The following is a 72,089-nucleotide window of genomic DNA, read 5'->3' on the forward strand; positions in this document are numbered from 1 at the left end:
AATTTTAAAAAGAAATCCTCTTTGATGGAGGCCCAAGTGTTCTAGTGCTATTTTGACTTCCACTTGATATTAATGTAGCTTTACAGAGTACATTTGCTATAATTTAAACACACAAGCACATACACAGGTGAAGAAATCTACATATAAGATTCCTATATAAAAGTTCCTACAAGCAACTGTATGCCAATAAAATGGACAACCTGGAAGAAATAGACAAATTCTTAGAAAGGTACAGTCTCCCAAGACTGAACCAGGAAGAAATAGAAAATATGAACAGATCAATCACAAGCCCTGAAATTGAAACAGTGATTAAAAACTCCCAACAAACAAAAGTCCAAGACCTGATGGCTTCACAGGTGAATTTTATCAAATGTTAAGAGAAGATCTAACACCTATCCTTCTGAAATTGTTCCAAAAAATTGCAGGGGAAGGAAAACTCCCAAACTCATTCTATGAGGCCACCATCACCCTGATACCAAAACCAGACAAAGATATTACAAAAGAAAGAAAATTACAGGCCAATATCACTGATGAACACAGACGCAAAAATCCTCAACAAAATACTAGCAATCCAAATGCAACAATATATTAAAAGGATCACACACCATGATCAAGTGGGATTTATCCCAGGGATGAAAGGATTTTTCCAATATCCACAAATCAAACAGTGTGATACACCACATCAACAAACTGAAGGAAAAAAACCATATTATTATCTCAATAGATGCAGAAAAAGCTTTTGACAAAATCCAGCACCCATTTATGATAAAAACTCTCCAGAAAGTGGGCATAGAGGCAACCTACCTCAACATAATAAAGGTCATATATGACAAACCTACAGCTAACATCACACTCAATGGTGAAAAGCTGAAAGCATTTCCTCTAAGATCAGGAACAAGACAAGGATGTCCACTCTTGCCACTTTTATCCAACATAGTTTTGGAAGCCCTAGCTATGGCAATTAGAGAAGAAAGAGAAATAAAAGGAATACAAATTGGAAAAGAAGTAAAACTGTCACTGTTTGCAGATGACATGATAGTATACATAGAAAATCCTAAAGATGCTACCAGAAAACTACTAGAGCTCATCAATGAATTTGGTAAAGTTTCAGGTTACAAAACTAATACTCAGAAATATGTTGCATTTCTATACACTAACAATGAAAGATCAGAAAGAAAAATTCAACAAACAATCCCATTTACCATCACATCAAAAAGAATGAAATATCTAGGAATAAACCTACCTAAGCAGACAAAAGACCTGTACTCTGAAATCTATAAGACGCTGATTTAAGAAATTGAAGAAGACACAAACAGATGGAAAGATATACCATATTCGTGGATTGGAAAAATCAATATTGTCAAAAAGACTATAGTACGCAAGGCCATCTACAGATTCAATGCAATCCCTATAAATTACCAATGGCATTTTTCACAAAACCAGAACAAAAAGTCGTAAAACTTGTATGGAGACACAAAAGACCCCGAATAGCCAAAGCAAACTCGAGAAAGAAAAACAGAGCTGAAGGAATCAGGCTCCCTGACTTCAGAGTATACTACAAAGCTGTAGGCATCAAAACAGTAAAGTACTGGCTTAAAAATAGAAATATAGATCAATGGAACAGGATAGAAAGCTCAGAAATAAACCCACGCACCTATGTTCAATTAATCTATGACAAAGGATGCAAGACTACACAATAGTGGAAAGACAGTCTCTTCAACAATGGTGCTGGAGCTACAGTAATCAAGACAGTATGGTACTGGCACAAAAATAGACATATAGATCAATGGAACAGGATAGAAAGCACAGAGATAAACCCACGCACATATGGTCACCTTATCTTTGATAAAGGAGGCAAAAATATACAGTGGAGAAAAGACAGTCTCTTCAATAAGTGGTGCTGGGAAACTGGACAGGTACATGTAAAAGTATGAAATTAGAACACTCCCTAACACCATACACAAAAATAAGCTCAAAATGGATTAAAGACCTAAATATAAGGCCAGAAACAATCAAACTCATAGAGGAAAACATAGGCAGAACACTCTATGACATAAATCACAGCAAGATCCTTTTTGATCCACCTCCAAGAGAAATGGAAATAAAAAAAAAAATAAACAAATGGGACCTAATGAAACTTCAAAGCTTTTGCACAGCAATGGAAACCATAAACAAGACCAAAAGACAACCCTCAGAATGGGAGAAAATATTTGCAAATGAAGCAAGTGACAAAGGATTAATCTCCAAAATTTACAAGCAGCTCATGCAGCTCAATATCAAAAAAACAAACAACCCTATCCAAAGATGGGCAGAAGACCTAAATAGACATTTCTCCAAAGAAGATATACAGATTGCCAACAAACACATGAAAGAATGCTCAACATCATTAATCATTAGAGAAATGCAAATCAAAACTACAATGAGATATCATCTCACACCAGTCAGAATGGCCATCATCAAAAAATCTAGAAACAATAAATGCTGGAGAGGGTGTGGAGAAAAGGAAACACTCTTACACTGTTGGTGGTAATGTAAATTGATACAGCCACTATGGAGAACAGTATGGAGTTTCTTTAGAAAACTACAGGTAGAACTACCATACGACCCAGCAATCCCACTACTGGGCATATACCCTGAGAAAACCATAATTCAAAAAGAGTCATGTACCAATATGTTCATTGCAGCTCTATTTACAATAGCCAGGACATGGAAGCAACCTAAGTGTCCATCAACAGATGAATGGATAAAGAAGACGTGGCACATATATACAATGGAATATTACTCAGCCATAAAAAGAAATGAAATTGAGTTATTTGTAGTGAGGTGGATGGACCTAGAGTCTGTCATACAGAATGAAGTAAGTCAGAAACAGAAAAACAAATAACGTATGCTAACACATATATATGGAATCTAAGAAAAAAAAAAAGGTCATGAAGAACCTAGGGGTAAGACAGGAATAAAGACACAAACCTACTAGAGAATGGACTTGAGGATATGGGGAGGGGGAAGGGTAAGCTGTGACAAAGCGAGAGAGTGGCATGGACATATATACACTACCAAACATAAAATAGATAGCTAGTGGGAAGCAGCCACATAGCACAGGGAGATCAGCTCGGTGCTTTGTGACCACCTACAGGGGTGGGATAGGGAGGGTGGGAGGGAAGGAGATGCAAGAGGGAAGAGGTATGGGAACATACGTATATGTATAACTGATTCACTTTGTTATAAAGCAGAAACTAACACACCATTGTAAAGCAATTATACTCCAATAAATATGTTAAAAAAAAATGGTGCTGGGAAAATTGGACAGCTACATGTAAAATAATGAAATTAGATCATTCTTTAAAACCATACACAAAAATAAGCTCAAAATGGATTAAAGGCCTAAATGTGAGACTGGACACTATAAAACTCCTAGAGGAAAGCATAGGCAGAACACTTTCTGACAGAAATCGCAGCAATATCTTTTTTTATCTGTTTCCCAGAATAATGGAAATAAAATCAAAAATAAGCAAATGGGACCTAATTAAGCTCAAAAGCTTTTGTACAGCAAAGGAAACCAAAATGAAAAATCAATTCACAGATTGGGAGACAGAAAACATTTGCAAATGAAATGACTGAGAAGGGATTAGTCTCCAAAATTTACAAATAGCTCATGAGGCTTAATATCATCAAAACAAACAATCCAATCAAAAAATGGGCAGAAGACCTATATAGACATTGCTCCAACCAAGAAATACAGATAGCCAAAAAGCACATGAAAAGGTGTTCAACATCGCTATTAGGGAAATGCAAATCAAAAATACAATGAGATATCACTTCACACCAGTAAAAATGGCTATCATCAACAAATCCACAAGCAATAAATGCTGAAGAGGGTGTGGAGAGAAGGGATCCCTCCTATACTGCTGGTGGGAATGTAAATTGGTACAGCCACTATGGAGGTTCCTTAAAAATCTAAAAATAGAGCCACCATATGGTCCAGCAATCTCACTCCTGGGCATATATCCAGAGAAAAAAGCATGGTCTGAAAGGATACATGCACCCCAATGTTCATTGCAGCGCTGTTTAAAATAGCCATGACATGGAAGCAACCTAAACGTCCATCGACAGAGGAATGGATAAAGAAAATGTGGTATGTACATTCAATAGAATATTACTCAGCCATTAAAAATAATGAAATAATGCCACTTGCAGCAACATGGACGAACTTAGAGATTGTAATACTGAGTGAAGTAAGTCAGACAGAGAAAGAGAAATATTATATGATATCCCTTATATACAGAATCTTAAAAAAATGATGCAAATGTACTTATTTACAAAACAGAAACAGACTCGCAGACTTACAGAACAAACTTATGGTTACCAGGGGGGAAGGATGGGGGGAAGGGATAGTTAGGGAGTTTGGGATTGACAGGTACACACTGCTATATTTAAAATGGATAACCAACAAGGACCTACTGTATAGTGCAGGGAACTCTGCTCAATGTTATGTGGCAGCCTGGATGGGAGGGGAGCCTGGGGGAGAATAGATATATGTTTATGCATGGCTGAGTCATTTTGCTGTGCACCTGAAACTATCACAACATTGTTAATTGACCATGCTCCAATATAAAATGAAAAGTTTACAAGAAAAAATGTTCCTAAGATATTTTTTTATAACTTTCCACTGAAATTCCCATGAAGAAACACCATAAAATGAAAATTCAAAACTAAAAATGCCAGTTGAGCTTACTATCTGAACTATTTCCCTATTTTTGCCACTCTATTGTAAATAGTGAAGAATTACCAAGATGAAAAGCAGTGAAAAGTTGCTATCTCATAGTCTCTAACATGGTTCAAAACACAAAGAATACACGAGTAAGAAAATCATTTCCTTTTTGGCAGGGCTTGGATTATTATTATTTTTTTTTAAAGCAAAGATTATTTTCCTAACTCCTATGAAGACTGCCCTTTTTCTCTTTTTCAAACAGATATATAAACAGAAAAATGGTACAATTTGTATTCTGGAGAAAATACATTGAAATTGGGGAAGCTCGCCTTCTAGAAGTAAAGTATTATTAGGTGAAAGCAAATTAAAAATATGAGATCACAGATTCCCAATCAAACCAGTGTCAGAAGGCCAGAGAATATGAAGAGAAGAAAATCTTATCTACTAGTGAAGCCACATGAGACTGGTTACAACTCTGCATTGTTAGGAAACAATTGTCCATGGAACTCTCACATTTCTGTCTATCTTGTCAGCAGAGGTACTGATGTTCCTTAGCTACAGACTACTTTTCCAAGAATGTTCATAAAGCAAATAGCTTTGGGAGGGAGTTTTCATTGCTACAGAGGGTGGGTTTGTTTACTGTTCGGTACAATAAAGATAATATTTTCTTGCAGAGCAAGGTTGGGCAGGTTTGCTTGCATCCCATTTTAAAGGCTGGAATTTCCTAATTTGGGCATGCAACTGCTATGTCACAAATCAATTGTGTGTACCTGATTCATCCAGGCCCACCAGACTTGGGAGCCATGGGACACTGGCATTAACGTTAGTGTCCTTCTGCTGCTGTATGTGAATATATTTTGTCTCTGACCCAGGAGTGTTCTGTCTCTTGTCAGTTTGCATGAAATTATTTATTAGTTTTAATAAACCATTGGTTTGTTAGCTTGCAAATAGGGTAAAATTCAGACCCTTTGCAGTTTTGACATGGCTAAGATGGGGAAAATAACATTAGACTCTCTTCCATATTGAAGTGGATATGAAAAGGGATCTAATCTACTTTGATAAAAAGAGCAAACCTAGGGCAAAAGGCAATGGCTATGTTCTAGGGTTTATAGTCATTGGTCCTTATTCCAAGAAAAAAAAACAGAAAAGATATATACATGCATATGTAATATACAGAGCTTATAAAATACCTCAGAACAAAGTTAAGGAAACATCTTAAAAGATTAAAATAACATTTCTGAAAAATATTACTTCCAGAAAATTCTAAAAAATTATTTTCATATTCTTTTTTTGTCTCAGATAGTATAAAGATATCTTGTATATATAAATACTTTAAATATTTTACACACATGCATTTATTAAATGAATTAACAACAACTAATTGAAGATATGTTCCAAAAATAGAGACTTCATTGTATAAGGCAGGACAGAGTAGAGGTACTGATGCAGTTGTACCTGAAAATCTCAGTCAATTTTCTAGACACACTAATAAATTTATTAGAGCTTAGTATTGTAATACTGGAACAAACAGCTTTATAATTCAAAAAAAACAAACTAGTAAGACAATGGAGAGGTGAGACATTGGAATTAGATCACCTATTTTGAATATCAGAACTTAACAAAATGTGAGACCATGACAAGTTATGTAATCTTCCTGACACTTATTAACTTCAAATATAAAGGCTTGTCTGGGAAACAAATTGGCTATGAACATTACCACAGTTTTTGTTCACTGGAACCGTAACTTGAGACAGATTTTAGAATGCATTTTATTTATTAGGAAATAAAACTCTGAAGGGAGTGGGTTTTCCCTTGACAGAGAAAGAAGTCAAACTGTGGTTCCAGAAAGATTCATATAATCATATAGGAAGTTCTGAAATGTTAAAATAATCTTGCATTCCTGGGATAAACCCCAGTTAGTAATGACATATTTTTCTTTTTATATTTTTGGATCAATATGCTAAATTTGGTTAAGAATTTTTGTATCTATATTTATGAGGGATATTTGCCTGTAGTATTCCTTCTTTTATTTCCTTTACTAGTTCTGCTGTAAGGATAATGCTGGCCTTATAGAATATATTACAGATTATTCCCTCTCCTATTTTCTGAAAGAATTTATGTGGAATTGGTATGATTTCTTTCTTTTTTTTATTGGAGTATAGTTGCTTTACAATGTTGTGTTAGTTTCTGCTGTACAGCAAAGTGAATCAGCCTCACGTATACATCTATCCCCTCTTCCTTGGATTTCCTTTCCACTCAGTCACCAAAGAGCATTGTGTAGAGTTCCCTGTGCTATACAGTAGGTTCTCATTAATTATCTACCTCATACATAGTAGTGTATATATGTCAATCCCAATCTGCCAATTTATCCCACCCTCCCCTTTCCCCCTTGGTATCCATATGTTTGGTCTCTATGTCTGTGTCTCTATTTCTGCTTTGCAAATAAGATCATCTATACCACTTTTCGAGATTCTGCATATACGCGTTAATTGAACTCTTTATAGAGATTGGTCTTATGGTCCAGAATGTGGTATTTCTTTGTAAATGATCAAATTGCCCGTTGAATGAGTGTGCATTCTGCCGTTGTTGGGTACAGTGTCCTATAAATTTTAAGAAAAGTTGGTTGTTGGTGTTGCTCAAGTTTACTATATTCTTCATGATTTTCTGTCTGTCCGAACTATCAGTTTTTGAAGGCAAGTATTGAGATCTCTGTTGAAAATTCCAGATTTGCCTAGTTTATCTTTTATGTTGTTTTTTATAACTTTTTACTTCTGTTAGCTCTGTTGGTAGGTGTATAAACAATTTGGTTTTGGTTTTGGTTTACATCCTTTTCAGATTGCATCCTTAATCATTATTATTACAATTATCTCTTTATCCCTAGTAATATTCTTTCTGTGGCTGAAATCCACCTTTCCTGATATTAATATAACCACTCTTCTTTCCTTATTGAGTATTAGCATGGCAGGTATTGTCAGTCTCTTTTCACTGTAAGCTATTGATATCTTTTGTATCTAGTATGGGTTTCTTATGGATGACTTATAGCTGCTTCTTGCTTTATTATTATCCAACCTGGCAATCTTTGATTTTAGTTGGGATTTAGTTTACTTTTAATGTGAATATTGATATGGTTGTGTTTAAATGTACCACATTTCTACTTTTTTCCCCTTCTTTTCCTTTTTTTCTGATTTCCTTTAGATTAAGGGAGTATTATTTATGATTCATTTTTATCTTTGTTAGCTTATTATCTTTACCTGCTTTTATTACTTGCTTAGGGTTTACATGATACATTTTCAACTTATAAAAAACTACATTCAAAGGATATTATAGAATTTTGATATAATATAAAAACCTTACAACTCTGTACTCTTATCCCTCCCCTCCTGGCCTTAGTGCTATTGTTGGCGTAAGTTTCCTCTGGGTATTTTTTCTCTAGATGAAATTCAGGTAATAAGAAAAGATATTCAACACGTGCCATGTTTTAGACATTTTGTATTCTAGGCATGTACTCTTAGTCCTCACAGTTTTATGAGATAACAATCATTGCCTTCATTTTTCAGATGTGAAACCTAAAGCTCAAAGAGATTATATAACCTACCTTAGTCAGATAACTACTAAGTAAGGGAGTTGAAAATCAAACACAGATCTTTATAATCTGAAACCTATGCTTATTTTTATATACCACCATTTTCAATAAGTATTTATTGAATGAATAAATGAACTTCTAAATTAATGTATTTGAGGGACAAAAAAGGTACTCTGAATTCCAAACTTTTTACATTTGCTTTGCTTTGATAACATCTAAAATGTTCATAAGTGGAATATATCCCCTTAGCTTAAAATGATAAACAGCAAATGTGGCACCCACAATGTTCACTGAGAGTGTATCAGTGAACATGGAAGCAGTTAATTAATAAACAAAGAAACTTTGCTGCTCAGAAAATGTTTAGCAGTATTGCACAAAATATGGCATAGCACTATATGATTGAAGTGGCTATTTTCTCTTAAGTTCTAATGAGAAAACTATACTTCCAACCTTAATACTTTAGCCATCCCCATAGGTAAGGCAGAATAATACAACAGGATGCTGAGATTAGATATTTCAGAGATTAACAAGTGAAGCTGAAGGCCGGTACTCCACAGAATAACGTTCAGGAAAGCACAACCTTTTGGAATCAACTGATAAAGACTGCTTATATAAACATATTTATAAGCAGAAACTTCATGTTTTCAAATGAGTTGTGTTCTCTCAATATCTCTCTTTTCAGTGAAATGCTGAAAAGGAGAGAAATGAAGACATGAATCTATATTGCCATATTCTCTTAAATACAGCATGAACTAAGATCATCTTCCTTCAAGGAAAAAAGTGTGAGGAATTCAGAGAAAAGAAGAACAGAAACAGCCACTAAAGAAATATAAACAAAAGGATTTAAGAACATTTTAAGATTATTTTGTGGGATTTGAATACTATTTCATAAGATATCAACTCCATGGCAGTAACCGTTAGCAAGTAAAGTGGCAGGTAAGGTAGGATTATTTGTCGCTGCTTGATGAGTATTGCGATGAAAGAGAAATTAGAGAGTTTCAGGGTAAGGTACAGGGGGTGCTGATTAGAATAATAGAAGGGAGTTGATGAACTGAATGAATTATGAGGGTTTGAATGATCTTGAAGAATTAGGAACTATGGAAATCAAGGGATGTGAAGGGATGAGAATGCCATGAGTATCACCTTGGAAGTAGGACAGTTTTCTACAATGTCAGAGTTTAAGGCTGTGCCCTGAAGATGGATAGTTGATATTTACTGGAAATGGAAGCCATTTAGATGAAGGATTCTGAAGTACAATGACATAAACTGATGGCTCTGGTTATTTGGATAGTGGGGTATGAACTTCAGAAAAAGGTGGTGCAGAACTACTGTCTGTTGTATTTATAACTGGAAACACTGTCTTGTGACTCATAGTATTAATCCCAATCAGAATACTCTATCAGGATAACAGAATTTTTTATGTTACTTTACCAGTTTTTCATAATAATTCATAATAATTCAGACCTAGGGTTCAGATTAGGTATTTCTTTCTACCTACCATATAATTTTGGGTACACAGACAAACAAAGTTCTGTTTATTTCTTATGAAGGTATTATATAATTTCTTCCTATTCTGGGTGTTTATTTGGTTGAAGATTTCAAATTTACTTTTAGGGGTTTTCTAAGTCTGATATTTAATTATTATACAGTTGTAATTTAACCAATATTTCCCTTGCCTCAGCTTAATGACACTTCCTCCAAAAAAATTTTATGACTTCATATAACTTGGTTAGTTCCATTCTATACACACTTCTACCATACTGGAGCTGCTCATATTAAAAATGTGTCACACCACATTACAGTTTTATGTTCATTTTGAAGTATACAATGACATACCTTGAAGTCAAAGAGCAAGTCTTATAAATATGCTGTTTATATACCTTGCTTTGCCAGAGACAGTTTTATTTTTTAACTGTCTCTTCAACATCCTGTATATTGCAGTCAAATTGTCCTGGTTTGGATGATAAATTATATGGTCACTCCACTTATAAACCCTATACCCCTAACAACCACCAGAAAGCTAGGTAAATGGTGATCACTCAAAGATTTATGGAATTAATAAATGAATAAACAATTAAGTCAATAAATGAACTGACTCCAGTTATCCTTAATTCTGTTTTTTTAAAGATATTTTAGAATGACCTCTTTTAAAAACTTGATCATTCACTTTGTATCCCCAACAGAAAAGGACAAAGTGAGTAACAGACTAAAATATACTGTGCCAAAACTTGCTAACATTTTAATATATTACTTGTGAGAAAATCATTTCTGCAATTTATGTGGACAGTTATCTGTTTTTCTCTTTACCTCTTTCTCTGCCTCTCTTTCTCTTTTTTGTTTCCCTTTCTGTCTCTCTTTGATTCTTTCTTAGTGGCTTGTTATTTTTCATAATTCTTCATGGTATCAGTGCAGACAAGACTTAAAAGATCTCTATGCAGTGCTTCTGTTAGGTATAAAAATATTTCATTTATAGCTTTCAGTACTTCTTATCTATTTCTTTTTGAAGAATTTAATCGTGAATTATACATACCAGTGCAGCATGAAATATTCAACTCATGTCTTTCACTCCAGTTCAGCCTATGAGACAAAGAAAGAGTGGTTTGAACATAGAAAAGAGAGGGTCTGTGTATAGCAATATCGACAGTACTATTTAATAGCATTTTTCCCATAGCAGGGCCCAGATGAAAAGTCCAGCATAACTAGATTTCATACACTCAGTTCAACTCATATAATTCATTCAATTAACTGAAACAGAGACATAGCTTTAAGCATTTAAAATACAATAGGTGTTTTCCAAAAGTCAGAGAGAAACGATATTACTTCAAAAGTGAATTATCATTATTCAAAGCCATAATCAGGCATATTTTATGAAACACGGAAAAAGTTAATATAGGTTTTTAAGCCAATAACTATTTTTGAATAGTAACAGAAGATGTTCCTATCAATTTTAATTGATAATTGATTGATTGTTCAGTTCGATTCTTTATCATTAGAAGTTTCCTACTTTATATCTTTCTAAATCTAGAAAAAGTAAAGTCCTCTCCATTTACTGAAGAATTCTGAGTCATAACCGTTTGAGAAGAGTGCATGGGCTGAGACCTGATAGTGGGTTCAGGTCATTGTTGGCAACCTCTTCCTTAGGGAAAATTCAAGGTAATAATGTATTTTATTGAGAAAACTTGCCCTTCAGAACGATTCTTCAGTTCTTCTTTTGTAAACCAGTGAATATAGGATTTGTCTTTTTAAATCCAACAGTTAGGGGCCAGTGAATCTTATTCACCAATGAAAAGGAATTTTTCTACCTACTTGATGTACAGAAATAATGGAAGACAATAAAAACAAAGAAATAAAACCAAAAACTTGGTGAGGTCTTCTTATCTACTGACTTCACAATATATAGAATATCAAATTACTCTAGAAAATGTCTAATGTTTGTGTGAAATTTCTAGATTGTTTGTACTAACAACTTTTCTATCAAAGCCTTTATGGTTTGGAAATTATTTGAATTTGAGTTGAGTGGCACAATATGAACGCAATTATCCTGTTCAATGGAAACTTTTTTTCTTTTTAAATATCTGTTTTTGTTTTCTTAAAGTCGTTTTCTCTTCAAGCTAAAGAGTTAATTTATGATTGGGAATCTATAACAACATAATCTTGAATTGTATGCTTAAACCTCAAAGCCATCTTTTAAAATTCCTGTTAAATATGATATACTAAACTCCAAATTTTAAACATCCTTACCTGTATTTCTATTTTTATTACAGTTCATTTAAAAGTCATCTGATTGAATATTAGTTTTGTATTGTGTAAATTGAAGTGTTTTACAAAAACTGTATTAAATATGTTATTCTATCCCTAAACCTCTTAGGTAATCTAATATAAATACAAAAATTAAAATTAGATTTTAAATAATTTACATTCAATTCTAATAAATATAAGAGCACTGATTCTATGCCAGGATTTGTGTTTAGCACTTTTATATAGATGTTTTATTAGTCAACGTTCCCCAGAGAAACATAACCAATAGGATATACACTTATTATAAGAATTGTTTCACAGGATTATGGAGGCATGGAAGTCTGTGCCACCTATAAACTGGAGAATGAGGAAAACCTGTGGTATAATTCAGTCTGCGTCTGAAGGTCTGAGAAACGGGTGAGCTCAAGGTGCAAGTCCAAGTCCAAAAGCCCTAGAATCGAGGGTTGGATTGTGTAAGCCCTGATCTGAGTCCAAAGGCCTGGAAACTAGGAACACTGATGTCTAAGGGCTGGAGGAGATGTATGTCTCAGCTTATGCAAAAAGAGCAAATTCGTCCTTCCTCTGCCTTTTTTGTTCTATTCAAGCCCTCAACAAATTGGGGTGATGTTCACCCCAATTGTTGGGGTGCATTGGTGAGGGTGACCTCCTTTACTCAGTCTACCAATTCAAATGTTAATCTCTTCTGGAAACACCCTCACAGACACAATCAGAAATAATAATCTACCAGCTATGTAGGCATCCCTTAGCCCAGCAAGACTGGCACATAAAATTAACCATCAACAAATCTACCACATAATCATTATTATTATCTATGTTACAAATGGTGAAACTAAAGTATAGTTTGTTAAATGTCTTAAGACCAAACAGACGCAAAGTGGTGGACTTGGGATTCTATATGGGACATTTGATTCCATAGTTTGTTCTTTCAGTAGCTGACTACCAGTTCCATTCACAGAGACATTGTAAAACATGAACATCCTGCTCTATTTAAAAAGAGTGGGGAAAAAACACAAAATAATAACGTTTCAACATATACTGGTAAACTATATTTTCTGAACAAGGTAACAGTAATCAGCATACAAATTAAAGGCAAACTACAATGAATACTTCAAGTACTTTAAGACTATAATTTACTATTTTTAAATTTTTAAAAATTGTTTACTTTCTATTTTACTTAACTTCTTTTAGATTAAGTATTAATTATTACTCAGTTTACCTTCTATTACCTAGTTAGCCATTCTTTTACAATAATTATAACATTTACTTCAGAAATTTGATATGCATTCTTGACAAACTACATTCTAATCTAGATCAGATCTCTTAGTACTTCCCAAATAATGGTCTTAAAACACTTTAGAGTCTCTTCCTATATTCCCAAATTGTGAAATTTTGCTATCACATATTTTAATTCTACATATATTTAAACTCAATTGTGATAACTCTAATAACTAGAATTAACTGTGAATCTGCTTAATTGAATTTTTCTCATAGCCCCATCTCCTGGCATGGCTGGTAAATTTTGAATACATACTAGACATTGTGTTTCAAAAAAATTACCAATTCTATAAGATGTTATCTTTCTATAAGAGTAGTTATTTTTGTTTCTGGTATGCAGTTAAAGAAGGAGCAAACATTTTACTCTCTCCTGGTATGGAGCTAAGCTGAGCTGGATTTTGTTCACTGTTAGAGACCGTTGTGCTCCCAGTGTATATTACACTTGAAGGCAGCTTTTCAAGAATCTCAACTGAATTTTTTCCTTTTTGGAGGGCCCTGAAATCCATTTATTCTCTCTATTGCACAATGAGAATACAAATTCTTTGCAGTTTCTCAGCTCTGCTCGGCTTACCAATTAAGAAATGCAGATAAAAGATCTCTACACTGAACTACAAGACATTGGTAAAAGAAACTGAAGAATACACAAATAAATGTAAAGATATCCTGAGTTCATGGATCAGAAGGATTAATATTGTTAAAATATCTATATTATCCAAAGCTATCTATAGATTCAATGTAAATCGCATCAAAATTCCAATGTCATTGTGTGCAGAAATAGAAAAAACAAACCTTAAATTTGTATGGGAACACAGAAAACCCCAAATAGCCAAGGCAATCCTGAGAAAGAAAACAGAGATGAAAGCATCACACTTCCTGACTTAAAACTGTATTACAGGGCCGGTCGAGAAGATGGCGGAAGAGTAAGACGCGGAGATCACCTTCCTCCCCACAGATACACCAGAAATATATCTACACGTGAAACAACTCCTACAGAACACCTACTGAATGCTGGCAGAAGACTTCAGACCTCCCAAAAGGCAAGAAACCGCACACGTACCTGGGTAGGTAGGGCAGAACAAACAGAGACAAAAGAATAGAGACGGGAGCTGCACCAGTGGGTGGGAGCTGTGAAGGAGGCAACGTTTCCACACACTAGAAGCCCCTTCGCGGGCGGAGACTGTGGGTGGCGGAGGGGAAAAGCGTCGGGCCGCGGAGGAGAGCACAGCAACAGGGGTGCGGGGTCAAAGCGGGAAGTATCCTGCACAGAGGATCGGTGCCGACCGGAACTCACCAGCCCGAGAGGCTTGTCTGCTCACCCACCAGGGCGGGCGGGGCTGGGAGCTAAGGCTCGGGCTTCGGTTGGAGCGCGGGGAGAGGACAGGGGTTGGCGGCGTGAACACAGCCTGCAGGGGATTAGTGCACCACGGCTAGCCGGGAGGGAGTCGGGGAAAAGTCTGGACCTGCCGAAGAGGCAAGAGGCTTTTTCTTCCCTCTTTGTTTCCTGGTGCGCCAGGAGAGGGGACTAAGAGCTCTGCTTAAAGGAGCTCCAGAGACGGGCACCAGCCGCGGCTAACAGCGCAGACCCCAGAGACGGGCATGAGACGCTAAGGCTGCTGCTGCCGCCACCAAGAAGCCTGTGTGCGAGCACAGGTCACTCTCCACGCCTCACTTCCGGGGAGCCTGTGCAGCCTGCCACTGCCAGGGTCCCGGGATCCAGGGACAACTTACCCGGGAAAACGCACAGCGCGTCTCAGGCTGTTGCAACGCCCCGGCGGCCGCAAGCCCGCCCCGCACTCCTTACCCATCCCTCCCCGCGGCCTGAGTGAGCCAGAGCCCCCGAATCAGCGGCTCCTTTAACCCCGTCCTGTCTGAGTGAAGAACAGACGCCCTCCGGTGGCCTACACGCAGAGGCGGGGCCAAATCCAAAGCTGAGCCCCGGGGGCTGTGCGAACAAAGAAGAGAAAGGGAAATCTCTCCCAGCAGCCTCAGGAGCAGCTGATTAAATCTCCACAATCAAGTTGATATACCCTGCATCTGTGGAATACCTGAATAGACAACAATCATCCCAAATTGAGGCAATGGACTCTGAGAGCAAGATTTATTATTCTTTCCCCTTTTCCTCTTTTTGTGAGTGTGTATGTATATGCTTCTCTGTGCGATTTTGTCTATATAGCTATGCTTTCACCATTTGACCTAGGGTTCTATCAGTCCTTTTTTTTTTAAAATTTTTTTAATAATTATTTTTGATTTTAATAACTCTTATTTTATCTTACTTTATTTTATTTTATTTTATCCTGTTTCTTTCTTTCTAATTTTTCTCCCTTTTATTCTGAGCCGTGTGGATGAAAGGCTCTCGGTGCTCAAGCCAGGAGTCAGTGCTGTGCCTCTGAGGTGGGAGAGCCAACTTCAGGACACTGGTCCACAGGAGACCTCCCAGCTCCACATAATATCAAACGGTGAAAATCTCCCAGAGATCTCCATCTCAACCCCAGCACCCAGCTTGACTCAACGACCAGCAAGCTACAGTGCTGGACACCCTATGCCAAACAACTAGCAAGACAGGAACAGAACCACACCCATTAGCAGAGAGGCTGCCTAAAATCATAATAAGTCCACAGACACCCCAAAACACACCTCCAGACGTGGACCTGCCCACCAAAAAGACAAGATCCAGCCTCATCCACCAGAACACAGGCACTAGTCCCCTCCACCAGGAAGCCTGCACAACCCACTGAACCAACTTTAGCCACTGGGGACAGTCACCAAAAACAATGGGAACTACAAACCTGCAGCCTCCAAAAAGGAGACCCCAAACACAATAAGATAAGCAAAATGAGAAGACAGAAAAACACACAGCAGTTGAAGGAGCAAGATAAAAACCCACCAGACCTAACAAATGAAGAGGAAATAGGCAGTCTACCTGAAAAAGAATTCAGAATAAGGATAGTAAAGATGATCCAAAATCTTGGAAATAGAATAGACAAAATGCAAGAAACATTTAACAAGGACCTAGAAGAACTAAAGATGAAACAAACAATGATGAACAACACAATAAGTGAAATGAAAAATACTCTAGATGGGATCAATAGCAGAATAACTGAGGCAGAAGAACGGATAAGTGACCTGGAAGATAAAATAGTGGAAATAACTACTGCAGAGCAGAATAAAGAAAAAAGAATGAAAAGAACTGAGGACAGTTTCAGAGACCTCTGGGACAACATTAAATGCACCAACATTCGAATTATAGGGGTTCCAGAAGAAGAAGAGAAAAAGAAAGGGACTGAGAAAATATTTGAAGAGATTATAGTTGAAAACTTCCCTAATATGGGAAAGGAAATAGTTAATCAAGTCCAGGAAGCACAGAGAGTCCCATACAGGATAAATCCAAGGAGAAACATGCCAAGACACATATTAATCAAACTGTCAAAAATTAAATACAAAGAAAACATATTAAAAGCAGCAAGGGAAAGACAACAAATAACACACAAAGTAATCCCCATAAGGTTAACAGCTGATCTTTCAGCAGAAACTCTGCAAGCCAGAAGGGACTGGCAGGACATATTTAAAGTGATGAAGGAGAAAAACCTACAACCAAGATTACTCTACCCAGCAAGGATCTCATTGAGATTTGATGGGGAAATTAAAACCTTTACAGACAACCAAAAGCTGAGAGAGTTCAGAACCACCAAACCAGCTTTACAACAAATGCTAAAGGAACTTCTGTAGGCAAGAAACACAAGAGAAGGAAAAGACCTATAATAACAAACCCAAAACAATTAAGAAAATGGGAATAGGAATATACATATCAATAATTACTTTAAGTGTAAATGGATTAAATGCTCCCACCAAAAGACACAGATTGGCTGAATGGATACAAAAACAAGACCCATATATATGCTGTCTACAAGAGACCCACTTCAGACCTAGAGACACATACAGACTGAAAGTAAGGGGATGGAAAAAGATATTCCATGCAAATGGAAACCAAAAGAAAGCTGGAGTAGCAATTCTTGTGTCAGACAAAATAGACTTTAAAATAAAGACTATTAAAAGAGACAAAGAAGGACACTACATAATGATCAAGGGATCGATCCAAGAAGAAGATATAACAATTGTAAATATTTATGCACCCAACATAGGAACACTTCAATACATATCAACAGAGGACAACAGATAGTAGTAGCATAAACAGTTATTATTTGCCAAACTGTTAAATGATCGTGACTTCTCTTTTAAGATGTCCTTTTTAAAAAAGTTTTCATTTTTATACAATTTTTAAAGGTTACTTTCCATTACAGTTATTACCAAATACTGGCTATATTCCCTGTGTTATACAATACATCCTTGAGCCTATTTCACACCCAATAGTTTGTACCTTCCCCCACTCCCCAATGGTAACTACTAGTTTGTTCTTTATATCTGTGAGTCTGTTTCTTTTTTGTTATATTCACTAGCTTGTTGTACTTTTTAGGTTCCACATATAAGTGGTATCATACAGTATTTATCTTTGTCTGGCTTGTTTCACTTACCATAACACCCTCCAAGTCCATCTATGTTGCTGCAAATGGCAAAATTTAATTCTGTTGATGGGCACTTAGGTTGCTTCCATGTCTTAGCAATTGCAAATAATACTGCTATGGACATTGGGGTGCATGTATCTTTCTGAATTAGTGCATTTGCTTTTTTCAGACATATACCTAGGGGTGGAATTGCTAGGTCATATGGTAGTTCTACTTTCAGTTTTTTTGAGAAACCTCCATACTTTTCAACAGTGGCTGCACCAATTTACATTTCTACCAACAGTGTATAAGGGTTCCCTTTTCTCCACACCCTCTCCAGCATTTGTTATTGTGGACTTTTTGATAATAGTCATTCTGACAGGTGTGAGGTGATAACTTATTGTGGTTTTGATTTGCATTTCCCTGATGATTAGCAATGTTGAACATCTTTTCATGTGCCTGTTGGCCATCTGCATTTCTTCTTTGGAAAAATATCTATTCAGTTCTTCTGCCCATTTTTTAATTGGGTTGTTTGTTTTCTTTTTTTTTTTTTTTTAACATCTTTATTGGGGTATAATTGCTTTACAATGGTGTGTTAGTTTCTGCTTTATAAGGGTTGTTTGTTTTCTTGATGTTGAGTTGTACATTCGCATCCTCTTGATGAGCTCCTCTAACATGTCTGTTTAATAACTGGTGAATTATTTTGTTGTTGTTGTTTATTTTTAATAGTGAACTCTTTTACTGCTGTATTTGTTTTCTATAGCTTACAATACCACAAACTTACAAACATAAAACAATAGGTATTATCTCACAGCTGTATAGGTCAGTAGTGTGAACAGGCTCTATTGCATTCTCTGCTTAGGGCTCTGAAGGCTCTGGAGAAAATTCTGTTTCCAGCCTCATTCAAGTTTTTGGCAGAATTCAGTCTTTATGAAACTAAGGGCCCCAATTCCTTTATGATCATCAGCTGTGGGCCTTTCTCAGCCTCTAGAGGCAGCTCACATTCCTCCTTTCATAATTCTCTACATCTTCAACCATTGCGCCTGGTGCCATTGCACCACCAGGGAAGCCCGAAAATTATTGTAATCTTTGACTTTTAGTCACAATTTCACTAAAGACGTTATATTACTAGTAAAGTATCACTCTCAACAAAGAACATCTTAAAAGTATTTTCACCATTGCTGTTATGGACTGAATGTTTGTGTTTCCCAAAATTTATATTTTGAAGTCCAAATCCCCAGTGTGATGGTACTTGGAGGTGGGGCCTTTAGGAGGTTATTAGGTTTAGATAAGATCCCATGATGGGATTAGTGCCCATATAAAAAGAGGAAGAGACCAGAGATCTCTCTCCCACATGTGAGGACACAGCAAGATGGCAGCAATCTGAAAGCCAGGAAGAGAGCCAGGAACCTAACAAGCCTACACCTGACCTTGGACTTCTCATCCTCCAAAACTGGAGAAACAAATGTTTGTTATTTATGGCACCCAGTCCATGATATTTTCTTTTAGCAGCCTGAACAAAGACAGTGGCTGAAGTGCTATAAGTTTCTAGTTATAAAAGTAACTTCAGGGCTTCCCTGGTGGCGCAGTGGTTGAGAGTCCGCCTGCTGATGCAGGGGACACGGGTCCGTGCCCCAGTCCGGGAAGATTCCACATGCCTCTGAGTGGCTAGGGCCGTAAGCCATGGCCGCTGAGCCTGCGCGTCCGGAGCCTGTGCTCCGTAACGGGAAAGGCCACAACAGTGAGAGGCCCACGTACTGCAGTAACTTTAAATGATTTTCTGTGGATACAATACTTCATAGATTAAAAACATAAGTTTAGCACAGATTTGCAAATAACCAAAATGTGACAGAAAATAAAAAGTTTTAGAAGCAGGATCTTTCTGATCTTCAAAGAAATGTTAAAGGCAGGGAGCCAGTAAACAAAAATAAACTTAACATCTTTGTGACAGAAAGTAAGATGTAAGGAAATATTGTTTATAAAGAGAAAACAAAAAGAAAACTGCCTTTTGTAATTTAGGGAACACTGTGGTGACATTTTATCTTTTATTCCTGCCTTTCTAACTCTCCTACACTTCTTTTTAGTTCTGAATTCTATTTACAAAACACAAATACATAAGAATATTAAAATGATGGCATAGCTATGTTAGTCAATCATATCCTACATTGTAATTATTGAGAATGTCATATCATATGCAGGATAGAGATCAAGTCTTGTTAACTTCCTCTTGTCTCAGAATTATTTGGACTATACTAACTTTATCATCTATTCTATAAATATGACATTTATAAACTGTCAGTGCATTTAAAATAGTGTATTTGGGCAAATATCTGTCAATATCCTATCAAATAATTGTGGATAACTATTGGTGAGACACTTTTGCTTTAGCAAACTGAATTTTAAACAAGTGTTACGTGATGTATCAATTAGAACAGGAATATCTTACACGAAGAAATCTGTGTCTCTCATCAATCCTTTATTTTGTATTAAATAATAGAAATGCCAGGGGTCCCCAGGAGGCATCTTCCCACTCCCCTTACCAGGCCTACAATTCCTTCAGGTGAGTTGTTCCCTGTGGCTATGTTCCACACAACTCAGAATAATTCATCTTCAGGTGTGCTGCAAACTGCTTGTTTTCAATAAATATACTGATTTTTCTTAAATTGTTTTAAAGCTGATTGACTCATCCCTTGATCAGTACTTTTTCATTTTTAACATAATTGCTATCCATCAACATGGAAGAAACTTTACTCTTAATCATTTGGGAAGAAAGTTGTAACAAGCGGCATAATTTTTCTGTGCTGAGCCACAGCAAATAAAATGATGCAAAGTTTAAAATATAACAATTCCAGAAGTTAGATTATGTCTTTAAGATTACTTTTCCCCTGAAAGATGTACTTCTATGGGACTCATAATTGTCTGGATGTAATTACATACAGTATTTCAGCTGTCCAAGTATAATTAGATAGTACTTTGAAAGAGGTTAATGTATCAGTCAGAACTGTCCTGGATTAAGCATCAATAGTAAACTTCCTCTATCGATGTTGACCTCTATTCAATACTTGTCAAACTGAAAATTTAAAAATACTTTTCTCTGACATGTACTTTATTCTACTTGTATAAATTTTCTTGGTCTGCTCTAACAAATTATTACAATCTGAATGGCTTAAACTCAGAAATTTATTGTTTCACAGTTCTGGAGGCTAGAAATCTGAGATCAAGTTGTCAGCAGGGACATACTCCCTCTGAAGGCATCAAGAAAGAATCTTTTCTTGTCTACCAGCAATGTTTCTTGGCTTGTGGCAGCATAATTCCAGTCTTCACCTGGTATCCCCCCTGCATGTCCAAATTCTCCCTTTCTGTAAGGACATCAGTTATATAGGATTAGGGCACCCCTTTACTCCACTATGACCTCATCTTGACTAATTACATCTGCATGACCCAATTTCCAAATAAGATCAGATTCTGAAGTAATGAGGGTTAGGACTTCAACATATGAATTGGGGATATAATTCACCCATGACACTAATACAAATACTTCTTTAAGCATCTGACAGTATATTTATTTTTAAAACAAATCTCCATTTTAAAATAAAAACAAAAAATTCCCACCATTGAATTTGAAAGCATGTTTTTTTGTAATTTGTTTGTGAATTCTATGTTTTAAATTTTACCATATCAAACAGATACGATTGGATGTAGAGTGACTATTACTGTATTCGAGTTAAACAATATAGTAGGGAAAATGCAATCAGGATTTTTAAACTTAACTTTATATAAGATCCATAAATACTCCTTTAAAATGAAAACAAAGCTAACTGCTTCATATACAAGTACGATTTTGCAAAACTCCATCATCTATTTCAAAAAGAGAGCATTATATTTTTGATAACATAATGAATACATCTTCAATCGTGCATTCCTCACTTTGATGCCTGCCATTCTCAAGATGTATGTGTAACTGTATTTTTTTCTGCTAAAACCCACCTCACCAGGGGATTCCATCTGCCAAATGAAGAGCAAACTTTCACATACAGGGAAAATATTTTTACCCACAACAAAAAGTTAGATCCTGCTGAGTGTTTCCCCAGGCTTCTAAAAATTCACAGGTGAAGCTCTGCCATCTTAATAAGAAACCCAAAACAGCTTTGATCAGCTAAACAGAAATAGTTTTTATTCCAAGTACATTAAAATATACAAAGAAAGCACAGTACAGGCAGTGTTTTTGGCCTTTGTTTCCTTGTTTATGATAGTTTGTAACAGAACTTTGAAATACACTTAAAAGTATTTTCTAACTCTAAAAGCACCATTTGAAACAATTTCATGCTGGGGGTGATAATTAATTCAATTTCCTGCTATTTTACAACCCTGACTCCTATTTCTTAATTTATTTGAGAAATACTTGCATGCTTAATCAAAAAAGCATAGGTCAGTAACTTTAAAATACTTATTTATGTTTTTCATTATGTAAACAAGCTATTAAATAGTCCTGATTGGTTTGATAATCCTAAAAATATCTCTGTAAAAATATCTATGGCTGTTAATTTCCTTTTTTAAATTCAAATTGTAATTTTTTTGAAATATGTAAGATCTGAGTTTTTTTCTGATTCAAATGTAATACTTGCTCTGTTTATATTGAGAAAGATGGGAAGAATTTAAAATTACATATGTAAGCCCACAAATATAGAGGCCTGCAACTAATGTAGTTGATATAAAGCTGTTCCTATATGCATATATACTATATATGACAAAATTAAGATCTTATCTTGCAAATAATAAAATTCTATTGCTCTACTCATATGTTATTGTTTTCGATGTTTGTGTCATTTGTCTAACTGAAATGAAAATTACATGACTTCAGTGGCTATGTATTATTCTCTTGTATAGCTGCATCACAGTTGGTTAAAACATCCTTTTTTGTTATTTTTAAAAATTTTGTCTGTATTGCAAATAAATCTGTTATGAAAATTGCTGTTGTATCTTTAATGATATATAAATATTCACCAAAAATTGGTTCATAAAATTACAAAAACCTGATCAAATCTTATAAACCTTTAATGCTTTGAATATATATATTACAAAGTTTTTAAGGGGTCAACCAACAACTATTCCCCAAAATAATGTATAAGAATCATTCATAAGCGTAAGGACAAATTATTATCTTAAAACACATTAATAATTTATAAATGAATTTCATTTTTGTTTAATTTTGAGAATTTTCCAGAACTCTTGAGGTTACTAATAAAAATTACTTATTAGTTACATGTATTTCTGCTTATGTAAATTAACAGCATTTGTCCCTTTATTTTCTTTTTACAAATACCTATTTTTAATTTTTTGTAGAATATCAATGCCTATTTCTGATTTTTATGAATGTTTTCCAGGGGTGTCATTTTGGGGAGAGAATGAGGTACATGGGGACTAGTTGACATTATTAAATGTTATGTAATAAAATCTATCAACATTATCTCATTAATTTTTCAGTGTTCTACGTTAAAAATGATTCCCCTTTGAGGTAGTTTAAATAATGTCATATTTTCAAGTGTCACTTACTAACCTTGGAACTGGTATTCTGCAGAAATTGTTTTTGGAAATGTTTTGTGTTTTGTTATTGATTATGATGTTTTCTTTTGGAGGAAGAGTGACTATTACTAGCTTTTCAAGAGATTTTAGTTTTCCATCTCGATATGTGTGAGTATATGTATGTGTGTGTTTTTTTGTTAATGGTTAATGTCCTAGAAGATAAAATAGGAGAAAACGTAGATGATCTTGGGTATGGTGATGACTTTTTAGATACAACACCAAAGGCCTGATCCAGTAAAGAAATAACTGACCAGTTGGAATTCATTAAAATTAAAAACTTCTGCTCTGGGAAGACAACATTAAGAGAATGAGAAGACAAGCCACAGACTGAAGATAATATTTGCAAAAGACACACTTGATATAGAACTGTTATCCAAAATATACAAAGAACACTTAAAAGAAAATAAACCTTACTAAAAAAAAGGCTAAAGATCTTAACAGAGATCTCACTAAAGAAGACATACAGTTGACAAACAAGCAAATGAAAATTTGCTCCAAATCTTATGTCTCCAGGGAAATGCAAATTAAAACAATGAGATACCACTACACATCTATTAGGATGGCCAAAATCCAGAATACTGACAACACCAACTTAAATGTATATTACAAAGTTGAAAAAAGCCAATCAAAAAGACTACATCTTGTATGATTCCAATTATATGACATTCTGGAAAAGGCAAAAGTATGAAAACCATAAAAATGAATAGACAGAGCACAGAGGATTTTTAGGGCAGTGAAGCTATTTTATATGATTATACAATGGTTGATACATGTCATTATACATTTGCCCAAATCCACAGAATGTGCAACACCAAAGAGTTACGTGTAATATAAACTATGGACTTTGGGTGATAATGGTGTTAATGTAGGTCACTAATTGTAACATATGTACTCCTCTGGTGGGGAATGTTGTTAAGAGGGAAGTCGTTGCATATGTAAGGGCAGGGAATGAAATCTTTATATCTTCCTTTTAATTTTTTTGTGAACCTAGAACTTCTCTAAAAAATTTTCTTAAATCTATAAAGAAAGAAAGAAGAGGTTGATGGGTTGATGCATTTTACTAAATGTTTTTCACTGTCTATTGAGAAGACTATACATTTTTCTTATTAGGTTTATGAAACATCTTATTAAAAGTATTCTTTTATAAAAGCATATATATATATATATATATATATATATATATTCCATTTATATACTGTTGCGGAACAAATTTGCTACAGAACATAGTGTTGTAAAACAACCCACATGGATTATGTGGTTCAGGAATTTGGACAAGACTCCAGGGATTTTTGTCCTTGCTCTACAATATCTAAGGCCTCAACTGGAAAACTCAAAGATTGACAGTGACTCAGTGGATTGAAGACTTGGGCTTGACACATGGCCTGAGCTTTCTTAAAACCCAGTAACTGAGTTGCAAATGTTAGCATCCCAAGATAGAGACAGTCTGGTGGAAGCCCATTGGACTATAGCTTCATAAATCAGTCACTTTGGCCACATTCTATTCATTAGAACCAAGTCACTAAGTCTAATCCATACCTAGGAGAGGGTAGTGAGACTCTTTCTTTGAACTGAAGGAATTTCAAACAATTTACGTACATCTTTTTAAAGTTCTGTAGCCATCAATGCACTTCATGTAGCCCATTAACAATTCCCAGGAAATAAAAATAAAATCTGGGTCATAAAATAAAATCTAACCTTTTCTCTTCCTTTGGACTTAGCCTAATTTCTCTTGCTCACAAGGCCTCTTACTCGGCCTTCACACTAGAGTTCCTAGCACCAAAGTGTTGTCATACACGTCAACCCGGTGGGCTGTGTGCAGAGTGCATGACACTCAATTCAAGATGGCGGTGGTGGGCCGTGAGCAGAGATGCTGCACCCGGCACTGTGTGTGATCTGGAGTCTTGAGCAGCGCAACTGCACCCTCCCTGCGAGAACCCAGCCCCCTCTCTGCTGCCAACAACCCTATAGAGCAGCCTCGCTGGTGATTTTTGTTTTTCTGGGAGAGCATGCACTCTAGCCGCAGAGCTCTCACCTCTCCATTCTCTGATCAAAGAATAAAGCTTTCCTTTGCTTCTGAATTGAACTCAGTCTCCTTCTACTGACAAGAGCAACACCGGGCAGAAGGACCTTTGTTGGAGACCAACTCAGGAGGGCCAATACCAAAAGGATCATATTTTTTCTTTTCTCTTGTTTGTCAGGATTATCACCCATCTAAAGGTTTTAATGAACTCCTCTAAGAGTGCTCATTCCCACGTCCAAAGTGTGAACTCTTGTTTTCTCCACTTACTAGGGAAGAAAATGAGGAAATTGGCTTGGATGTAGAAAAGTTCTCATCCTCTATCATAGTACTTTTTAAAACAACTTTAGAACCCATATCTCTTTAGAGTCAAAAATTCAATCGAGATACGGTCCCTTAAAGATTAAATGAGAAACAAAACAACAACTATCTAGACACAAACACAGAAGGTGACCTCTCCAAATGTCTTTTGCATTGAGGCTGTCAAAGCAAAAATTGCACCAGACAAACTTAAAGAGGCAAGGAAGATCCAAGGAAGATCCAAGGCCAGATTTCAGACTGTGCTCAACAATTGTGAAATAATGTTTTAAAAAGAAAAGAAAAAAAATGGCAGTGGGGTTTTTAAGAACGGGGTGAGGCAGAGACCTTACGTCATCTGTATTTTTTAATTTTCTTTATCCAAAGGAAAAGTAAATATTCTCCCATCTTCTTAACAGGAAGTAATTTACAACTTGGAGCAAGGTTGCAGACTGAAGTTTGGCTCCTATGTTCCTACAGAAACGGAGAGATAGGGCCTCTATCTTCCTTATGATTACCTTTCAGAGGAATGGTTCTCAGGTCCTGGCCAAAGACAGTCAGGGGTTTTAAAACTGTGAAGAGGCTTTCTAAAAGATTTATATCTCAATGTGGCAGAAAATGGATTTACAATGAAAACTTTTCTAAAGTAAATACACTAAGGATGTCAGTGGCCTAGAATAAGGAATAAACCTGTCTGAAGTTTGGTCTAGCAGAGGGGAACTTTAAGGCCACCTTGGTCAGGACTCTAGGAGAATTTTTTAATAATTGCCATAAGTAGAGTGCTTTCCTAATTTGTCAGTCACTTGTGGAATGCTTCTGAGGGATGCCAGTAATGACTCCTGGCATTTCCTGCATGCCTTGCCTGTGTGCAGAGCAGCCTGTGTCAGCCAGAAGAGCCCAAGGACAAGGGCATGCAGGTGGTGGCAGCTGGAAGTCAAGCAAACATGGTTAGAAATTATGAAGACCAAGACGATATGAGTGGGGCACCAACAGAATCTGCCAGAGGTGGCATCATTGTCTAGAGCACTATTCAGGGCTTTAAAGGTACTGAACAATTTTTAAAAGTCTAAGTAATCAGATAATTTATGCTCAGAGTATGCGTAAGTAACTGGTTCTATCTTATCAAGTCATCAGGTAAAGTGTACTGTGGCAATAACAAATTATAATTTTATGGTTCATTAAAATGCATTTTATATATAATAACACTGTCAATAAACTGTTGATTTTTATTGTTTTCACTCAAGATTGCTTACAGAATGAGAAAAGTTTATTTTTTGGTAAAATAAGGGTAAAAAAATGCCTTAATTCAGTGATTTACATAACGAGTACATTTACCGAATGAGTCCTGGGTAAAAATTTTTGTTATCTGGAAGTGTAATAGAATTTCAAGTGCAGTTAAATTCTTTCTCTAGAAGTTTTTCTCACCCTAGCTTTCTCATACTGAAAACAAACCACAGAGTAATGAATCAATAGCCCTTGATGTTCTGGTCACAAAGACACTAAAAGAAAATAAATCTCACTCATATTTGTTTAGATAAAATAAGCATCAGTCTTCAACTCAGGGGTGTTTTAGGAAACTTTTCAAACTTTCAGTTTCCTACTGAGTATTTAGCTAATAGCCTTTGATTTGATAGCTGTTTGGATGGCAATCTATTGGATTAAATGATGCCCTAAAGCTACCCCTTGGCAAAATTAAAATTCAGTATTTCTGTTGGCAAATTATGCTAGCTTTAATTAGAGATTTCAAGGTGTCTATTTTTTATAACTCCGACATCTATTGAGCTCTGCTCTCGCATGTTATTAATTGCAGGGTTGGAATTGAAAATGTTTTCTTGTGAAGGATATTGAATTCTAGTGATCAGAAGAGGAGAAAAACAGATTCCATACAATAATGTTTAATGAAAGAATTAGAAGTTTCAAGAGTGTATCATTCTAACAATAGCACACAGAAAATCTGCTGTTTTTATACAACATATCGCCTTTATCCATCCCAAGGGATGGACAAAGCTTTATTTTATTTTAAAAGGAGTTGTTTAAGTTGGACTAATAATGCAAAGCCTTCACATGCTAAAGGCACACAATCACATTTTCATCAGACAATGGATAAATTTTATGAATAAGTATTGGAAAGTTTAGAATGCTTATGGTGATGTTGAGAAATAGGAATTCAGTTTCTTGGTAATACAACTGAACAGAGAACATTTTAAGTACTCTATATTTCTTGGTCTTGAAACATTAATAAATTTGGAAATAATCACTGAACTCTTTAAAAAGAAAAACAAAAAGAAAAAAGCAAAACTATATCTAGGTATGTAGTTGCCTACATTAAAGAAAAAATAAAGACTTAAAAGCAAGAAAAAGTATAACACTGAGTTTGTGGTCACTGAGCTATGTATCCAAAAGAATTTTAATTAAAGTAACATTTAAGAGAAAAGGGAACCCTCTTGCACTGTTGGTGGGAATGTAAATTGATAGAGCCACTATGGAGAACAGTACGGAAGTTCCTTAGAAAACTAAAAATAGAACTACCATATGACCCAGCAATCCCACTACTGGGCATATACCCTGAGAAAACCATAATTCAAGAAGCGTCATGTACCAAAATGTTCGTTGTAGCTCTATTTACAATAGCCAGGACATGGAAGCAACCTAAGTGTCCATTGACAAATGAATGGATAAAGAAGATGTGGCACATATATACAATGGAATATTACTCAGCCATAAAAAGAAATAAAATTGAGTTATTTGTAGTGAGGTGGACAGACCTAGAGTCTGTCATACAGAGTGAAGTAAGTCAGAAAGACAAAAACAAATACCATATGCTAACACATATATATGGAATCTAAGGGAAAAAAATATAATGAAGAAACTAGGGGCAAGATGGGAATAAAGACACAGACCTACTAGAGAATGGACTTGAGGATATGGGGAGGGGGAAGGGTAAGCTGTGACAAAGTGGGAGAGTGGCATGGACATATATACACTACCAAATATAAAATAGATAGTGGGAAGCAGCCGCATAGCACAGGGAGATCAGCTCGGTGCTTTGTGACCACATAAAGGGGTGGGATAGGGAGGGTGGAGGGAGGGAGACACAAGAGGGAAGAGATATGGGAACATAGGTATAACTGATTCACTTTGTTATAAAGCAGAAACTAGCACACAAATGTAAAGCAATTATACTCCAATAAAGATGTTAAAAAAGTAAAATAAATATTTAAATATGTAACATTTTTTTCAATGACAGTTGTTAATGGCAGTACTTTTTTATTATAGGAGGGAAGGAAATTATATTTATTACCATAAAAAGGAATCAGTATTTTGCACTGTTATAATAAAAATGTAGTAGAAGTCTTTTTGTTTGTTTGTTTTTTCTTTGTGTGGTACGCGGGCCTCTCAGTGTTGTGGCCTCTCCCCTTGCGGAGCACAGGCTCCGGACGCGCAGGCTCAGCGGCCATGGCTCACGGGCCTAGCCGCTCCGCGGCATGTGGGATCTTCCCGGACCGGGGCACGAACCCGTGTGTCCTGCATTGGCAGGCGGACTCTCAACCACTGTGCCACCAGGGAAGCCCTGTAGTAGAGTTTTAATACTGTGATATATTAATTTATTTTTAGTGGAATATCTCAGTAAGGATAACAATTCACTACAATACTAAAAATATTACATAAGTTAAAATAATTTGCCTAGAGTGGAATATAAATGAATTGAACAAAGATATTTAACTCTCACTCCACATAGCTTTTTCCAGGCTCCAGACATAGTTTAATTTGTGTCTTATACCTCTATATAAATGGCTATGACATTTTTTTTGGCACTTCGGCAAATCACTTAAACTCTTTGTGCATTAATTTTCTCACCTATGGAATAGATATAATAAGACTACCTCATACATAAGAAACACTTAGAATAGCACCTGGCACAGAGCAAAGGCTTGTCAAATAAAATACATAAATAAAGCATTAGTGTCTATGAAGATAACTAAATTCCCATGAATTCTCTATTATAAAAGGTCTGGGTATCAAAAGAAAATAAAAGTTAATTAAAGCATTTTACGTCATGTAGAAAAATGTGTTTGGCTTTTCAGAAACTGTGTGTCTTTTTAATTTTGCCTGTAATCGCCAGTAATGACTTAAAGGTAGATGGATATTTTCAAATAAGTATACTTCATTCTTCATTAAGGCAGTAATTGTCAGCGAGATGGAAAACATACGGCACAGTGTAAAGAATGTGAAGTATTCTTCAAGGAAAGTATATGCACTATCTGCAGCAAAGTTTGTTAGTCCCTTATAGAATGTCATTTACTTTATCCGGATGGCCAGTATGGGAAGTTGGATGTTGGTACCGAAAATAAAAGGGATAGGCTTTAATATAATAAGAAATAAAATATTGCCATTATCTTCATATATTTTCTTGACTAAAAACATTGCTTGCTTTTTCGTTTTATGGAGTACCTTAAGGAATATTTCTTATCAGATCATATTAACCATGCCTTTGGACAACAAAATAGAGAAAATATAAACTAGGTGGTCAGATTTCTTTGGTTTGTCATGTCTACTTCTTAGAATATGAGTTTTATATAAGTTATAGTGTCATTTTTAGTGTAGCATTGAAGGGGCAATATTTAACAGGAATATTTAACAGGAAAATAAAATGTAGAAATAGACCTCTCTAAAGACATAAGTAGACAATGTGACTTGGTTCCATAAATCTAGGAAATTTACTCTGCATTTCCAAATTTGTAACAGTGCATCCTTTTTATTGTAGGTTAAATTTATTTTCAAAATAGCACTGTTTACTCATACCAATGAATATTTAAGTGATGAATGAAGTTTTAAAAGCTATTTATGTCTGAAATTATACCTGGCTGATAATTCATGCAGGTATTTTATTCAATGCAGGCATTGAATATTATGCCAGGCATTTTCTGAAGTGATTATTTGGCTTGTAGTGAAGTGTTTCTTATCTGGATATGTCCCTCAATGCACATGAGTGGACCTCCACTGAGCGAGTTTGCACCCATGATTTCGCTTTCCCATGTCCATGGTTGATAGGTCAAGGGGAAAATAGATGTGTGATTCAAGTTTGGTCAATCATAGGCTCTGTCCCAGAATTTTAAAATAGGAAAAAGAGAAACATAACCCTAGAAGGCTTGAATCTCAATCTTATTATTGAGAGCCCTCTCAAGAGGAGGAGATCCATGGACATTCTTGTTTCTCAGGTCCCAGAATCTTCCCTGGTACTTGCCCTTCTGAAGGTTTAGCTTTCAACTGTTCCTTTGATTCTGTAAATTATGCTATTTTTACTCCAAAAGTTACATTTTTATACTTAAAATGTCCAGACTTAGTTTTGTTGTTTACAACTAAAATAACTTTGATTAATACACAAGTCTAAAAGAAATTGCTAGATGATGTCTATGAGTTAAAAGCTAATTAATGAGAAACTGGTACATGATACGAAGCAATATTAACTGGAATTTTTAAAAATGTGAATATTTTCAACCATAATACTTTAAAATTTTTCATTAAAGCATGGACTAATTCATAAGATTGGTTTGTTGAAATAACACATACAGAAATATCTGGTAGGAGTCAGAAATAAAAGAAGTAATTAACAGTTACTCATATACACACATATATCTATTCATGCCTCTGTGTATTATATTAACCTCCTTTGATTCCACTTTTGAATATTTTTTCAATTTCTTTTCTTGAATATGTTTGTTGTAGTCAACATAATGGCCTCCCAAAGATGTCCATGGAATCTGTGAATATGTTGCATTATATGGAATAATGGCATTTTAAAATATGATTATGATTATGAACATTGAGGCAGGGAGATTATCCTGTATTATCTGGATTGGTCCAACCTAACTTCATGCACTTTTAAACATGTGGAGAACTTTCTTAGGTTTGATAAAGAGTAGAGTTGAAGCATAAGTTCCCACACAGCAAGGGAAGGAGAACTCTTTTTTTTTTTGCGGTACGTGGGCCTCTCACTGTTGTGGCCTCTCCCGTTGCAGAGCACAGGCTCCGGACGTGCAGGGTCAGCGGCCATGGCTCACATGGCTCCGCGGCATGTGGGATCTTCCCGGACCGGGGCACGAACCCGCGTCCCCTGCATCGGCAGGCGGACTCTCAACCACTGTGCCACCAGGAAAGCCCCATACCTGCTTTTTAAAAATATTTTACAGCATGAGAATAGTAGGGAAGATGTCAGAGAAAACTTCACTTTCAAAAGTGATTTACCAGGACAGACCAAAGCAAACTTTAGAAAGTAACTATTTTGTTGTTTGCAAAATTACTTCATATTTTTATATCTGTGGTATTCTTTTATAATTGTATCTAAAAATATTCCTAGTCATGTTTGTTGCTCTCTGTTTTGTTGTATACATACAATACGTATTAGAGAATTTCTTTTGGACTAATTTTCAAAAATAAAACAAAAAGAATAAGTAGCTTGCTAAACAAGTAAAACACACATTTCTTTCACAATTATTTTATTTAATATTTCTTCTTCTATGGCCCTTTATCTTACATAATTTAATGAAAACTGGATAAAAAGTGAAGACTGAACACTGAATACAAACTAAACAGTCTAGAATACCTATACCTATAATCTGAAGAAATGACAAAGTGTTATGAGAAAAATAATGAGTCAAAACCAAAGAAATAATAAAGTGTTATGAGAAAAATAATAAGTCAAAAACAATGAAGAAAAACAGGATGAATGGCATCAGCAGAGTCAAATTTTGAGAAATTGTTCAAAAGTAGAAAGTATTGGGGGGTACTTCCCTGGTGGTGCAGTGGTTAAAAATCCTCCTGCCAATGCAGGGGACATGGGTTTGAGCCCTGGTCTGGGAAGACCCAACGTGCTGCAGAGCAACTAAGCCTGTGCACCACAACTACTGAGCCTGCACTCTAGAGTGCAGCCACAACTACTGAGCCACAACTACTGAGCCTGCATACCACAACTAGTGAAGCCCGCGTGCCTAGAGCCTGTGTTCCTCACCGAGAAGCCACCGCAATAGGAAGCCCGCGCATCACAAAGAAGAGTAGCCCCCTCTCACCGCAGCTAGAGAAAGCCTGCCTGCAGCAATGAAGACCCAATGCAGCCAAAAATAAATAAATAAATTTATATATTAAAAAAGTATTGGGATAAATTTTACAAAGCAAAACCAAAAAACTCCCTAATATATATGTGTATATATGTATACTTTATATATATACTGGAAAGAATATAATACAATGAAGTTCACAAAAATGAATCGCTGCAGGTCTTACATTTAAGGCTTTAATCCATTTTGAGTTGACTAGTCACAGAAGGACACGTACTGCACGATTCCACTTATATGAGATATCTTAAATAAACACACTCATTAAAGCAGAGAATAGAACGGCTGTTTTCAGAGGCCGGGGGATAGTGGAAATAGGAAATTATTATTCTATGCGTATAACTTTTCAGTTGTGCAAGATGAAATAATTTCTAGAGATCTCTTGTATAACACAGCACCTAAAGTTAAAAATACGATTTTGTGCACTTAAACATTTGTTGATGATAGGTTTCATGTTAAATGTTCTCATCTCTCACACACAAAAAGGCAAAAGGAAACTTTTGGAGGTGATGAATATGTCTCTTACCTGATTGTGGTGACAGTTTCACAGGTGTATTCCTATGTCTAACTCATCAAATTTTATGCATTATATATGTGCAGTTTTTTAATAAATCAATTTTACTTCAATAAAGCTGTTAAAAATAAAATAAATGAATATCTGCTATATGTATCAACAAGTAGATATGTCAAAAACATAATCTTGACTAAAAAAAGAAAATGCAAAAAAATTAATTGTTGCAAAACTTCTCTATTCAAGGAAAGCCAAATGACTCCAAGAGAGTGATGGCTAGGGCGAATATTTGGAAAATGGCAAAAAAGAGTAACTCAGCTTATATGTCACTTCTCTGTCAACACCCTGGCTCAACACCCAGGAGAGTTTTAAAATCATGTAAATACCTGTACCTCACTCCCCCTGAATTAACGATGTAATTGGTTTGGGAGCCCAAGTATCTACGTATCTTGGAAGTCCCTAGCTGATTTTAATATGACACAGGGTTGAGAACTATGTGTTAAAGCTGGGGTCAGCAAATTACAGCCCTGGTGCCAAATCTGGCTAGCCACCTATTTTTACTTGGCTCACAGTCTAAACTGGTTTGATATAATTAAAAGGTTGAAAAACAAAGTAAGGGCTTCCGGGAAGATGGCGGAAGAGTAAGATGCGGAGATCACCTCCCTCCCCACAGATACACCAGAAATACATCTACACGTGGAACAACTCCTACAGAACACCTACCGAACGCTGGCAGAAGACCTCAGACCTCCCAAAAGGCAAGAAACTCCCCATGTACCTGGGTAGGGCAAAAGAAAAAAGAATAAACAGAGACAAAAGGATAGGGACGGTACCTGCACCAGCAGGAGGGAGTTGTGAAGGAGGAAAGGTTTCCACACACTAGGAAGCCCCTTCGTGGGCGGAGACTGCGGGTGGCGGAGGGGGAAAGCTTTGGGGCCGCGGAGGAGAGCAAAGCAACAGGGGTGCGGAGGGCAAAGCAGGAAGATTCCCACACAGAGAATCAGGGCCGACCGGCACTCACCAGCGCAAGAAGCTTGTCTGCTCACCCGCCAGGGCGGGCGGGGCTGGGAATTGAGGATTCGGCTTCTGTCGGACCGTTGGGAGAGGACTGGCGTTGGTGGCGTGAACACAGCCTGCAGGGGGTTAGTGCACCATGGCTAGCCGGGAGGGATTCCGGGGAAAAGTCTGGACCTGCCGAAGAGGAAAGAGACTTTTTCTGCCCTCTTTGTTTCCTGGTGCGCAAGGAGAGGGGATTAAGAGCGCTGCTTAAAAGACCTCCAGAGATGGGCGCGAGCCGCTACTAAAAGCGCGGACCCCAGAGATGGGCATGAGACGCTAAGGCTGCTGCTGCCGCCACCAAGCCGCCTGTGTGCGAACACAGGTCACTATCCACACCCCTCTTCCGGGGAGCCTGTGCAGCCCGCCACTGCCAGGGTCCCAGGATCCAGGGACAACTCCCCCAGGAGAATGCACGGCGCGCCTCAGGCTGCTGCAACGTCATGCCGGCCTCTGCCGCCGCAGACTCGCCCCGCACTCCGTGCCCCTCCTTCGCCACGGCCTGAGTGAGCCAGAGACCCGAGTCAGCGGCTCCTTTAACCCCGTCCTGTCTGAGCGAAGCACAGACGCCATCCAGCGACCTACACGCAGAGGCAGGGCCAAATCCAAAGCTGAGCCCCTGGGAGCTGTGAGAACAAAGAAGAGAAAGGGAAATCTCTCCCAGCAGCCTCAGTAGCAGCGGATTAAAGCTCCACAATCAACTTGATGTACTCTGCATCTGTGGAATACACGAATAGACAACGAATCATCCCAAATGGAGGAGGTGGACGTTGATAGCAAGATTTATGATTTTTTTCCCCTTTTCCTCTTTTTGTGAGTGTGTATGTGTATGCTTCTGTGTGAGATTTTGTCTGTATAGCTTTGCTTCCACCATTTGTCCTATGGTTGTATCTGTCCTTTTTTTTTCTTTTCCTCTTAATAATTATCTTTTATTTTAATAACTTTATTATATTTTATCTTACTTTATTTTTTTACTTTATATCCTTTCTTTTTTTTCCTTCCATCCCTCCATCCTCCCTCCCTCCGTCCCTTCTTTCTTTCTACTTCTACTAATTCTTTCTTTCTACTCTTTCTCACTTTTATTCTGAGCCATGTGGATGAAAGGCTCTTGGTGTTGCACCCGGGAGTCAGTGCTGTGCCTCTGAGATGGGAGAGCCAACTTCAGGACACTGGTCCACAAGAGACCTCCCAGCTCCACATAATATAAAATGGTGAAAATCTCCCAGAGATCTCCATCTTAACACCAGAACCCAGATTCACTCAACGACCAGCAAGCTACAGTGCTGGACATACTATGCCAAACAACCAGCAAGACAGGAACACAACCCCACCCATTAGCAGAGAGGCTGCCTAAACTCATAATAAGTCCACAGACACCCCAAAACACACCTCCAGACGTGGACCTGCCCACCAAAAAGACAAGATCCAGCCTCATCCACCAGAACACAGGCACTCGTCCCCTCCACCAGGAAGCCTACACAACCCACTGAACAAACTTTAGCCACTGGGGACAGACACCAAAAACAATGGGAACTACAAACCGGCTGCCTGCAAGAAGGAGACCCCAAACTCAGTAAGATAAGCAAAATGAGAAGACAGAAAAAAACATAGCAGATGAAGGAGCAAGATAAAACCCACCAGACCTAACAAATGAAGAGGAAATAGGCAGTACACCTGAAAAAGAATTCAGAATAAGGATAGTAAAGATGATCCAAAATCTTGGAAATAGAATACACAAAATGCAAGAAACATTTAACAAGGACATAGAAGAACTAAAGATGAAACAAACAACAATGAACAACACAATAAATGAAATTAAAAATACTCTAGAAGGGATCAATAGCAGAATAACTGAGGCAGAAGAACGGATAAGTGACCTGGAAGATAAAATAGTGGAAATAACTACTGCAGAAGAGAATGAAGAAAAAAGAAAGAAAAGAACTGAGGACAGTCTCAGAGACCTCTGGGACAATATTAAACGCACCAACATTCGAATTACAGGGGTTCCAGAAGAAGAAGAGAAAAAGAAAGGGACTGAGAAAATATTTGAAGAGATTATAGTTGAAAACTTCCCTAATATGGGAAAGGAAATAGTTAATCAAGTCCAGGAAGCACAGAGTCCCATACAGGATAAATCCAAGGAGAAATATGCCAAGACACATATTATCAAACTGTTAAAAATTAAATACAAAGAAAGCATATTAAAAGCAGCAAGGGAAAAACAACAAATAACACACAAGGGAATCCCCATAAGGTTAACAGCTGATCTTTCAGCAGAAACTCTGCAAGCCAGAAGGGAGTGGCAGGACATATTTAAAGTGATGAAGGAGAAAAACCTGCAACCAAGATTACTCTACCCAGCAAGGATATCATTCAGATTTGATGCAGAAATTAAAACCTTTACAGACAAGCAAAAGCTGAGAGAGTTCAGCACCACCAAACCAGCTTTAAATAAATGCTAAAGGAACTTCTCTAGGCAAGAAACACAAGAGAAGGAAAAGACCTATGATAACGAACCCAAAACAATTAAGAAAATGGGAATAGGAACATACATATCGATAATTACCTTAAATGTAAATGGGCTAAATGCTCCCACCCAAAGACACAGATTGGCTGAATGGATACAAAAACAAGACCCATATATTTGCTGTCTACAAGAGACCCACTTCAGACCTAGAGACACATACAGACTGAAAGTAAGGGGATGGAAAAAGATATTTCATGCAAATGGAAACCAAAAGAAAGCTGGAGTAGCACTTCTCATATCAGACAAAATAGAATTTAAAATAAAGACTATTAGAAGAGACAAAGAAGGACACTATATAATGATCAAGGGATTGATCCAAGAAGAAGATATAACAATTGTAAATATTTATGCACCCAACATAGGAGCACTTCAATACATAAGGCAAATACTAACAGCCATAAAAGGGGAAATCGACAGTAACACATTCATAGTAGGGGACTTTAACACCCCACTTTCACCAATGGACAGATCATCCAAAATAAAAATAAATAAGGAAACACAAGCTTTAAATGATACATTAAACAAGATGGACTTAATTGATATTTATAGGACATTCCAGCCAAAAACAACAGAATACACATTTCTCTCAAGTGCTCATGGAACATTCTCCAGGATAGATCATATCTTGGGTCACAAATCAAGCCTTGCTAAATTTAAGAAAATTGAAATTGTATCACGTATCTTTTCCAACCACAATGCTATGAGACTAGATATCAATTACAGGAAAAGATCTGTAAAAAATACAAACACATGGAGGCTAAACAATACACTATTTAATAACGAAGTAATCACTGAAGAAATCAAAGGGGAAATTAAAAAATACCTAGAAACAAATGACAATGGAGACATGATGACCCAAAATCTATGGGATGCAGCCAAAGCAGTTCTAAGAGGGAAGTTTATAGCAATACAATCCTACCGTAAGAAACAGGAAACATCTCGAATAAACAATCTAACCTTGCACCTAAAGCAATTAGAGAAAGAAGAACAAAAAAACCCCAAAGGTAGCAGAAGGAAAGAAATCATAAAAATCAGATCAAAAATAAATGAAAAAGAAATGAAGGAAATGATAGCAAAGATCAATAAAACTAAAAGCTGGTTCTTTGAGAAGATAAACAAAATAGACAAACCATTAGCCAGACTCATCAAGAAAATAAGGGAGAAGACTCAAATCAATAGAATTAGAAATGAAAAAGGAGAAGTAACAACTGACACAGCAGAAGTACAAAAGATCATGAGAGATTACTACAAGCAACTCTATGCCAATAAAATGGACAACCTGGAACAAATGGACAAATTCTTAGAAATGCACAACCTGTCAAGACTGAATCAGGAAGAAATAGAAAATATGAACAGACCAATCACAAGCACTGAAATTGAAACTGTGATTAAAAATCTTCTGACAAACTAAAGCCCAGGACCAGATGGCTTCACAGGCGAATTCTATCTAACATTTAGAGAAGCGCTAACACCTATCCTTCTCATACTCTTCCAAAGTATAGCAGAGGGAGGAACACTCCCAAACGCATTCTACGAGGCCACCATCACCCTGATACCAAAACCAGACAAGGATGTCAAAAAGAAAGAAAACTACAGGCCAATATCACTGATGAACATAGATGCAAAAATCCTCAACAAAATACTAGCAAACAGAATCCAACAGCACATTAAAAGGATCATACACCATGATCAAGGGGGTTTATTCCAGGAATGCAAGGTTTCTTCAGTATACACAAATCAAACAACGTGATACACCATATTGACAAACTGAAGGAGAAAAACCATATGATCATCTCAACAGATGCAGAGAAAGCTTTTGACAAAATTCAACACCCATTTATGATAAAAACCCTGCAGAAAGTAGGCATAGAGGGAACTTTCCTCAACATAATAAAGGCCATATATGAGAAACCCACAGCCAACATAGTCCTCAGTGGTGAAAAACTGAAAGCATTTCCACTAAGATCAGGAACAAGACAAGTTTGCCCTCTCTTACCACTCTTATTCAACATAGTTTTGGAAGTTTTAGCCACAGCAATCAGAGAAGAAAAGGAAATAAAAGGAATCCAAAACGGAAAAGAAGAAGTAAAGCTGTCACTGTTTGCAGATGACATGATACTATACATAGAGAATCCTAAAGATGCTACCACAAAACTGCTAGAGCTAATCAATGAATTTGGTAAAGTAGCAGGATACGAAATTAATGCACAGAAATCTCTGGCATTCCTACATACTAATGATGAAAAATCTGAAAGTGAAATCAAGAAAACACTCCCATTTACCATTGCAAGAAAAAGAATAAAATATCTAGGAATAAACCTACCTAAGGAGACAAAAGACCTGTATGCAGAATATTATAAGACACTGATGAAACAAATTAAAAATGATACAAATAGATGGAGAGATATACCATGTTCTTGGATTGGAAGAATCTACATTGTGAAAATGAGTCTACTACCCAAAGCAATCTACAGATTCAATGCAATCCCTATCAAACTACCACTGGCATTTTTCACAGAACTAGAACAAAAAATTTCACAATTTGTACAGAAACACAAAAGACCCCGAATAGCCAAAGCAATCTTGAGAACGAAAAATGGAGCTGGAGGAATCAGGCTCCCTGACTTCAGACTATACTACAAAGCTACAGTAATCAAGACAGTATGGTACTGGCACAAAAATAGAAATATAGATCAATGGAACAGGATAGAAAGCACAGAGATAAACCCACGCACATATGGTCACCTTATCTTTGAAAAAGGAGGCAGGAATGTACAGTGGAGAAAGGACAGCCTCTTCAATAAGTGGTGCTGGGAAAACTGGACAGATACATGTAAAACTATGAGATTAGATCACTCCCTAACACCATACACAAAAATAAGCTCAAAATGTTTTAAAGACCTAAATGTAAGGCCAGAAACTATCAAACTCGTAGAGGAAAACATAGGCAGAACAGTCTATGATATAAATCACAGCAAGATCCTTTTTGACCCACCTCCTAGAGAAATGGAAATAAAAACAAAAATAAAAAAATGGGACCTAATGAAACTTCAAAGCTTTTGCACAGCAAAGGAAACCATAAACAAGACAAAAAGACAACCCTCAGAATGGGAGAAAATATTTGCAAATGAAGCAACTGACAAAGGATTAATCTCCAAAATTTACAAGTAGCTCATGTAGCTCACTAACAAAAAAACAAATAACCCTATCCAAAAATGGGCAGAAGACCTAAGTGGATATTTCTCCAAAGAAGATATACAGACTGCCAACAAACACATGAAAGAATGCTCAACATCATTAATCATTAGAGAAATGCAAATCCAAACTACAGTGAAATATCATCTCACACCAGTCAGAATGGCCATCATCAAAAAATCTAGAAACAATAAATGCTGGAGAGGGTGTGGAGAAAAGGGAACACTCTTGCACTGTTGGTGGGAATGTCAATTGTTACAGCCACTGTGGAGAACAGTATGGAGGTTCCTTAAAAAACTACAAATAGAACTACCGTATGACCCAGCAATCCCACTACTGGGCATATACCCTGAGAAAACCATAATTCAAAAAGAGTCATGTACCAAAATGTTCATTGCAGCTCTATTTACAATAGCCTGGAGATGGAAACAACCTAAGTGTCCATCATCGGATGAATGGATAAAGAAGATGTGGCACATATATACAATGGAATATTACTCACCCATAAAAAGAAACGAAATTTAGCTATTTGTAATGAGGTGGATAGACCTAGAGTCTGTCATACAGAGTGAAGTAAGTCAGAAAGAGAAAGATAAATACCGTATGCTAACACATATATATGGAATTTAAGGGGGGAAAAATGTCTTGAAGAACCTAGGGGTAAGACGGGAATAAAGACACAGACCTTCTAGAGAATGGACTTGAGGATATGGGGAGGGGGAAGGGTAAGCTGTGACAAAGCGCGAGAGAGGCATGGACATGTATACACTATCAAACGTAAGGTAGATAGCTAGTGGGAAGCAGCCACATAGCACAGGGATATCAGCTCGGTGCTTTGTGACCGCCTGGAGGGGTGGGATAGGGAGGGTGGGAGGGAGGGAGATGCAAGAGGGAAGAGATATGGGAACATATGTATATGTATAACTGATTCACTTTGTTATAAAGCAGAAACTAACACACCATTGTAAATCAATTATACTCCAATAAAGATGTGAAAAAAAAACAAAGTAAGATTTTATGATGTGAAATTTAAATAATTTTCAAATATCAGGAACAGTATTTAAATTTCAATAAATAAATTCTTATTGGAATACAGCCATGAATAATCATTGACTTACTGTCAAAGGCTGCTTTTCACTACAATGCCAGACTCATATGGTTGTGGTAAAGATATAGATGCTAAACCAAAATATTTAATATCTGGCTCTTTAAAAATAAAAATTTCCAACTCTGGTAAGAGAGTAAAAATGGTTCCATGCTCACAGTTCTCTGGAGCTAGACTGAGATCTGGAATCCGTGGCTCTGATATGTGGCCCCATCCTTTGAAATCTGGGTAAAAGCAACCATGCCTTCATAGTTTCGCTGGCTGCATTCCAAGTCTCGGCTTCTCTGGATCCCACCTGTGGGGCACCAGGTGGAGCCATCCTGGTCTACCTGAACTGGAGATGCACTCCCTCCTTTGAAACCACCCTGTCCCTCTAAGCCCTTGCACTCTAGACCTATACCTAGAGTGGCAATCTTGATGCTCCCTGAACTGCCTTCAGAGTCACTCTTCCATTGTCTTGGAAAATAGCTCCTGGCTTCTGTTGAGATGGCTGATCCACATTAATCTTTTTATCAAAGAGTAGCTTGACCATACCCTTACTGTTCTCATTTTTTCAATATGGATAGGCTGAGAATTTTCCAAATCTTTAGGTTCTACTTCCCTTTTGCTCAGCAACTTCATCATTAAGTCATTTCTCTCTGCTCACTTTTTACTGTGAGCAGCCAGGGGGAGCCAAGTCACCCCTTCAACATTTTGCTTAGAGATCTCCTCAGCTAAATATACAATTTCATCACTTGCTCACAAGTTCTACCTTCCACAAACACTAGAATATGAACACAATTCAATCAAGTTCTTTGTCACTTTACAACAAGGGTAACGTGTTTTGCAGTTTCAAATAACGTGTTCCCGATTTCCATCTGAGACCTCATCAATGGGGACTTTATGACACACGTTTCTACTAACATTCTGTTTTTGATTACTTAGGTTTTTTCTAAGAAGATTGAGGCTTTCTCTAGAGCTCTGCTTTTTTATTCTTAACCTTTACCAGAATCACTTTTAACTGTCTGTTCAAAGTGCACAGCAATGTAGACTTTCCTAGCCTGCACCTCAAAACTTTTCTAACTTCTATCCATTACTCAGTTCCAAAGGCACTTCCACATTTTTAGTTGTTCGTTACAGCAGCACCTACTTCTGGCAGCAATTACTGTCCTGCCTATTTGGGCTGCTGTAACACAAATACCATAGGCTGGATGGCTTACAAGCCACAGAAATTTATTTCTCACAGTTCTAGGCAGTCTAAGATGAAGGTGCTGAGATTCACTGTCCGGTTAAGACCCACTTCCTAGTTCATAGATGGCCAACTTCTTGCTATGTCCTCACATGGAGGAATGAGTGAAGGAGCTCTCTGGGGTCTCTTTTATAAGACACTAATCTTATTAATCAGAGGCTCCACGTTATCTCCGCCCACCCCAACCCCCTCCAAATGCTATCAAATCAGGAGTTAGGTTTTTAACATATAAATTAGAAGGGGACACAAAAACTCAGTCTATAGTAACTACCATCTGCTAAGCAAACTTGTAGCAAAACTTTTTTTTTTTAATCTGTTATACTAATCTATCTTTCTGCCTGCCTGGGATGAGAACCCAATGCAGAATATTTATGCTCAAGTCTCTGTACTTAAGTTTTGAAAGTGGTGCATTGCTAACCAGAACTAGAAGCCATCTGTCCATGGAGGTTTTAAGAATTCTGATCTTTCTTAATGTAAAAATAACAAAAGGAAGATTTTTACCCTGTGGTCAAAACGCACATTGTTGTATCCTGTGAAGAGAACTTTTTCAAATAAATTTTCCAACTCTAGAATTTCTATATCTGTCTTTTAAAATTTTAAAAATATATATAAATGAATAATAGTGAAATAGAATATTTAAAAGAAACTTATCTGGCATTTAAGTTAAAAATCCTTACCTCTAGAGTACTTAAATCTTTCTAGATACTTATCACTTAACTTGGATTTTTTATGATTCCAAACCTTGTTATCTAGTATGTGCTGCAACTAACATTTTCATAAGAAGAAATTTTTAATACATAAAGACATATTCTATCTGCACAAAACTCCAAAAATATTCTGAGAACAGCAATTTACAGGGTTTTTTTTAATGTAAAGGCACACTATTATTTCAATACTTAAACAGATAAAAATGTTGGCTTTTTCAAAGACACTGAAAGTTTTATAAAAGAACATCATACCCAGTAATTGTTATTACCATTCCATAAACCTCAGAAAGGAATATTTCCATAAAAAAGGAAGCCATTATATTCAGTAAATTTTCTTGCAGCCAGAGATACATATCATAGAAATAGTCATTACTTTTTTTGCATTATGAAGACAAAAACACATAATAGTATGTGAAGGAAATCATTATGTTAATGAAAGGTTGATTATTAGATGTGTATTGTTTTAAGTACTTTAATGTTAGTTTAAAGTTATTTAAATAAATTAAGGTATTTATGTATGCATAAATATTTTAATATCTTATATATTCAAAATTGGTAGAAAATACATCTTCATGTTTTCTAAATTGTACAGTTTTTTATTCTTAGCTTACTTTATTGGGACCTATTTACTTCCATGCAATATATTAAAAATGATATTAAGTATTGTGTAAATTACTTTTTAAACATTATATGAGAACCAGATAATTAAAGAGGAAAATCAATTTTCTGGTTATTTACCAAGCATATAGCTCTTGGGTTGTCTTCCTCAATAAATTAGGTCCTGCCTGAGTCAAGCCCTGTTAAAGTCACCCTGAAAAAGCAGGGGACACTTCCACTAAAATTTGGTTCAGATGTGGAGAGTGATGATTGCTCCCAGGGCAGGGCTCTCAGGGAGGCCTTAAATGTCTCGAGAGAGCCAAGAAAGGAGACTAGCTCAGGAGTTTTTCTTGTGGTTGGGGTGGGACAGGGGTGAGGTGGGAGCTTGTGTGGTTTGAATTTCCTGCAGGTATCAAAAGACAGAGCACTGAGGATTTCTTATTAGCTTGCCCGGATATGGGCACAGGGAATAGGGGATGCTTCAAAGTTGTTAGCAGGTAAACATCAAAAAATGGAGTCAGACTCCTGCTTGGTCACTCATCTGCAACTAGTTGTGCCTGATAGTTTGAATAATCATCCAATGATTTTGTGAGGCATTATTAAAAATGAAATCATTTCAATAGTGTATCATTTCATTAATTAGGAGGACATAGTGTACATAGTGTTTGAAGAATTCAGAATAGTAATAATACTTAACATTTTTATAATATTTTATGTTTTTCCCAAAGTACTTTTATATTAAAAATCATATTATACTCTTCAGATTTCTTAGAGTACATTATTACTGATATTTCAGAATACTAAAAAAAATTGTTTCAACAAAGTAGCTTTTTAATGTTGTACTAACTGAAATAGAAATACATTTCTTGTTTCTTGAAAAGTTCTTGATTTGTAACCCAATTTAGTCTCAATTCATATTTTGTTTTCCATCTCTTAAGATAATATGGTAGGGGGAAGAAATGGGTTATATTACGGAGACCTGGAAATATTATGAATTACGGTACCACAACACTAAAATAGTGGAGGACTTATTAAGTTACTTATATCCTAAATTTGATTAGCTCCACTCGCAAAATAATCAAACACAACCCAAAAGAATTTTGATCCAGATAAACTTTTACATTGGCTCAGTAGTATTGAAATAATAATGATTACAACAACAACACCAATAAAAACACCAACTATTTCTTTTTCTGGAGCTAGACAAATTTATCCCAAAGCTCATATGGAAAACATACACATTCAGTAATAACTGTGAAAATACTATTAAATATGGGGAACTAGAATAACATACTGTAAAGTCTTTACAATTAAAACATTATCATGCTGACCTGTGTAATGTTATATATTTAGAACAGAATAAAACATCAAATAAAAGTACATGGACCTTTACTGTACAATAGAGGTGGCATTTCAAATCACTGGGAAAAATCTTTTTACTAAGTTTCGGACAAACTATAGAGCCATTTTGACAATTGGATCAAAATATAACTGCTTACACTGCTAAGTGAAACAAACTTGATCAAAGATCTGAATGTTAAAATATATTTGAAAGTATAGACAAAACCCTGGATATATTTCTTTATATCTTGAATGTTGGGAAAGCTTTAAAGTTCTGGCTCAAAATCTAGGTGTGATTTTTATTGCAGTTTTATTTTTTATGCCATAAAAAAATAAAACAGAAACTTCTGCATGACCAAAACAAAAAACTAAAAGAGGCAAGTTCAAAGAAAATGACTAATTGGGTGAAATTTTTACATTATATATAACAAATAAAGGGTTGATTTTCCCATATAAAAAGAAATCTAAGGGTGACCTCAGCATCATGACGGCAAATGACACTCCCTTTGTCTCTCCTCTTTAATCTACAACCAGTAAAATATCTATAATTCAACAAACATTCGCCAAACACACCAGGATGCCAGAGAATTGCACACATCTGTGCATCCGAAGGTGTAGGCGGGGGTGGCTAGAACACACAGAGGTAGAACTAGGGGAAAGTGGAGGCGGTGCCTGAAGTCCCAGCCACCCAGCTTCAGCGGCTGAGGGCACAGCCCCAGAGAACCAGGTAGCATCAGGCGAAGTGGTGCATATGACTCCATCCTCCTGGCCACAGGGGCACCCATGCCCACAGAGAACCAGGCAACAGTGAAAGTGAGGCCTGAGACCACAAACCTCCAGCCATGGAGGCACCCACAACACTGGGCCCCCTGCCCACAGCAATGGCACCTGCAAATCTGACAACCCCAGACATGGCAGAGGCTCCTGTGACCTGGCTCCCTTACCACCCTCTCTTTCTCCCTGCAGCGGTGGAGCCTGAGACCCAGGAGACCCTAGACAGAAGGGAGGTGACCACCCTTCCAATACCCAAGGTGGTGACACTAGTAAAACCAGCAGCAGCAAGGAACCAATGACTGAGAGGCACAAGCAGCAACGGTGAGGGCATCAGGTGACAACTCTGGCAGAGGTAGTGGAGGATGGAAAATGCCCATTCTCAAATAAAACCAGAATTAGCACAAGTGTTGGGGAAACTGGATAGCCACATGCAAATAATGAAATTAGATCACTATCTTACACCATACACAAAAATCAACTCAAAATGAATTAAAGGCTTAGATGTAACACCTGAAACCATAAAACTCCTAGAAGAAAACATAGGCAGTATGCTCTTTGACATATGCTCTTTGTCTTTCTTAGCAGTATCTTTCTGGCAAGGGAAACAAAAGCAAAAATTAATGAACGGGACTACATCAAACTAAAAAGCTTCTGTACCGCAAAGGAAACTATCAACAAAACAAAAAGACAACCTATCAAATGGGAGAAGATAAATATCATATATTTATCATATATCAGATAAGGAGTTACTATACAAAATATATTAAAAACTCATACAATTAAACAACAACAAAAAGCAAACAACCCCATTTAAAAATGGGCAGTGGAGCTGAATAGACATTTTCCTAAAGGCATATAGATATCAACAGGCACAAGAAAATATTTTCAACATCACTAATTATTAGGGAAATGCAAATCAAAAACCATAATTAGATATTACCTCATGCTCATTAGAGCGACTATTATCAAAAAGGCAAGAATAGCAAGTGCTAGAGAGTAAGAAAATGGAATGTTCATAAATTGTAGATGGGAATGTAAATTGGTGCAGCCACCATGGAAAACAACATTAAAATTCCTCAAAAAATTAAAAATTGAACTACCACACTATCCAGCTATTCTACTCTGGGGTCATTCGAAGAATATGAAAACAATGATTTAAAAAGATAAGTGCACCCCCGAGTTCACTGCAGCATTATTTATAAGAGCCAAGATATGGAAACAACCTCAGTGCCCATCAGCATTGACAGATGAGTGGATAAAGGAAATGTGGTGTATGCATATAATGGAATACTTCTCAGTCATAAAAAAACAGATGAAATCTTCTCATTTGTGACAACATGGATAACACTTGAGGGTATTAGGCTAAGTTAAATAAATCAGACAGAGAATGACAAATACCGTAGGATTTAACTCATTTGTGGAATATGTTAAAACAAATAGACAAAAACATACATACAGAGAACAGAGTAGTGGTTACCAGAAGGTAAGAGGGGTGTGGGGAGGTGAAATGCGTAAATGAAGTCAACTGTATGGTAACCTTTGTAAACTAAACTTTTGATAGTGAGCATGCTGTAATGTTTGCAGAAGTTGAAATATAACGCACTTCACTACACTCTACCCTCTCTTATCCTTCCCAATCACAGAATCCAGCACTCTCACTACAACTAATCTGATTCCATACCTTAAGTCTACCTATGGAGACATATTTTTATATTTTGCTATATGTGACTAAACGCACTTTCTTTAAAGACTCCCAAAATCTCTCCTCATTCCCTTTCCTCCTTCTAGGTAGTCCATAAAATGCACTGTGGTCGGCCTCGATTCAAAAAATTTTAATTTGTATTCTTGAATATACTTTCCCCTTTTATCCACTTTTCTAATTTCTTCTCAGAGTTCAAGACCCAAGTAATTTCTACTTTTTCACAAATCTTTTTTCCAAATTCTAATGCCATGTGCTGAAACTTTCAAATGTTGTGACCTGTATTATTCACTTATCTGCTGATTTAAAGTATTATTTAAATGTGTCTTATTGGGTATGATTGTATATTAAATGGAAAAGTGACTTCAGGTGTGCAAAGGACTTTATATCTTTGTGTATACACAGCTATTTGTTGAACAGACAAATGCATAAGTAGAAAAACATGAATGGTTATAGTCATCGCCTTTGTCTAAAAATATACTTTTATCTTCCTTTGTATATCTCTCCTCCATTATTAATTTTAACAGAGGGATTAAGCCAAAATAATGGCACAGTTTTACCAAGATTTATATTCATTCTTTTAATTTCTGCTTTGCTATGACATAACTTGTTCAAGCTATGGACATCTTTATAGTTTAAAATGATGTATAAAGAAAACTATTTGGCACTTTATTAGCTAATCCTATTGCTAAAGAAAAACATTGTGCCACGCAAGGTAACAGAAGTTGATTTTATTTTAATATTGCCAGCAATGGGGAAGAAAGCATAAGCCAGTTGTGGAAATTCAGCTCCACTGAAATAAAGGGTGAGAGAGGATTAAGAGCTGTGGTGGAGGGATCATAGGCCACCTGTGTTTGCTAATTGTCTTTACCCACAATAAAAATAAACTGTCTCGAGCTTCCCTGGTGGCGCAGTGGTTGAGAGTCCGCCTGCCGATGCAGAGGACATGGGTTCATGCCCCGGTCTGGGAAGATCCCACATGCCGCGGAGCGGCTAGGCCCTGTGCTCCGCAACCGGAGAGGCACAACAGTGAGAGGCCCGCGTACCGAAAAAATAAAAAAAAAACTGTCTCATATTTTCATGATAATTACCTGAAGAAGGAGGTAGTTTTACAGTCTAGAGTGAGACACCCTCTGAAGTTAGGTTCCTATTCTTCCACAGAGACTGAAAGGGCACTACTTCCCTTGAGGATTACTTTTCAAAGGGATGGCTCTAGGATCCTTGAAAAAGACAGTTCTGGGTTATAAAATTGGTAAGAAGTTTTAAAAAGAGTTAAATCACCTAAGGGCAGAGAAAGAACTTGCAACGGCAAGTTTTCTAAAGTAAGGATTTAGGAAAAGTAGGATCAGGGTCCTAGAGTCAGGAAGAAGCCTGTCTAAAGTTTGGTCAAGCTGAAGGGATTGTTAAGGTCTTTATGGTCATTATTCATTAAAAGATAAGATATGTCCTGTAGGCTCAATTCTTTTTCTACAAAAGAAATTCTAGTTTAAGGTCAGAAAACTTTCTATTATTTTACAAAATCATAGCACCTTTTTGGTTTCCAACCAGTCCATTATTTTCTACAATTCAAATGTCCCTATAATGTTTCATTCATTCCACAGGTCTTCATGTGTCACATTGTATAACCTGTCTCTCCCACTGCATAGTGAGTTATTTAGAGTTAGTGACTATATATATATATATATATATATATGTATATATATACTAGAAATATGAATGATGTTTCCTGAAGCTGAGTCAGTAAGAATCTAGTGGACTGTAAAAAATGTCAGTTATAATCTTTCTTGAATAACTAAGAATTCCATATATGGATGGTTATATAATTTCAAATAAATTATTTTGATATATAAGTATTTCTTCTAAAAAGTTTGATATTTCTAAATTTTACTTTTGTTATACACCTTTCAAATGATAAATTATTAAAAATCATAGTTACTTCTTTTGGAATAACATTTCTAATTGAAAAACAAAAAAGGGTGAACTTCATCCATAGCTGCTCTAATTGATTATCATTAATTATCTTAGTTTGTAAGGAATTGGTCTTTTCTTTCGAAAATTCTTAGTAATATCAAAGGTACAGGGCTTCCCTGGTGGCGCAGTGGTTGAGAGTCCGCCTGCCGATGCAGGGGACGCGGGTTCGTGCCCCGGTCCGGGAGGATCCCACATGCCGCGGAGCGGCTGGGTCCGTGAGCCATGGCCGCTGAGCCTGCGTGTCCGGAGCCTGTGCTCCACAACGGGAGAGGCCACGGCAGTGAGAGGCCCGCGTACCGCAAAAAAAAAAAAAAAAAAAAAAGGTACAAAGTTCTGTTTGTGGCACATTGCTGGTTATCAGTGCAGAAATTATTAAGAGACATTTCTTATGCTAGTGCCTGATTTTTCTGGCCAACTTTATTACATGCATTTGGTTTTATAAACAAAAGATCACAATATTTTTAATATTTCTGTTTAGAGTTTTATCAAATATATGTTATTTATTCTCCAAAATTTATGTGACAAATTCTTTGAATTTTTTTGTATTCAAGTACCATTTATTTTTCAGAGAAAATCTGATAATTCATTGTAAATTGTCCTAAGTATTGAAAACAAAAATTATACAAACTATATGTAAAATATAGTTCAATATTATACAGGCAGCCTTCTGTATCTGCGGGTTCTGCATCTGCAGATTTAACCAGCCATGGATAAAAACAAGAAAAAAATTTTTATTTCAAAAAGTTCCAAAAAGCAATACAAGATGATTTAAAGTATATGGGAGAATATGTGAAGGTTATATGCAAATACTATGCCATTTTATATAAAAGAGTTGAGCTTCAGTGGTTTTTGGTACCTGTGGGAGGTTCTGGAACCAATCCCCTGCAGATACTGAGGGACAACTGTATAGTTTAATTTTACACAGTTTAATACTTCCATGGAAAGCAGCAGAATCTAAGAGAGAGAGAAAAAATACGTTGTTCAGTAGGATAAATTTTTAAAATATAAAATAAGTTTCTTTTAAAACTCAAATTCCCATGGCATTTATTTAAAAAGTGGATTATACATTCTGATATCAACTTTAGAACTAATTAAATTACATGAACCCCATTATATGTTTTCCTCAGAGACTTTAAGATCAATGTTCCATCCATAGTGCATTGAGGATAAACGTTTTACACATCTTTTTCAGTAACTGTGTTGGTAGCTGAAGCATGTAAAATTTTTACCACAGGGAGTTTTAAAAGAAAAGGAAAAAAACACATCTACAAAGAAATATTTAAAGGGAAAGTTCCTTCAGACTGGATCTTTCTACTAGCATAAGTTTATTTTTTCCCCAAAAGCTGTGGGTGCATATATTTAAAACTTGTTATAACTTAGGAGATATTAAAAATGTTAGAAGATAACCAAAATCGTTGAATTTAAAATTACTAATAATTGTGTTAAGCACTGTAAAGTGAAATTTACTTTTTGAAATCTTGAAAATGCCACGATTTTAAACGAAATTTATATTCTGAGTATTTCTTACTATATTCTCTCTCTCCTTTTATTCATTTGTATCAGAACTTTTCCCACGCTCATGTTTCGATTGTCTTCACTTTTAAGATGCGCTGGTCATGAGAATTTTTTGCTCGTTTGTTGAAGTATACCCTAGTAAATATCAGTAGGTGAATTTAATGGATAATATGTCTTTTATAAATACATTATAAATTATAGTACGTGTTTCTTGACAGTCTACAAATGAAGAGCTTTATTTCACAAATTATTACTTATAATGTACCTTTTTCCTAAAATGCTTTAAGTGCTTTATGGATATTTGTTCAGTACACAAATCAGGAAAGCAAAATCAAAAAGCAAAAGATGTCTTAGTGTTTTGAAAATTTATAATATAAATACTAAGTAATTATAATAAAATTAGAATATAAAATATTTGCATAAGGTTATGTAGCATACAATATTTTAAACTGAATAGTTGAGAGAAGAGTTTCCTGGAACTAGATATATACATTTGAGAGGACAGTCTCTAGAACAAATTGCATAAAATATTAATAATTGGCCAGTTACACTCAGTGCCTACAGAAAAAGATCTAGAAAAGATAATCAGAAGACTAGAAATGATAGAGTCAGAAAGAACACAAGTTTTTAGAAAGGGAGATAGATGATCTAAGTTCATTCTGAAATACAGGAAAGGCTTAGCTAGAATTAGCCAAAAACTTAATATAGTTTTGGAGTTACAGGTTAAGAAGATAATTAAAACATGGGTAATTTCTACCTCCATATTTTCCAAATTATATTCAAAGAACTAGTTCTTGAAACATTTATGGAGGTTCTGTAAGTGTTTGTATTCTGTTTAAACACAATGTTTAAAAAATGAACAGGGTTTTTAACATAGATTCTCTGACCTTTCACATGCAAATATAATACATTGCAAATTTCTAATCGGGGGCTACTGCAGGCAGTATATCAAAGTTATTTGACCTTAATTCATCAGTGGGGCAGGAAATCCACAATACATAATTTGGGGAAAATGCTCCAAACTTAACTTAAAATATTTTTGTGTGTTTTCTATTGAAGCAGATAAAATAATTTACCGAAGAAATAGAGTTGATGGATATTTGTCAAATAGTTTCATTATAAGACCAAAAATCTTTTTTATCCTGTAATTGCATGCGAAGCCCCATTTATAGCATATGAGGCTCACAATGTAATAATACAACAATGAAAGCAGAACAAATTCTTAATTTATGACTAACATTGAAAAACTCTATTATTCTTTATATTATTTTTCACCGGTTTCAATTCATACCATTCTTCTACTCATTATGGGTCATAAGTACTTCTGTATGCAGAACATTATTCTTTAACCTTATTTATAATTATATATCTCATTAATTGTTGACAAATACCTTGCATATTTTTATTCTATTATGGTCTGATTTGGGGACACCTATTTTATTAGGCATTTTGTGGACACAGTTTAAAATCCTTCAAAAATATTATATTTTGTACTGAGTCTAGGTAATATTCATGTTTGTTTTTTGTCTCTGACAAGCAGTTTACTTCTAACCTAGAGATATTTATATGACTTTTAGAAATTAAAACTTATTCAACATCAGTGCATTGCAGCAGATGCATAAGAAAAATTTACTCCTGCATCTAGAGGTTCAGCTTCAACGCAATGAATATTATGCAAACAACCTAACGATGCTCTGCCAAAGACTGGTTTATTCAAGTCTCATACTGGATATCAGCCGAGAAACTTTTTGGCTATTCAAGCTACTCCTTCTGCTTTATTTTTCTACATTGTTTTTAAGCCTCACCAACCATTTATTTTTCCTTCATTAAGAAAGGATACTGTATATTTTTCACTTAACAACTTTAGTTTACACTGAAAATTTTGAATAAGTGGATACTTAAATACAACAGATGAAATTAATATGAAATATATAGTTGTTTCAAATCTTTTTATAATACCATTTTCTTTTTATAAACAAATAGTTTTGTGATCTGTATTTTTCATGCTTTATAGCAGCACTTCAAATTTTAAAAGGTACCATTCATTGAAACAAACCTCATAATTATAGAGCAAGTAGTTGTATATGCAAAAATCATTTGGGAAAATATTCTCAAGGCTCCAGAGAACATTCATGTTAATTAGAAAGCTGAGTAATTTTTAGCCTTATATTCTATAAGACAAATATAGTCATCAAAATTTATATAATGTCTTGGATATAGTTACATTATATTTAAATCATGATAAGGCATTATTATTTTATTGATGCCATGGAATTATGATAAATATGTTAGCATAAAAACAAAGTTTTTAAGGTATTAAGTAAAATAATCAGAACATATTTCTAATACAATTGTACCTTAATCTAAACATGTTATACATATTTGCAAGGAACTATAGTTCTGGAATTAAATTTAGGAAGAAAACTAGTAATATATTTAACTGCAAATTTCTATGCAGCATTTATACTCTAAAAGGTACTTCTTAGTCATTGTGCATTTTATGTCTAGGTAACAAACTTCTAATTGTCTCAGCTACAACTTTACACTCCCTGTGAAACATAGGTAAAAAACTTTTTGTGTCATATTCCTTCTGTTTCATTTTGACTTTTTCCAATTATTATGATATATATTACCAAGTTTTCCATATGTGGGTAGGAACAGTTTGTCCTCCATATGAGACTCATGTAGAAACAAAAATAAAGTGAGAACTTTCCTTGTAAAATATGCTCTATAGCATCGTGGATTTTAAGTTCCTTAAATGACTACAAAGGGGATAAATCTCATTTGACAAGTAAATGCTCTATGTTCACATAAATAAGTACAATATAACTACAATATGATTTTCTGAATATTTCTTCCAAATGGATACAAACACGACTGATACCAAATGGCCACTTGACTTCTATAGACTAAAAATTATTTAAAAATTTATTGTACATTACATTCACACATTGATCGAAATATATTTCGGTTTAATACTTGCTTCCTTCTTTTGCTTTATTTGATTCTATGATACTTTGTTTTTCATTTCTTTCTCATTTTTTTATGTCTACTCCATGCTCTGAACTATTTTCATTGGCATTCTCTTCAATCTCTTGTATTGATCTCTCCCTTTATGTAAATAAAATGAATTTGTATGTCTCTAGGTCTGACTTTTCTCCAGTCTTATCTTTCATTTTCACAAACCATTAGACAATATGGTAGGTGTAATCACAAAACAAAATAGATTCAAAATTGAATGTTGAATGTATAATATTTTAATTTCAGTAAGTACTGTTTTATGCATTTCTCACTCATTTTCATGTCACCATAATTCTCTCAGTCACCCTATTTTGCAAACTTGAAATTATGTTAGGTAATGTCTCTTTTTTACTATCCACATCTGATAAGTTTCCAAAACCATCTACTCTAACTTTGTGCCTCTTCATTTCTAGCCATCTCTACCCATTTCAAGTTTTTCATCTTTTCATCTAGACAAATCTAGTAGCTTTCTAACTGACCTCCACATACTTAGACTTTGACTCTTCCATTTTTTTCCACACACAGTTGTCAGTTCTAAAGACCAATTTCAAGTATATTACTTCCTCAAAAACCTTTCTATGAAGATATTTTCCAGATGAGTTATACATTTTTATAATACTATGCAGTATTCTTCACAATGTACTGCAGTGAAAAAAACAAGATGGAATGTGTAGTATGCTACACAATGTTATATTTAAAAAATAGAAAAATAAATGATAAATATGTTTAAATAATCTTTCTGGGGAAGCAAAAAAAAAGTAAAGGGTAATGGAAGCTAAACTTCTTATATGTGCCTTTTTTTTCTTATCACTGAAAGTTTGTATCCTTTTCCTAACTTCTATTTCCCTCACCCCTCAGTTCTTGTCAACCACTTTTCTACTCTGTTTCTATGAGTTCATCTTTTTAAAAAATACTACATATAAGTGATACCATAACTGTTTTGTCTTTATCTGCCTGGCTTATTTCACTTAGCACAACGCCCTCATGGTCCATCCATGTTGTACAAATATATATAATGTGATACATAATGTTATCTCTTTTCTTTTTGATGACAGCCATTCTAACATCATCTTTATATCTATCTTTAAGAAGATATCTCATTTTGGGTTTGATTTGCATTTCCCTGATTATGAATGATGCTGAGCGCCCTTTCATGCACCTGTTATCCATTTGTATGTCTTATTTGGAAAAAAGTCTTTTTTTTTGCCACTGAGTTGTATTAGTTCTTTATATATTTTGGATGTGAATCTCTTATCAGATATGTGGTTTGCAAAGATTTTCTCCCAGTTTTGTAAGTTGCCTTTAAATTTTGTTGATTGTTTCATTTGCTCTTCATTTATTTGTCATTCTGATAGTTCAGAACATAAGGATAAATAAATTTTTGGTCAGTGAAAGTTTCTAATTATAGAAATATTACATAAGTAATCAAATAAGAATTAGAATATCTCTATTTTGCAATCCTTAATTAAGAGATCTAATAATTATCATTAGTGGTAATGTCACAAAAGCAAAGGCAACCAGACATATGTATCCCTGGCGTCAGTCAGGATTCTCTGGAAAAACAGAATCAACATGATATATATATCAACAAAGATTTACTACAAGGAATTAGTTCACATGACTATGGAAGTTGAGAAGTTCCAAGACCTCAGGAGAGAGCTGATGGTTTAGTTCTAGTCTGAGTCCAAAGGTCCAAGAATGAGGAGAGCCAATGGTATAAGTTCCAATCTGAAATCCAGCAAGCTTGGAATACAAAAAAAGTTGATGTTTCAGTTCCAGTCTGAAGACAGAAAAAGATCAATATTCCTGCTCAATCAGTGAGACAAGAATTCTCTCTTACTCATGGAAGGGTCAGCCTTTTTCTTCTACTCAGGCTTTAACTGATTAGATAAGGCTCACTCACACTGGGGAGGACAATCCCTTTTACTTAGTCTACCATGATCTCACCCACAAATACTCTCACAGGCACACCCAGATTAATGTTTTATCAAATATCTGGTTACTTTGTGGCCCAGTCATGTTGACGTAAAGTTAACCATCACAATCCTGAATGGAAGTACATAGAATTTTATATGAGGAAGTCTTGTCAAAAATAATTAAATGTGGGCTTCCCTGGTGGCGCAGTGGTTGGGAGTCCGCCTGCCAATGCAGGGGACGTGGGTTCGTGCCCCGGTCTGGGAGGATCCCACGTGCCGCGGAGCATATGGGCCCATGAGCCGTGGCCGCTAAGCCTGCGCATCCAGAGCCTGTGCTCTGCAGCGGGAGAGTCCACAACAGTGAGGGGCCCGCGCACTGCAAAATAATAATAATAATAATAATAATTAAATGTGAGTACTGTAAAAACTTTAATTCTAACTACAAAGTCATAAGAAATTACTTTGTGTCTACAATCATCCATGTATGACTATGATATGAGAATATGATTCTTATAAGATTTATGAACTGTTTTCTTCAATAAAATATTTCAAGAAAAAAAAGAGATATATGGGAACTTGAAATATTAAACAACATTTGAGTCATTTTTCCAAGTCATAATATATGAAAATTGTTTGAATAATGATTCAAACAATTTTTAAAAACAGGTATTTGATGAAAAAGTTTCAGAGAATAATGATGGTAATGGTTGTAAAACAATATAAATCTACTTAATGCCACTGAACTATACATTTTAAAATGTTTAAAATGGTAAATTTTATTTTATGTATATTTTACCACAATTTTAAAAATATAAAGAAATGTGGAAAGTTAATACTTGAAGACATTAAAAATTAGTGTTAATTTTACATTTATAGTGATGTGTTTTTTAAGAGTGCATGTTATTTAGGGATACCTACGGAATATCTTCAGTTAAAGTGATGATTCACTGGATATGATTCAAAGTAATCTAGGAAGGGATGGGGAAAGTGGTATAGATTAAACAAACTGAAAAAAAGTACAATTACAGTCCCTGATGGTATGCATCAATGTTCCTCTTTCCCTTTCTTAGTTGACAAATCATTTCTAATCTCTGAGGATTCATTTATCCAGGGTTCTTCTTTTAGTTAGTGTTTTTATTTGTCATAAACACAAATCTTAATGCTCTGATCTTTTGTCTGGAACAACACTAGCACTTGTTCTGCCAAATCACATTTTTTAACAAAGCTGTAATAATAAGTCAGGAAAAAAGGGGGAGAAAAAAGAAATCATAAGGTATTTAGATTTGAGTCTTTGTGCATTTAATTAGATAGAAAAGAGTTGGATCCCCTGCATTATTTCAAACACGGTGCAAAGTTTGGTGTAATCCTTAACCATCTCTATATCCAAAATGGCCCAGGCTCAGTGAACAGATATTCACCTATCCTGACATTATAAGTCATCAGGAGGACGGCAATTCCTGTAATAGAGAAGCAGGTCTCCTGTCCTTCCTTGGGACTCACAAACCTCATTCCTAAGATAAGAATGGTAAGGAATATATATTTTAGGGTAGATGAGAGAAAAATCAATCATTTATCATTAAAATCATCCTTATATTCAAAACTTTCATGGAGAAAAAAGAAAACAATAACTATCAACAAAGTGCAAGAAGTCAGCAAGATATTTTGGAGCAAAAGTAATTACACAATTTAGAAAACGATTTCAGACATCTCCAGCACTGTGGTTGCAAGATCTTTGTCTCTACCTTGTATGCTGACAGGCTCTGAAGACAAAGGACATGCTGGACGAGAAAGAGTAGATTAGGGAAGATAAAAGCGCCTGTGCTGCTACTGTGTCTGCAAGTAAGAATCAGGAGCACGAAATGGTTTTATTAATTCCACAAATACTTAGTGAGCAAACCAGTGTTGCTCTGAACTCAGAAAAGATGCAATCTTTAACAGTTTCATCTAACGAGAAAGACTTCAGGTCAGGTTAAGGGGTTAGTTACCAGAAGGGGTGCCAATATTAGTGCTGTGCTGGAAAGGAGATGTTACACCATGAAATGCAAAATGAAGAGTGAAGAGACAGAAAAAGTGATCACTTTTGACAACAGCACTGAATGTCATTGGGAAGAAAGGAAATACACAAGCATTGACAGTCAGAATTATCTAGTACTTTGTATTATTTTCTGATTAAAAAAATCACTACTGGTATTACCAGTGCAAAACCTATACATGTATAAAAACACAGAAGAGGGCTTCCCTGGTGGCGCAGTGGTTGGGAGTCCGCCTGCCGATGCAGGGGACACAGGTTCGTGCCCCGGTCCAGGAGGATGCCACGTGCTGCGGAGCGGCTGGGCCCGTGAGCCATTGCCCTGGGCCTGCGTATCCGGGGCCTGTGCTCCGCAACGGGAGGGGTCACGGCAGTGAGAGGCCCGCAGAGCAAATAATGTTAGTATATTTATTCCCGAATATTAATGAGGTACATTTGCAAAGATATTCCACTATAAAGACAACATTAATCATAAACGGTAAAATATTCAAAAATAATTGAAATAAACTCAGTACGTCAGCTGGCAAAAGATGTTTCACACACATTGTCTTGAATGGTTTAAGTCTCTAAACTTTGTATGGTGAGCTTAGTTTTCTCTTTTCTGTTGTCTCAATAGATTATTCTAATATCTATATTATCTCACAGCTTTCCTACATTTAATGCTTACTGTCCTCTGAAATCATCCCATTCTTTAAACTTCAGAGAATTTTAAAAAGTCAATGAGACAAAAACTTGATTCACAGTCGCAATTACAATTTAATTATACCAATTCACATTGTTAAAAAATAACTAAAAACAAAAAGTAAAATCATGACTATATAATTTGCTCAGTATTGCTAGGAAGATTTTATAAATCATGGAATTTTTAGTGTGTGGATGATGCCTTATGAACTTCACTAATGATTTAGATAATATATTTAAGTTTTAATTCCACTATATTCTGCCTTAAAGATTTTTCTAATGACCTATTCAGGAATAAATTAAATCCATTTACTTTCTCTTGTTAAGGTTAATCAATTAGCATGTTTTTTATTTCCCCATAACTTTATATCTCTTCCTCATATTGAAAAATATGATATAATATTTCAGAGGTAATCATTTTATATTAATTATATTTTATTTCAGAAATCTTATATTATTCAATATTTGTTACCATATTTTAAGTGCTGTAACAACATAATTCTATAATTAGTTAATTTTAGTACTCACCAAGTCCTTCAATAGAACAGAATCCTTATGTACTAATTTTTAAAATGTATCTATCTTTTCTTCTAAGTGTTTTGTAAATCTTCTCTTAACTTTAAAGCTGAATATAATAAGTAAGGAATGCATCAGATCCATGGTATTCCCACAAGAAGAATATAATTTATGAATTGCTTTACCCTTCAGCAGTTTCTGCTCTATTTTTACAGAAGCCAGTATACCATATGGTCAATTGATTACGTCCTCCTTCCTGGTACAGGATAAATTTTTTTTCAACTACAAGTTAAAAAAGAAAATAAATCCTTTGAAAAATATCTCTCAGAATTGTACAATTCTCCTAAACTTTGTTGCTTACTGTAGGGTGTAGCCACATATGCCTGGGGTACCTAGTTCCAGTTTTGTTGGTTACCTTCTTAGTAAAACAGGAACAATCATGCCATATTAAGACATTTGCTTTGCAGTGCAGAAATAATTGATCTACCATATATTTTCTGTTCTTTTTGTCTACATACACAGTAGTAATTGCAATTTAACTATACCAATTCACATTATTAAAGAATCACTAAAAACCAAAGGTAAAATCATGACTATATAAGTTGCTCAGTATTGCTGCATACGTAACCAATTACCACAAATTTTGTGGCTTAAAATAACACACAGATTTATCATCTTATAGTTTCTGATCTGGAGTCTTGGCATAGTATGGCTGCATCCTCTGCTCAGTGTCTCGCAAGGATTCAATCAAGGTATTGGTCAAACTGAGTTTTCATCTGGAGGCTAGAATGGGGAAGAATAACTTCTAAGCATCCAGATTATTGGGAGAAGTAATTGCTTTGTGTTTGCATGACTGGGTGCTTCAGCTTTTTGCTATCTGTCTGCTAGAGGCCACATTTAGGTCCTAGAGGCCACTCATAGTTCCTTGTGGCCCCACCCAGTTTTTTTGCCACAAAGTCCTCCTCAACATAGCTGCTTATTTCCTCAAACCTGCAAGGATAATCTTTCACTGTAGTCTAAGATGAAGTCTTATATATCATGTAATGAAGGGAGTGACATCTCTATATCCCCACAGAAGTGCCACATTCTGTTGGGTAGAAGCAATTTATACATACTGCCTGCACTCAATGTGAGGGTATTACACAATGGTGTGGACCCTAGGAGCTGGGAAATCATGGGAGGGGGGTGCTTACCTTAGAGTCTGTTCATCATAATGATGTTCATACAAATAGGAATGGTTCAAGCATCAAAGATGTATTTAATTCATTAATATTTCAACTGTTTCAGAGTAGAATTCAAAGTACAGTACTTGTACAGTCAGATGAAGAATGCTGGAATGAATTTACAAATAGATGCAAAAATTCATGAAACTGGTCAATATCCACAGGGCATTTGATTAGATACAATTTTAATTTCTATGTAAAGAAATCATTTGCACTACTCTCAGTTTTCTACAACTGGCAGTAGAATAGCTAATAAGACAACTGATAGTGGAATAGCTCAAAAGCGAAGTGCAGAGTCTCCGTGGAATCGGGTGACCCAGAAAAGAAAAAAGCAAGCCCAGAATTTTTTTCTCAGTTTCAAAATCTTAAAAAAATTTTTTCTTTACAGCACCAACTCTTCCCTGTGATTATGATAATTTCTAATAAATAATTTTTTAATCCAAAAATCAGCCTGTCTCATTTGATTTGGACTGATTTTTTACATAAGTTGCTGCAAGAGTGTTGATTAATTGTATAGACTTCCTTGAGACTATATTTTAAGTCTAGAGTTATACAGTATTGAATAATTAATGTCTGCAAAATTAACTTCTGTCTAGAAGTTTCCATAAAGAATCTAAGATTGAATTTATAAAGTTTCTTTTATTTGAGGCCAGAAAACAAGTCCAGGAAACTCTACCAAATTTCACCTAATTTACTCTCAAGTTGGGGTGCATCTTTCTATTCTAGGGGTTCGCAAAATATTCTAAATTTCCTGGTCCAAAAGGTGACCTTCCTTACTAACCATCAGGCTAGGAATCCTATAAGCAAGGCACCAGGACAATTTGCAAGGCACCAGGACAATTTTTCTAGGAGGGTTTTGTAGGCATTTACTCTGTAAGTACAGCCGAAGTTAGTTCCTTAAAGTGCTGGTCATAACTGATTAAATGAACATCATTTTAAATATGATACTCCACTAAGACCTTAGCCACATGATCAATTTGTCAAATTATATCATGGAAAAAAAAAGATGCTTAGTGAACCTAAGCAAATAAATATATTGCCACAAAAAGTAATTAGATTTTATAAGTGTTTATGATTTCTGGGATGTCAGGGTGTGTCATTTCAGTTTACAAAAGCAAAGTCACTTCATTTAATGGGGTAGCTTTAAAAGAGCTTCCTTACATACATGAATAATAGAACATTAAGACAATATAAACAATATTACAAGCAAATAACCACAATAAATTTTCTTCACCAGTTTAATCAATCCTATGTTTTTAGCTCTTGTTCCTCTCCATCTTGGTTTAGCATGAACCCAACATAAATGTTCTTGATTTAAAGGAATCATGAAAATTCTGATTCGGTCTACTGATATAGTCTAAATATCGTCTAAACAATGTCAGCTCAGAAGCTATAAAGAAAAGTCCACATTTGAGTTTAAAGTACCTGCTATTGTTTTTTTCCTTGAGGCTTTGAAATTATTCTTCTTTGTTTAAGATAAAACTCTGATCAGCACATAATAGTATATCCAGCATATATCAGAGTAAAACAAATACTATTTGTGCTACAGACAAAAAGCCTATGGTATTTCTATTATTTTTTTCTAATAATTTCAAATGTGAAAAGTCTAATTAGAATTCACAATAAAATTAGTGCAACTGGGCTTCCCTGGTGGCGCAGTGGTTGAGAGTCCGCCTGCCGATGCAGGGAACACGGGTTCGTGCCCCGGTCCGGGAAGATCCCACATGCCACGGAGCAGCTAGGCCTGTGAGCCATGGCCGCTGAGCCTGCGCGCCCGGAGCCTGTGCTCCACAATGGGAGAGGCCACAACAGTGAGAGGCCCGTGTATTGCAAAAAAAAAAAAAAAATAGTGCAACTGACAAGGAAATAGCGTTTTTTCCATGGCATGAAAAAGGAAGTTAATAAAACTATTCTCAAAAAATTTAGACGAAAAATCTCTAATGATAATAAATACACCTATTTTCAATGAAGTCAAGAAATGTTATGCATCTGATTTATAAGCCTAAATGAACATAATTTTCATAAAGAAAAAATATTAAAATAAAACAGGAAATAATTCTAAGATATACCAAAATATATACAAAGAATATCAGGTGAAGAGATTCGGTAACTCTGGAGAAGGCTTGAGACATCTCTAGTATTATGAAACTTTATGAGAAAGTTGAATGTGCTTTCCAAACTGAAAACCTCTAGCCTAGAATGTGTACATTCAAAGTAAAGAAATAAGGTTATGGCCAAGTAGACATAAATAATAAGAAAAATTATGGCTGAAGACATATATTTTTGTTGCCTAATACCAGGCAAAACATTGTTAGGACTCTGACAAGTAAAGGAAAACTCAACATAATTATATCATAAAGTCTTGATCAATATTTTCCTTGAAGATGAAAACATAGTCTGTACAGCGAGAGCATTGGCAAACTTCTAGAAACTTTCCATCAAGCAGATAATTTCTGAAATATTCATATTAATAACATTTTACCTATTCAAATTTAAATTTAGGATGTCTATGCCATTCTTCTTACTTGACTCTTTCCATGAAAATAATCCAACAAATCTACTTATGATACCTCTTTCTCTAAGATGGGGGAAAAAACTGACATTTTCCAGAGACCCTGTGAGAAACTTTTCAAAGATAGTTTTACATGTAAGAGATATCCTGAAAGTTCTGTAGGTTTTTTTTCTCCAAATAAAAGCAGATCTGGGGAAGGAAGAAATTAAAAATTTGTCAAGAGATCTGAATCAAGAGTGACTGAGAAATAATACTTGATTATCTGTTTAAGTGGCAAATGCACACAGAACATAACTTGGTTGTAAAGAACCTCAGCTCTTTTATAAGTGAGGAAACACTGGTTCTTTGTTTTTTTCATTAAATAATCAGTGCTAAAACATCATCAACATAAAGCATAGAATACTGTTCCAATAAAACACAGAATCTCTTCTACCTATTATAGGAAAAGACGTTAGTCAATAAACCAAGGAAACAAGCTAATGGAAATAAAGAAAAAATTGCTAATATTTTAACATATTTCATAGTTTCTTTTTAGACTCAGGTATTATAAACCAAAGCAAAAATATCACTTTCTGTGTTTTGTCCTTCATTATTATGCTTTTTCACATTCTGGAACAATCTGACACTTTATTTGATGATAGATCTCAGGGGAACTGTAAGAGCAAAATTAAATTTATATTAATATTTTGATGTTCATCATGTTGACATGCAATGTGTTAATTATTCCTATCTTCAAGTGACTCTACAAATAAGTACATTTAAACGTTTCTCAGCTGTCATGTTTAATATAGTAAATATCAGAATCTTTGGGGTCCTCAATTCTCAATAATTAACAGTTGTAAAAGGGTACAAGGTGCCAAAAAAAAAAAAAGGCTTAGAAATGCTTACCTTATGACAAAACTACTCTTTTATCCTTGAAAATCTAAAGTACATTCACAGGTGTATTTTCTTTCACTATTATTCTAAGCAGAATATCAACCACTAAATTGATTATAACTTTTAATCCGATGAATAACTTTTATTTCACAGATAAAACTGGGGGATGAATAACTTAGATCTTTCATCATTCCAAGCATTTTGGTTTTCCAGTAGAATTCATAAATATACGTAAAACAACTTTCTACAGCCAAAGACCTCCATATGCAGCTTCTTAAAGCTTTTTTTTTTTTTTTTTTTTTGTGGTACGCGGGCCTCTCACTGTTGTGGCCTCTCCTGTTGCGGAGCACAGGCTCCGGACGCGCAGGCTCAGCAGCCATGGCTCACGGGCCCAGCCGCTCCGCGGCATGTGGGATCTTCCCGGACCGGGGAACGAACCCGTATCCCCTGCATCGGCAGGCGGACTCTCAACCACTGCGCCACCAGGGAAGCCCCCTTAAAGCTTTTTAAATGATGATATCCACTGACATGAACCAAAATTACATATCCTCTATAACATATAAATATGTGAAGGAATTACATAACTTTAAAATTATGCTTGTAATTGATGTAATTATTCTATATTAACTAGAATATATACAAGTATCTGATAATCATTCAATATCAGTCCAAAGATTTAAGTTGCCCAAAGATCTTGAAAATTATCTTCAATCTGATATACTCTAAAACATAATTACCTTGAAATAAGAAGTTTGTCAAAATAATGATTTAATTGAGCACACATTTATGTTAGCTATTTCACCAGTAAACTTCTATATGTTTGGGAAAAGTAAATCAAAGTAGAATAAATTGTAGCTTTTTGACTTGAATTATAATTAACACTGACAAATCAGAGGAAACAAACATTTTTATTAAAGTAAAATTATTAAATTAGTCTAATTTACTTCATATCTAACTAAATATGGATTCTTAGGGCAGTTCTGAGTTTCTGTAGGAATAATTTTTCAAATATATTTAAAGTATTATAAGTTCAATTTCCTTATTTTCTGATAATTTTAGGAGTATCTATAAGCCAACCAGAAAATAATTCCTTTATAATCTAATTTACTGATATTCTCTGAAGATAGGGCAATTTTATATAGTCACAAAATGAGAAGGAAAGGCTTTTTTGAACTACAGACATGTATGTAGACACAGAAATAGCTTGAATTACACAGTTTTGGCCACAGGTCAAGTTCATTGGTCCTGATATTAAAGAGTAATTCTGCTTTCCAGTGGATTGATGTGTACTCGAAATAGACAAATATACAAAAAATAAATAATGACATAACTAGCAAACCAAATTCACTGTCATCTCTAACCCAACAGAGAATAGATCTCTATAAATCTATTAATCCATTTACAGATCACCACATGATCACATCATAAAACCAAATTCCCAATCATTACTGGCAAAACTGGGGAATCACTTATTAGATATAAGCAAAGCAGAAACAGAAACAAAACAAAATCAGTAGAGGAGGGTAAAAAGTACTAGAAAACAAAGAATCAGCAGAGTTAAAGTTCTAGCTGTGCTTGAAACTCACCTGTGGAAGCCTGAGCTTAAGCAGCTCATATTGTACATTTGTCCAACAAGACGGTTTACTTGGCTTCAGGTGAATCCACTGGTCATCTCCGTTAATAACACCCAAAAATGTTAAAGTATTTTTAAAGAAGGTAATACTATAAGTCTCACAGGAATATAAATTACTCACATGCCAAATATTCGACTCATTAATTAATAAGGGAGACTGAAAGTAAAAACTGCAACCAGTTCAAAGGAAACTTTTGAGTAGAATTATAGTTAAATATGAAATGCTGAAGTAAATTTAAAAAGAGAAGTAAAAAATGTTAAAAGCCTTTTTATATCCACATGGCAATAAGCAATTGTCTTCCAACACACAATTTACACATCCATGGAAAAAATAATCTACACTAAGGGCAGGTTATCTACAATTTATAGAGCTGTAAAATATCTCAATGACAATGAAAGGTGCAAAAGCACCTGTAGAATCAGATAACCAAGGAGGAAGATACCCAATAATCTACCAGTGCATTTCAACTCTTTCACAATTGTTCCTGACAACAGCAATTAAACACCTTCAAATGAAAATTTCTATGTTGATTTCCTTACCCTTGTCCTTTCAAGCATGGAGTTTCAATGATACAGAATTATCCACAAACATATTTTCTCAAGGCCTTGTATGTTCCTTGGTCAGTAGAGATTTTAAATCATTTTTGTTCATTTTTTATTAATCTTATCCTATGTATCTCATATATATGAAAAACTTCTTGAAGTTCTTATATTTTAATCTCTTCTTTCCTTAGCATCCAGACAGAATCTAATATTTTCACTGCTATTGCACATCCTTGGTTATGATTTGTCAAATCTCTCTCTCTCTCTCTCTCTCTTTTTCTCACTCTCTCTCCCACACACAAACACAAAATAAAATAGAAATATACATTCTAAAGTATTAACTAGGTACCAGGCTGTGTGATATGGTTTATTTTTTTTCATCTCTTATATTTAAAAAATATTTACAATAAAGTAATACTTTTTCTTTTTAAAATATTAAATAATAAAATATTAAATTTTATTAAACACAAATAATGTTCTAAAATCACGCTTTTAAACTTGTAAATAATCATTGCTAATTTGTAGAAAATTATATGTCTATTACCTATTACTATTGAATATATTTCATTTTCTGTAAAAGCTTAAGATGCATTCTATGCATTTACTTTCTCAATGATTCTATATTTCTTTGTAAGGAGATTTTATGTAAGTAACTTCTTTAATAATAGGAATGACAGCTGAGTCTTTAAAACATGCTTGATGCCTTGGAAAATTACTGCTTTTATTTTCCATCTCAAATAAACAATTAAAATATGAAAATAGAAAATCTTGCATACAAAGAATAAACATAACTTTCTATTCTATTCCTTTATTTTTATTCTTTTCTTTCTATTTCTTTTCTATTCTCATCTATACATTAGTTGTTCCACTATCATTCCAAACATTTTCATTATATTTTAAAATAACTCCTTGATAAATTTAATTCTTCAAATACATTAACATTTTTTATCCCCCTTCCTGACTCAAAGTCAAGCACATACTTAACATTACTCAACAAATGAATTTTATTCCATCTGCTTAAAGAGAATCCGAGAATCATAGTAATGAAATATGTACCTTAAAAGATAGTCATCATATCATAGGGACTTTGACTTGCTAACTTGTTCACCAAATTTGCCCAGAGTGAAAGCAAATCTAACTTTTCCTTCATCACCTAACAAATTCTGTGAAGAAAAATGAAAGCCTGTTTTGCATTTCTTTTGATAAAAGTGCTCGCTAAGCAGAATTTGTTAAGACACAGTTTGCAGTTGTATACCTGATTCCTCCCGATGTCATGTTATTAAACTTTGGGGAAAAGATATAACCTCTGATACTTTTGGAAGTTAAATGAAGGATATTTTAAGTAGAATTCTATTGTGTTTTATAAGACAGAGGCTCTTATTCACTTATTTTAAAATGCATTAGATGTTAACTTTTTCCCTGAAGACAAATACATATTTTAATAAAAATGCTTCTGAAAAGAGGTAATTTTGGTAACAAGGTAATTTACAGAGCAACTATGAAACTATGTATATATCAGCTTCCCTCTTTCTTCCAGGTCTTCAACATTATGAAAGAGGAAAGAGGATTACTTGTTAGAAGTGGTTTAGAATGATTTTTATATCAAAATAATCTTTTCAAATAAATACATTTTAGTTCTAATATTATATTGCAAATTTTTAATTGTATTCCGCAAAGCCACAAAATGTTAATGATTTAGATAAATATATTGGTCATACTGACCAAAAGCATTACTCCACTAAAATGACAAAATTTTGTTTTAAGGTAATATAAATTCACTTTAAACACTGTTTAAATGTTATCTTTTTGCTTTCCACACTACAAATTTTAAAAGAGAAAACATTAAGAAAATTTAACAACATAGAAATATAGATAAATGAAGTTTAAAAGAGAAATACTAAAGAGTATATTTTGTTATTGCAAAGCAATAAAAATAAATAGATAATAAATGAATAAATTATTTCAGCCATGTAGTAATTTAAAAATATTTCTCAAAGAATTTTTGTTGCCAAAATAAACATCAAGATTGCAATTACAGAATAAAGACAAACTAACAATATTCAAGATGTTATTATTATTATGAAATGTCATCAAAGTTTTATTCACCAATTAATGCTTACATACCTTTCAATTATTGGATAATTTAATCAAAGAGTTTAAAATAAAAGAGATTTCTGCCATAAGATCACAAATTAAGAATGAAAAATGTGTAATTCACAAATAGGGAGTAGATGAACACATTTAACAGATAAGTATTTAGAATTTCACAAGAATATGAAAACACATGGGTAACATAAAAAAAATTGATGCACATCAAATCTAGGTACAAAATAATCAACATAAAAGAAAAAGATGAAAACAATTTTTATAGAACTATTTACCATAACATTCAATGCACAAGCTCTTTTGAATTATTTAAGAAACAAATATAGACACTACTACTTAAACATTCTAGATTAAATAAATAACATGGAATTTTTTCCTATCAATTTTAAATATATATTAGAATGTTGATTCAACTCTGAATGAAAATAGCATAAAAATTATAGGCTCATAAAAATTGTATATTTATATAAATTGTAACTAAAATAAAAATTTTAAATCATACTCATCAAAATAATTCTATTCACATAAAGTTTAAAACAATCAAAATTAAACTGTATGGTTTAGGAATGCATATATAGCTAATAAAAGTACGAAGGAAAATCACGAAAATAATTGTCACAAAAGTCAGCATGAGCAAGTTGGATCAGAGAAGCAAAAGGCCTCAGCAGTTCCATAAATGTTTAATTAATTGAGCTGTAATGTTTTTCACTATGTAATCCTTCATATACATATATAGAAAGAGTATGTACATTTCTTATGTATTCTATTGCACAATACAATATGAGAGAGAGGGAGAGAGGAAGCAGAGCTCGCTAAGAATCCATCTGTAGGAGCTCCACTCTACACAATTTAGGATATGTTCCCATTCTAACTGTGACTTTTCCCATTACAGCCCTCATTTCACTCTCAGATCTGGCAGACACTAGAGTAGGATGACTAAGAACATGAACTCTTGAGATATATCCTGCCTCTGATATCTCTGATATTTATTTATTGGGGGGGTCAAGAAATAAATAAATACATATATAGAAAAATAATCCATTCATTAAACATAAGATTAAGGCAATAAAAGCAGAGTCTCTGGAGTCGGCCTGTCTCGATTCATTTCTTGGCTTAACTACCTCTCTATGGATCATGTCCACAGAGAAGTTAACGTCTAGTAAGTGCCTCATTTTTCTTATTTTTGAAATAAAAACAATTAAAATACTTACCTTATAGGTTCATTCTGTGGGTTCCAAAAACTAATATATTGAAGCATTTAGAACAGTCCTGGAGACAAAGTAAGTATACAGTAAACATTACTTGCCTTTTTAAACAATAATGTGTGTAGATATTCTACGGAAATGTCTAATTATAGAGATGAAAAACAAAATAGAGAGAAACTGAAACTCATAGTGCTATAGATGTATTTGTTTCTTTTTGTTTTCACATTTCAGGAAATTAAGTAAGCTACTGCTTTTGAAATTGAGATCAGTTGTTGATCTAAATATAATAATTTATATTTTATAACCTATATATATAAATATAGTTATATGTATAATTTAAATGTTATGGATATGAGTATAGATTTTAGCCAATAAAGGGTACACATACTTACATATATAATGTGTTAAGGGAACTAAATGTGGGTACAATGTACAATGTTTGTTTTGTCCACAAGCAATTATCACAAGGTGATAAAATTGTTCTCTCTGGGTTATTACTAGATAACCTTGACCAAGCTGCCTATGAACATTCCTGTGATTTGAAACTACAGGGAACATAACCTTTGGAGAAAGAATTTTTCTGTTACTCTGAGTAGGAGGACATGGCGTTTATCAAAGTTGTAATTCTGGTGAAAAAAAGATGAAAAGTCATTTCAGATATAGCTTTTCTGGGTCTTCAACTCTAAGCTATATTCAACCTAAAGTTCCCTATAAATAGAAGTTTATCATTACCAATTCAAGTACTTTATATAATATCAAAAATGAGGCAACAATAAAAACAAAAACAAAAGGTGTGTAGCTGAAGACCTCTTATTCATTTTGCCCATCATTTATGCAACACTATTCAATAAGAAATTACCTGGAGTGTTAAATAGCCAGTGTGTAAACAGTGCAGAACCTGTGCAAAAGAGCTCTTTGATATGCAAACTAAAGCCATGTTTCTAGAAAGCCAGCACTAACCAAACTTGGAGATTGGCACATTAAAATGTTCCCTTACTTGCAGCATTTTAATTAAAGCAAGTTCAGGGGAGAAATCTCATTTTCACAGGCATCAGTCATCTGTAAAATCCCTAGCTTCTGCTGATGCAAATTAGTTCTAAAATATACATGCCAAAAGATAGGTAAAGTGTAAGAATTTTCTCACTAGTTATAGAAGAATTCTCTGATGGTTCAGGGATGAGTAATTTTAATTCTTTAAATGTATTTTTCTAAATTACTAATTTATTTCAATCTAATTTCAGAATTAGTGCAAAAGATTGTTTTGTGAATCTCTCCTTCAGTTGCTCAGAAAAACTATGACATTGTAATAAAAAAAAAGGCCACCAAGTGATTGCAAAAATTTGGAGTAATAAAAATGGGAAAGAGTTTGGGAGAAGCAGAAGCAAATAAGAAAACACAACTCTCAGGCAATTCAGCTTTTTATTGAACACAAAGTGGGTATCTTTAATTTAGTTCAAATGATCTCAAATCATTTAGAAAAATTAAAAAGGCCTTTACAGAGGCTTAAAAGCAATGCTCTTTACTACAGAATGAAATATAAATATACATCCAATCACTACGGTCTAATTAGAAATTTTTGTCCTAAGGCTAAAGGTGTTAAATGAAAGGCTTAATGCCTTCAGACTTCAGCATCATCAACACTGGTCAGTTAATAAATAAGAGAAAAGTGGACACTTGGAGTCTTCTTGCCTTTATACTAGCAGTATTCTTTACCAGACAGGCTTTCCCTTTCTTTTATTGTATCAATCTTGATAAAATTTTACTCACCCTTTGTGATACTGTGATTTATAATAAGAAATGTATCTTTGGTCTTCCTCCCTTTTCTGGCACAGAAACATTTTCTGGTCCTAAAACCCTTGCAGTTTCCTAAGTGAGGTGACTTTTGGAAAGGCCCCAGGTAACCAAAGGATGGGCTGGTTGCTAGGAGAATCAACCATGTGACTAGAGGGTTGGAACTCTCACTGCCCTGCTACCCTTCCTTCCCCCTGACCTCCTGAGAAGGGAGAGGAGCTGGAGATTGTGGAGACTGAAAAAATCACCAGTAGCCAATGATTTTATCAGTCAGGACTATGTAATGAAGCCTCCATTAAAAACTCAAAGGACTGAGTTCAGAGAGCTTCCAGATTGGTGAACATAACGAGGTGCTGGGAGCATGGCGTGCCTGGAGAGAGCATGGAAGCCCCAGGTGCCTTTCCCTATACCTTGCCCTATGCATCTCTTCCATCTGGCTGTTCCTGAGTTATAACCTTTTGTAATAAATTGGTAATCTACTAAGTAAAATGTTTCCCTGTATCCTGTGAGCTGCTTTAGCAAATTAATGGAACCCAAGGAGGAGGTCTTAGAACCTCCAATCTATAGCCAGCGGCTCAGAAACACAGGTAACAACCTGGACTTGAAATTAGCATCCAAAGTGGATGGGGAGGGCAGTCTTTTACAACTGAGTCCTTATTTTGTGGGATCTAATGTTATCTCCAGGTAGACAGTGTCAACATTGAGTTAAATTGTGGGACACCCAGATTCTATTGCTGAATTATTAGTGATGTGGCAAAAATCTCCCTCCCTCCATATTAGAATGGGTGTTAGAATCATTAGTTGGTGTCAGAAATGGAATTGATTTTTCGAAGTGCAATACGGTACAGAAATTTACCCTTCAAGGTGCTTATTAGACTGTAGCAAGCTCCATATTTTATGAGTTTTATGAGTTTATTTCTAAAGAAACCATGTAAGCCTAGCACCTAGCACAGTGCCTGTAATATTTTGGACATT

This window comes from Aethalodelphis obliquidens, unplaced genomic scaffold (genome assembly GCF_003676395.1).
Source record: "Aethalodelphis obliquidens isolate GAN/ISIS:26980383/991018 unplaced genomic scaffold, ASM367639v1 scaffold10, whole genome shotgun sequence".
Lineage (NCBI taxonomy): Eukaryota > Metazoa > Chordata > Mammalia > Artiodactyla > Delphinidae > Aethalodelphis > Aethalodelphis obliquidens.